This window comes from Cricetulus griseus, chromosome 5 (assembly GCF_003668045.3).
Source record: "Cricetulus griseus strain 17A/GY chromosome 5, alternate assembly CriGri-PICRH-1.0, whole genome shotgun sequence".
Taxonomy (NCBI): Eukaryota; Metazoa; Chordata; class Mammalia; order Rodentia; family Cricetidae; genus Cricetulus; species Cricetulus griseus.
The window spans coordinates 147427962-147500050 of NC_048598.1; positions in this window are offsets into that span (position 1 = coordinate 147427962).

Genomic DNA, 72089 nt, shown 5'->3' on the forward strand with positions numbered 1-72089 from the left:
CAGGTAGTGGTGGTGCAGCCTTTTAATCCCAGCACTCAGGAGGCAGAGGCAGGAGGATCTCTGTGAGTTTGAGGCCAGCCTGGTCTACAGAGTGAGTGCCAGGACAGCTGGGTCTACATACAGAAACCCTGTCTTGAAACTCCCCCCCCCCAAAAAAAAGAAACAAAAGAAAACAAAACAACCCTTCCCAAAAGAAACCAGCACCTTGAAGCAGACCAGTGACTGGATGCAACAAACATATGCATATAAAGCTGTTTCGGCAAAAAAGTATACTGTGTGACATACTCCAGCTTCCAATGCCACCATAATGAACAAATATACGATGGAGAGGTAGAAAAGATGGAGAAACAGAGCAATGCATGAGTGGTAGAGAGAAGTAGAGATGCAGCAGCTGTGGCAGGTGTGAGAGAAGGCTGCAGCTGATGGAGGAATAGGTCGTTCCCAATAGGGTTGAAGGGTGATTTGCAGCAGCCTGGAGCATGTGTAGACCCAGACTCTGAACAAGCTGCCTGGCTGCACAATCTCCCTGGCTCTGAGCAATAACAGGATGCTCTAGATGAAGAATGGTTCATTTGCTGGATTGGATCTCCTCAACCACCCCCCATGGTCTGTACGTCCTCCAGAGGCCATGCTGGTCTGTGGCCTGTGCTTTGGCAGAGGACCCTGTTGTACTGCCACCAGAGACCAAGCGGAGGTCCTCAGCACACACTGATGCTGGAGACCACATGGATGTTTATGTTGTTGCCAGGAACCATGCAGAAGGCCAGGACCCATGCTCCTGCAGACACTAGAGAGCAAGGAAGTTACTCTGGCAGAGGTATCAATGACTGCAGATGCACAGTTGAGAAAGAAACAAAGGCTTCTTCGACAATCCTTACTTCCACCCCACCCCCCAAAAAAGTAACAGCCTGAAAAGGAAGTCATCAAAGAGAACTCCTAAAAATTGTGGTACAGATGCTTAAATGTAGCTCTCCACAATTTATGGCTTCTGGTGGAGGTGCAGGTGGAGAAGGACTCAGTTTTCTTCAGGGGATGGCCACTGGGAGTTGGAGCTGCTCCAGTGAGTATATGGACAACACAAACTGGACTTTCTTTCTTTTTTTTTTTTTAAGGGGGGTGATGGGAGGTCACAAGGGTTGAGAAGTTGACATGAGAACTCAGAAATGATTGTGATCAGGGTGCATGATGTGAAATCCCCAAATGATCACACAGAATGAAAAAAAAAAAAGTGAAAATGGTGATTTTCAACTTTGATACTATTACATTTTCAGTAACATGTATTCACTGAATATTTGCTACTTTAGGATTATCTTTATTATGAAATTGACTTAGTTGAGCTTCATTCCTTGTTTTGATTTTGTGTTTTTATCTACTTGCCAAAAAACATGTTTTAGTTTTTTTCTTTTTTTATTGTGTTACTACAGTGCTGGGGATGGGACCTAGAGCTTCACCCGTGGTAAGCAAGGACTCCATCGAGGCACAGGGCATAGACCCAAAAATCCTTCATTGTGGTATACCAAGGAAGTTTTATTTTATTTTTTTTTTGATAAAAGAGAGGATTAGAGCATTTGTACATTAAGACACTAGTAGCTATTGCAGAGAGCACAAGGTACACATGGAGCTGTGCGGACTCAAGACTCTTAGATTCCCTGAGAACTGTTGTAGTATTGCTTTAAATAGACTGTAACATGAAGTTACTACTAAATAAAATGTAAGTCCTACCTCACAAGGACACAATGAGAAGACACCATCAATAAACCCGGAAGTAGGCTGATAGATACTTCTTCATCTACTCTCTTGCTCCTGGATTACCAGCCTCTAGAACAGTGGGAAACAAATTTTTGTTTTTTATCAGCAGAAAAAAAATTAAAGAGGCATTGCTAAATTGACAATAAAAAAAAAACCCTAAATTTGAATTTTTTCTGTTTTGGTTTTTCAAGACAGGGTTTCTCTGTGTCTTGAAACAGGCTCTCTTTGGAGCCTGTCCTGAAACTAGCTCTGTAGACCAGGATGGCCTCAAACTCACAGAGATCCGTCTGCCTCTGCCTCCCAAGTGCTAGGATGATTAAAGGCGTGCGCCACCAATGCCTGGCTTAATTTTGAATTCTTAAGCTAGATGAGGCGGCATAACTACTCAGGTGGCAGAGGGAAGAGGATTGAGGGAAGTTCAAGGCTAGCCTGGTCTCCATTACAAGTTCCAGGCCAGTCAGAACTGGAGCAAAACAAAGGGAAAAAAATGAAAACAGAATTCTGAGAATTACTGAGCCCTGACAAGCTAAACAACCCATCAATTTCATTAACTATGAATGGAATAAATGTTCCATTTGTAAGTCAGATTCTCATAAATGATTAAAAAAATGTTCAAGCTGAGCATGGTAAGATATGCCTATAATCCTAGTACTTGGGATGAAGAACAAGTTCAAAGCCAGACTGGGTTATATAGTTTCAGGCTAGCCCAGGCTATATAGCAAAGCCCTGTCTTTTAAAAAGAAACATGCCTCCAGGCGGTGGTGGCACATGCCTTTAGTCATTCCAGCCTGGTCTACTTAGTGAGTTTCAGGCCAGCCAGAGCTACATGATAAGATCCTGTCTCAAGAAAAGACGGTAAATATATCAGTCTAATAACAAGAATTTCAAAATACTGGAGGGATGTGCAATTAAAGAGATAATCTCACAGTTATAGTCAGAATGCCATAGCAAGATGGTTTGGTGATAAAGATGACTTATGTTTGCTCCCCAGAACCTACATGATAGAAGGAGAGAACATGTCCAAAAAATTGTCTTTTGGGTTACCATGCATGTACCATGGCATGCTTGGGCGTTTGTACTCACGTGCACATACACATAAATGATTTCTTTTAATTAGTGAAGCTGGGAGTCATAGTACACATGCCTGTAATCCTAGCACTTTAGAGACTGTGGCAGGAAGATGATAGCTCGAGGCCCACATGGGCTACATAGCAAGACCCTGTACACTCTGGGGTTGGGGTTATAGCTGGTGGTAGAGTGTGCGGTGAGCATGCCCAGGGACCTGGTTTGCTGTTTTTAAATATTTTAAAAATTATATTTATTTGTTTGGAAGGAACATTGATGTGCCGTGGCGTGCATGTAGAAGTCAGAGGACAGCTTGCAGAATTTGGTGCTCTACTTCTACCAAGTGGGTCCAGCCCCTGGAAGGAACTCGAGTCATCAGGCTTGGAGGCAAGTGCCTTTCCTGCTATATCATCTTGCCAGCCCTAGAGGTGTCAACTAGGCTGCCCTTTATGAATTTATGAATCTCCTGCCTCTGCCTCTTCAGCATCACAACTGGTAATTTTTTATTTTGTTGTTGTTTTTTAAGACAGGGTTTCTGTAGCATGAATTGTAGTCGGTATTAATAATAAAAAAAAAAACCTGGAGTCAGATTTGGGGGTTAAAGCTGAAGATCAAAAAAGCAAAGTGGGGGCTGGAGAGATGGCTCAGAGGTTAAGAGCACCAACAGCTCTTCCAGAGGTCCTGAGTTCAATTGCCAGCAACCACATGGTGGCTCACAACCATCTTAATGAGTTCTGGTGCCCTCTTCTGGTGTGCAGATATACATGGAAGCAGAATGTTGTATACACAATAAATAAATTAAAAAAAAAAAAAAGCAGCAAAGTGGGAGCCGGGCGGTGGTGGCGCACGCCTTTGATCCCAGCACTCAGGAGGCAGAGGCAGGAGAATCTCTGTGAGTTTGAGACCAGCCTGGTCTACAAGAGCTAGTTCCAGGATAGCCTCCAAAGCCACAGAGAAACCCTGTCTCGAAAAACAAAAACAAAACCAAACAAACAAAAAAAGCAAAGTGGGCAGTCACTAGCTCTTTCCTCTATGTAAGTCTCCTGTCTCCCTCACTGTATGAGTGCTAGGATTATAGATTCTAGTCATATCTGATATTTTGTGGCTTCCAGAGATTTAGCTCAAGTCACCAGGTTTCTTTGAGGCATCTTGCTTGCCCAAGAACCAGTTTTGATCCCTGATGTAGCAGGTTTAAAATAATCCTAGGAGGGCTGGGTGGTGGTGCCACATGCCTTTAATCCCAGCACTCAGGAGGCAGAGGCAGGTAGATCTCTGAGTTTGAGGATAGCCTGGTCTGCAGATCAAGTTCCAAGACAGCCAGGACTACACAGAGAAAACTTGGCTGGAAGAAAAAAATATCCTAGGAGGTGAACTGAGATTATTGGTAGAGCCTGGTAGATACCTACCAGGGCTAAATAGCAAGCCTTGTCTGAAAAGAGGGAGGAGGGGAAGGGATAGGCAGGGAGGGACAGGGAGGATGAGGACCAGATAATTAACTTGGATAAATGTTTTGGGTCCTAATTACAGAAAAAGATTTCAGAATTAGATGTCCTTCAATGTCACTGCCACCACAAAATTTTCCTACTCTTAGCTAAAATGTCATATTCAGATTTGTTGCTCAGATTTACTTGTTTCTGTTGACAATGTTGACAATGAAGGAATGTGTAGAATACATTTATATATTTGCAATGTATGAAATAATAAATAGGAGATTAGAAAATGAGTCTTATATCTTAAAAAATCTAATGACATCCTTATAGGGAAGTTCTAAAGTTTGGGCTAATATAGTATCATTGGTATTTTCTGGGTAACCTTCTTGGGAGTTTAGCTTTTGTTTTGTTTTTGTTTTGCTTTGTTTTGTTTTGTTTTGTTTTGTTTTGTTGTTAAGACAGTTTCAGTATGTAGCCAAGGTTGGCTACATGAAAGTCTGTGTAGCCCAGGCTGGCCTTGAACTTGGGATCTTCCTGTCTCTGTTTCCCAAGGGTTATTATTACAGGCTTCTGATACCATATCTAGCTTCTGTTGGGTAACTCTTAAAGACTAATTTTCAGGCGGGGATGCTGTAAAGATGACTCAGTAATTTTGAATGTTTGCTGATCTTACAGAAGACCCTGTTCAGTTCCTAGAACCCACATAACATCTGACACCCCTCTGTAACTCCAGTTCCAAGGGGTCTGATACATTCCTCTGATCCCATTGGGCATTTCATGTGGTATGTATACATACACAAAGGCAAACACTCATACATAAAGATAAATAAATGTTTAAAAATTAAATGGGGGCAAGCATTTAATCCCAGCACATGGGAGGCAAAGGCAGGTGGATCTCTGAGTTCAGGGCCAGCCAGTCTACAGATCCAGTTCTAGGACTATACAGAGAAACCCTGTCTCAAAAAAACAAAACAAAACAAAAACAACCCACACCTAATTATGGAGTTTTTTTTTTTAAATTGTATTTATTTCCACAGTAACATGTTTGGGGCCAGTGAGCTGCCTCAGCCCCTACTATTGTATCTGATGACCTGACCCATGGTGAAGACAAGAGACAACTTTCACAACTTGTCCTCTGACCCCAAGCACATGCCACAGTGTTTGTGCTCCACATACATATACACACACAAAATAAATACAGCATTTTAGAGAGAACGTTCGAGAGATGATGGCTCAGCAAAAATGACCACTCATGCAAAGGAGCAGAGTTCAATTCCCAGCATCCACACTAAGCAGCTCACAATCACCTGAAACTCCAGCTGCAGGAGACCAACACCCTCTTCTGGTTTCTCAGGGCACTTGCTTGTACATGTGAATACACAACACACATAAAATAAATCTTTGTTTTTGAGAACAAGGTATTACTATGTAGCTCTGGCTGTCCTGGAATTCTATTTGCAGACCAAGCTGGCCTCACAATCACAGAGATCCACCTGCCTCTGCCCCCGGAGTGCTGGAATTAAAGCTGAGTGCCACCATACCCAGCAAGGCTGTGTATTTTATGGTGTGTGTGTGTGTGTGTGTGTGTGTGTGTGGTTGATTTTGGTTTCTTGAGACAAGATGTCATATAGCTCAGACTGTCACAGAATTTGATATGTAGCCAAGGATGGTCTTGAAATCCTGATCCTCCTACCTCCGCTTTCCTAGTACTGGCATTACAGGCTTGTCAGCACCACAAATATTACCATAAATATTTGAAGTCACGATTTTTTCTGTATTTTTGTGCTTCCTACTTTTGTTGCATTGTGTATTGATAATATGCATTACTTGCATGAATTGCTTTATAAAATAATTTCAAATGTATTGAAACTCTACTTTTCTTCTTCTTCTTCTTCTTCTTCTTCTTATTATTATTATTATTATTATTATTATTAGTTTTTCAAGACAGAGTTTCTCTGTATTGCTTTGGAGCCTGACCTGGAACTTGCTCTGTAGACCAGGCTGGCCTCGAACTCACAGAGATCTGCCTGCCTCTGCCTCCTGAGTGTGCCACCAAAACCTGGCTTCTCCTATTATTTTTATGATAAAATTTAATAGATACTAATTTCTTCAGGAAGTAAACCACCACTATATTTGTCTTGGCTAAAAAAAAAATTAAAGATGAAGCAGGATGTCTATGTTTTGCATTAAGCAGATGCACTCTACAAATGATAGAAAAGTAATTTTTATTATTTTGGCTCACATACTGTAGGCCTACTAGTAACTCCTTAGTTTTCATTTAGCATACGAGAGTGGTTTTTGTGAGCTGTGAGCTGTTCAAAGAGGGTTTGGTAATCCCCGGGATTACAGCAATATAAGATTTATGTCTACTGTGGAGAAACTCGATCCCCATCAGCTGTGAATCACACTGGAAGCATCACATCTCTGCTTCCCAGTTACCCAGAGCAGTACATTCAGCAAACATACCTGCCTTTTTTTTAATTCTCAAAAAAACTTACTTATGTGTATGCCTTTTCTTGATAGACTGCAATAAGATTTAGAAGAGGGAGTGACTAACTTTGGAATGAGGATGAGCTTGGAGTAGGCCTTACAGAGGTAGTATTCCAGCTGGGCTGTAAAGGATGGCACTATTATTTTGGAGAAGAAAAAGCTTGCCACAGCCCCCGCCAAGCACACAGCCCATGGAGTTAGTGTGAAGCCCTGGGATAAGGGTGGTGTGAGCCAGGTCCTTGAGGCTACCGTGTCACAAGGTCAGATTCGAAACCTGGAGTAGCTGAAGAGCAACTCTTCCTTCTAAAGCAGAGTAGTGGCTCTTTCTGAAACGCACACTGACTGATAATGTAATAAGAATGTATGGAAGGAAGAAAATAGAGGGGATGGAGACCACCAAGGGAACAAGGCCTTCTTAATACAGCAAGACCATTTGCGCATATGAATTCAAAGAGACTGGAAACATGCAGAGGGCCTTTACAAGTCTGGGTCTGGCATGGTCCCTGCGCTGAGGATGGAAGTGGACACAAGCCCACACCCCCAACCTAGAAGCTATCTCCAATCAATAGCCACTTGCAAATGAAAAATTAGTCTTCTCCAGTGGAGTCCCATTGGGAATATAATCTACTCTTAAGGCCAGGTCTCATGCCCAGCTAGTGCACAGTAGCTGGTCAACACAAAATGAACTCAATGGTAGTTTTGGAGGGTTTTTATAGTTGTTTTTGTCTTATAATGCTTTGCCGAGCATTTTCTTTTTTCTTACCCTTCAGGTCTTTTGCTTATACATTGTGGTTGCCAATTTTGTATTTTTATGGGATTTCTGTGTTTGACAGTGTGTGTATCTCTTCGTCTGTATGTTTTTCTTTCCATTGGCAGTTTTTCTGATTGTTTTGTCCTGTTCAGATTTATTTATTTTTATCTTATTTTATTATTACTTTCATCTTTTTTTAGGTGCCTGTTGTTTTCTAATGAAAGAGAGCAAGAAAGAATGTGGATTTGGGTGAGTGGGGAGGTGGGGAGGATCTGGGAGGAGTTGGGAGAAGGGAAACCGTAATCAGAATATATTGTATGAAAAAAATCTATTTTCGATAGAAAAAAGAGCCAAAAAAAAAAAAAAAGCCAGGTGGTGGTAGTGCATGTCTTTAATCCCAGTTCTTGGGAGGCAGAAGCAGGTGGATCTCTGTGAGTTCAAAGCCAACCTGGTTCTAGGACAGGCTCCAAAGCTACAGACAGGAGAAAATACCTGAGACCTGGATCAAGGCATCAAAAGTGCATCTAGAGCAGATGACTTTGGGAGACTGTAGGTAGGAGAGATGACAACACTTCTTTGATTAAATGAAAGGATGGGAAATTTGAAATCTTCTCTTCATTGCTGTACTCTGTCTGTATCTCTTAGGGTTTGTCTTAACTGGGGTGATAGGGGAATGAAGAAATGACAAACACACAGACAGAGAAGCTGGGATTGGATTGGCCATACACTTTGATGGAGCCACACTAACTGCAACAGACTGAAAACTCAGCACATTTATCTTATATATCTGAATTGAGGAGGTGGGTTTATAACATACAGCTGAACGAAGAGGTGGGCTCCAAGGGAGTCAAACCGCTGTCATGCACCTGAACTCACACACACACACACGCACACACACACACACGCACACACACACACACACACACACACGCACACACACACACACACACACACACACACACACACACGCACACACACACACACTTGTAAAAATAGTAAGACTAACTATTTTTTAAACTTCTTTTTTTTTTTGGTCTTTCTAGACAGGGTTTCTCTGTGAGCTTTGTAGACCAGGCTGGCCTCGAACTCACAGAGATTCGCCTGCCTCTGCCTCCCAAATGCTGGGATTAAAGGCGTATGCCAACATTGCCAAGCTAAACTTTATTTTTATCATATGTGTATGAGTGTTTTACCTGTATGTATGTGTGTATACCACACTCATGCAAAGCCTGTGGGGGCCAGAGAGGATGTCAAATGTCTAGGATTAGAGTTACAGACCATTGTGAGCCACTGAGGGGTGCTGGAAGCTAAACTTGGGTCCTCTAAGAAGAGCAGCTGGGCTCTTAACCACTGAGCCCTCTCTCCAGCCCCCAAAATAAATCTTATTAAAAAAAAAAAAAAACTGGGGCCGGGCGTTGTTGGCGCACGCCTTTAATCCCAGCACTCTGGAGGCAGAGGCAGGTGGATATCTGTGAGTTCAAGGCCAGCCTAGTCTCCAGAGCAAATGCCAGGATAGGCTCTAAAAGCTACTCAGAGAAACCCTGTCTTGAAAAAAAACAACAACAAAAAAAATGAAATGATGGGTAATTTTGCCGGGTGTTGGTGGCACATGCCTTTATTGTGCTCTTATGTCACACAGACATACATAGAGGCAAAACAACAAAGAGCATAAAATAAAAATAAATAAATTATATTTTTAAAAATGTTTTTAAAAACCTCCAGTTATAGAGAGGGAGGAGTGATGAACAAAGGAGTCAAGACCATGCTGGGGAAACCCACAGAAATGGCTGACCTGAGCAAGTGGGAGCTCATGGACTCCAGTCTGACAGCTGGGGAACCAGCATAGGACTGAACCAGACCCCCTGAATGTGGGTGTCAGTTAGGAGGCCTGGGCAGTCTATGGGGCCTCTGGCAGTGGAACCAGGATATATTCCTAGTGCATGAATGGGCTTGTGGAGCCCATTCCCCATGGAGAGATAGTCTCTCAGCCTAGATAACACGGGGGAAGCCCTAGGCCCTGCCCCAAAAACTAGACAGACTTTGATGATCCCCCATGGAAGGTCTCACTCTCCCTGGGGAGTGGATGGGGGGATGATCTGGGGAGAGGGAACTGGGATTGATGTGTAAAATAAGATTGTTTCTAATTTAAATACAATTTATTAAAAATGTTTTTAAAACCTGGTGATTAGGCATGGTGGTTCACACCTTAAATCCCAGCAAGGGATTATCTCTGTAAATTTAAGATAAGCCTGACGATCTACATAACCATTTTAAGGTCAGGCAGGGCTATATAATGAGATCTCGTCTCTAAAAGAAGGGGAAAAAGATTACTGGTCTGGTATCTGAATATTATTAAAATATATCCATAGCACACATCTTTAATCCCAGCACTGGAAGGTAGAGGCAGGAGGATCTCTGTGAGTTTGAGGCCAGCCTGGTCTACAGAGCTAGTTCCAGAATAGTCAGGACTGTTACATAGAGAAACCCTGTCTCGAAAAACAAAAACATATGTATAGTGTTTTTGATTGTCTTAAATTTTTTAGTGTGTGTGTGTGTGTGTACAGGTGTGTACAGGTGTGTACAGGTGTGTGCTTGTATGCCACATATGTATGTGGATGACCACAGAAGCCAGATCAAAGGGGTCATCAGATTCCCTGGAGCTGGAGTTACAGGCTGTTGTGAGCTGCCTAATGCAGCTACTAGGTACCAAACTCAGGTCCTCTGCAAGAGACAGATACACATATGCATAAATATATGATAAGTATAAAAAATGATCGATTCTATATCTTAAGTTTTCAGTATTCCTTATCATCAGTTCATATAATACGCTCACTAGAGAAAGCTTGCCTCACTCTTTGTTAGTGAAAAATAAACCCAGAATTTTCAGGTTATCTGAACAACCACTTTCAATTAAAGACACATTTAAACCCCTATTAGGCCAGGCATGGTGGGATCATACATTTGATTCCAGCACTGGGAATGCAGAGGCAAGAGGATCTCTATGAATTCCAGGTCAGCCTGGTCTACATGGTGAGTTCCAGGACAGCCAGGAATATAGTGAGACCCTGTCTTAAATAAATAAATAAATAAATAAAATTCCTATTAGTAAATCTATTTAAGCCTATGTAAGCATGATCTCTTAGTTGCTTTCATCAAGAGTCAAAGGTCCCTCTTTTTTTCCCTTATAATAAGAATTTTTAATTTGTCTTTTATTGGCAAGTAGATTCAGTTTTCTGAAAGGCTTTCCAAGCATCAGGAAGCATTTATTGAGTGTCTATTTATAGAATACTACTCAGGCTATCCTAAGAAACTTCTCAAGGGCATTTTTATAATCCAGCTGGAGAGACAACCTAGACCTGTGAACTAATAAGCATTCAGTGGTGAGCAATTGAATAGCTCACAAAGGAAAAAAAAAAGAAAGAACCAACAAAAACTTTACCAGAAGTGAATTTTTAAAACTGTGCTTGGATAGAACACATATAAATCTAAATGAATATGTGCAGTAAAGTTCTAATAGGCTTGCTCTACACTAGTATATCTCTCTAGATCAAGAATAGGCTTGGTAGCACATGCCTTTAATCTCAGCACTTGGGGAGTCTGGGGAGAAGCAGGTGGATCTCTGTGAGTTCCAGACCAGCCTGGTCTACAGAGTGAATTTCAGGACAGCCGGAGCTGTTACACAGAGAAACCCTGTCTTAAAAAAAGAAAAAGGATTTGGAGAGATGGCTCAGCGGTTAAGAGCACAAGCTGCTCTTTCAAAGCGCCAGGGTTCAGTTCCCAGCACCCACATGGCAGTTCACAACTGTCTGTAACTCCAGTGCCAGGGGATCTGAGCCTCTCATACAGAGATACATGCAGGCAAAATCCAATGTACATTAAATAAATAAATAAATCTTTTAAAAAAGAAACAAAAAGAACAATCCACGTCAGGAAAGGAAAGAACTGACAACCAACACCCCCGCCCCCCCACACTCATACACAAATAAATGAAGGTAATAAAAAACTTTTCAATAATAAGAAAGAGCACTTACTAAGTCATTTTGCCAAGCAGAGACCTTACTCTGGGAGTCGCCTATTCCAGGTTAAGAAACCCTTGTAACATGCCAGGCAGTGGTAATGCACACCTTTGATCCCAGCACTCTGGAGGCAGAGACAGGTGGATCTCTGAGTTTGAGGCCAGCCTGGTCTACAGAGTGAATTCCAGGACAGCCAGTGCTACACAGAGAAACCCTGAAAAGAAGCCCTTGTAGTTCGTGGTTGCTGAAGGAACCCCAGGTTATGGACAACTGAATGTATAGGGAGTGGATGCTCTACTCAAGCTTTTATTTTGTTCCCTATATCAACATTGATAAACTTTTATTTGGTATAAAAATGGTTTCTGAGGACAGGCTCCAAAGCTACAGAGAAACCCTGTCCTGAAAAACAAAAACCAGTTTCTGGGGTCTGGAGAGACAGCTTAGCAGTTAAGAGCACTGGATGCTGTTACAAAGGACTTAGGCTCAGTTTCTAGAATGCACATAGAGGCACATAACCATCTGTAACTACAGCTCCAAGGAACCCAGTGCCCTCTTCTGGATTCCTCAGGCATGAAGTGTATGTGGTACACAGGCATATAATGTGGGCAAAATACTTGTACATATAAAATAAAAATAAATATCTTTAAAAAATGTATCTGGATCATCATCATGGTGACAGCAGCTTTGTGTGTGTGTGTGTGTGTGTGTGTGTGTGTGTGTGTGTGTGTGTGTTAACTTTTAATCTCAGCTCCAAAAATGAGGCAGGAGAGCTGCCACAAGGTCCAAGCCAGTCTGGTTTACATAAGAAGTGCACACACGTTTTGGAGATGAATACATCATGTTTAAAATAATTTTTTTGGAGATAGGGTCTCACAGCACAGGCTAGACTAGCCTGGAACTCAAGGAACCCTCAGCCTCTCAAGGTCTGGGATTACAGATGTGAACCACCCTGCCAAGCTTTGAAAATGATTGTGTGAAAAGGATAACTCTCCACCTTTTGTAAGGTGGATTTCTTTTGTAAAGGCTCTAAGCACCTTCATAATCCTGAGAAGAGCATTTGGGAAATTGCAGCATGTAGCAGAAGTCAAGGGACATCAGCTGAATGCCTAGCAAAAAACATGTGTGAGGACAGCAAGGGATAGATGGGCCATGAGTGGCGGAAGAGAAATCGCAAAAGACAGAATTGTCACAGAGGTAAACAAACACTTGCTGTGCTTTTACCAACTGAAGAGAACAGACACTGCAGACTTGTCACACATGAGGACAGAATAGAATCTAAATTTGGCCCTAAGATCAGTAGGGCTTTCCTGTGGCATTTCAGCAGGGTAAAGGGAGGAGATGCCAGCTTCAAATGGCTTCAAGTCTGACAAGAATAGAGGACTAGGGATGTAGCCCAGTGGTAGTGACTGTCTAGCATCTACAAGGTCTCGGGACTAATCTGCAGTGCCATACACAGAGTATGGGACCTTCCAAACATCCATGAAGCAGTGTCTGTATTCTCCATTGTGTCAAACTGACAGCAGGAAGGGCTTGGTGGCACTTGCAATTCCAGCATTTGGGGAGTGGAGACAAGGGAAGTCAGAGCTCAGGTTCATACTCTGCTACATAGCAAGATAGAGGCTAGTCTCAGCTACATGAGACCCAAAATAATTAAAATAAGGGCTGAGGACATAGAGTGCTTGGCTGGCATTCAGGATTCAGTCCCTAGTACTATGTGAGCTGGGTATGGTGAGGCATACCTGTATCCCAGCACTTGGGGGTAGCTACAGTAATGCCAGAAATTCAAGGTCACCCTCACCAGCTAATTCAAGACTAACTTGGGCTACCTAACACCCTGACTCAGAATAAACAAACAGGCTGACAACAGGACACTTTAGCCATGTGCCACCCATCCCGAGAGCTGGGAAACGACTCTTAGCCACACAGATCCTCGGGTTTTGTGTTTGGATGTCAGGTAGTTAAAATGTTCCTGATACTTATGCTTCATCTCATGAGGAAGAAAGGGTAACTACTCCATGGGACCTGGAGGCTGGAGATCAGGCTCCAATATTGCGGCTTACTCCTCTGAATATCTCCTAGTATTCTTTTTTTTTTATGAGAAAATGAGTATTTTATTTTGGCAGCACTAAAAATAAAAAAAAAAATCAAAACCACTGTATTTCTACATTGAGGTGAAAACAGTGTTTAAATTTTCTTATTAACCAAATACATTCCAACATAAATCATGTAGTATGAAAGCTGAAAGCACAGGCAAATCTTAACACAATAGCACAGAAATCAGCAATACTGAAATGACTCTTCTGACAGGGCATTTAACAAACGGAACTTCTGAGTGATTAAACCGGTCAGACAATTCCTCCAAATAAAAGTCAATAGTGACACTGGGTTTGTCCCATCAATACTCTAATAGTCTTGTTGTAATACCTTTTACTGTTGTGACAGTTTTAAATAAATCTTGCTGCACTTAAAATAAGTTCTGAAAGTGGAAAAGTATATGAAGTTTTAGATAGAAAGATTAACAGATACGATTTAAATAAAATTTCCTTTTCTAATCAATAATTATTGAATCATTACCCTTAAGCAGATAGACTGAATTTTAAAACCCAAGACCCAAAATGAAAATTTCAGTTTGAAATTTTAATCAGACTAACTGAATAGGATTACTATGTATTTGGACACCTGTTACAAGAAATCTGTGTATTAAAGCAGAAACCAATTTCTATACCCTTTATTCAATTGTATATCCCATTGAAAGAAATATAAAAAAACAGAAGTCTGTCATCTTTGCAATTGTGATTTTTGTTTTCACTGCAGTCTTCTATAACCTCCTGTTATTCTCTTTTACCTCCCTCCTAAAATATTTCATGCTTCATATTTTTGGGGTGAGGGGGTTCAAGACAGGGTTTCTCTGTGTAGCTTTGAAGCCTGTTCTAGGACTCACTTTATAAACCAGGCTGGCTTTGAACTCACAGAGATCTACCTGCCTCTGCCTCCTGAGTGCTGAGATTAAAGGTGTGCACCACCACCGCCTGGTGCTTCAGTTTCTTTTTAGCACCTCTAAAATTGGATTCTAGCATATGAAGTAATTCCAGACACATAAAATCATCCAAATAACAGGTTGTTTTGTTTGTTTTGTTTTTTGAGACAGGGTTTCTCTGTGTAGCTTTGGAGCCTATCCTGGCACTCACTCTGGAGACCAGGCTGGCCTCGAAATCACAGCGATCCTCCTGCCTCTGTCTCCCAAGTGCTGGGATTAAAGGCGTGTGCTACCAATGCCCGGCTCAAATAACAGGTTGTTAAATTAATAAGCTTTCATGTAAACTGTAGAGGATATAAGAGGTTCTGGGTTTCTAGATCTTATAGTAGAATATTCCTCTGGCTATTTATTTTACTTCTCTTCAGGGAAGTATGCATCTTTTAAAAATCCAGGGCCTAGCTAGGCAGTGGTGGCACACATCTTTAATCCCAGCACTCAGGAGGCTGAGGCAGGTGGCTCTCTAAGGCTACACAGAGAAACTCAATCTAAAAAGAAAAAGTTCAGGGTCTTACTGTATACTAATCAAACACCCTGAGCTTTTTGTTTTGCTTTTGAGACAGGGTCTCAAAGTCTCAGAGACACTGGGACATTTTTCTCAGTGACAGTATACAGCATTTATGCAGCCAAGGCACAACCTTAATCAGATACTTTCTCAGATGCTATTGGCTTTATTTATTTATTTATTTATTTATTTATTTATTTATTTACTACTTGGTTGAGTCATGGTCTTACTTTGTAGCCCAGGCTGATCTTGAACTCAAGCCAATCCTCCAGCTTCAGCCAATGTGCTAGGATTATAGGTGAGAGCTACCATGTCTGGCTCTGTTTTGTTTGGAAATAGAATTTTGCTGTGTTGCTCAAGTTGGTCTTGAACTCTTGGCTCAAGCAATCCCCCTTCCTCAGATTCCATTGAACTGGGACTACAAGGATGTTTACAGTGCACAGCTGGGCAGATGCTATTTAACAGCCTAACGAGCCTGGTGTCTGCAGAAGAGGAGGAGGAGGAGGAGCTAGGCATGGTATTGCATGCCTTTAATCCCAGCACTCAGGAAGCAGAGGCCCACATGGTCTACAAAGCAAGTTCCAGGACAATCAGGGCTACACAGAGAAACCCTGTCTTGAAAAACAAAAGGAAGGAAGGAAGGAAGGAAGGAAGGAAGGAAGGAAGGAAGGAAGGAAGGAAGGAAGGAAGGAAGGGTGGTCTGAATGATTTGGTGAGTACATGCTATGTACAATGTCCTCAATTTCCCTACAAAGCTTGCTGAGAAGGAAATCTGTCTGTGGCCATTACACAAAGTGGAAGGTGTCAGTTCTGCTAACTTGGCTACAAACAACTCAGGGCCATTCAGAAGCACACGTGAATAGAGGGAAAGCTCACTTACTCCTTCTCTTATTTAAATGTTTATTTTTGAGATTTTATTTTCTTATACTAGTGTTTTGCCTTCATGGTGTGTGTGTGTATGTATGTATGTGTGTATGTATGTATGTATGTGTGTATGTATGTATGTGCACCACATACATGCCTGGTATCTAAAGAGTTCAGAAAAGGGTGTCACATCCCCTGAAACTGAAGTCACAGAGGGTTGTGGACCACCATGTTAGTTCTGGGAACCACTGAACCATTTCTCCAGCCCCCTATTTATTTCTTACAAAAAGAATCTTTTTAAAACAGTGTCACTTGGGAGGCAGAGGCAGGTGGATCTCTGTGAGTTCGAGACCAGCCTGGTCTACGAGAGCTAGTTCCAGGACAGCCTCCAAAGCCACAGAGAAACCCAATCTTGAAAAAAAAAAAAAAAAAAAAAAAAAGTGTCTATCTGTGGAATCCAGACTGTTTAAATATTAATCCTCCTGCCTCCATTGTTGAGATTATGTTTTTACACCCATCCTCAATTGTGATGTTGTAGGTCACTTTTGTATCAGATGAACTGTACCAAGAAGCTTTTATTTTGGTGAATTCTACATAATTATTAGAAACTATTGGGTATGCTGGAATTTAGATTAATTCCCAACCTGCTGCCTGTTGTTTTCAGACATCAAATTTGTGATAGTCATTTCTATAATTTTAAAGCCATTTTCCCCAAACCTTACTCCAAATACGTGTCAGAAACACTCTATAGAAGAAAGCCTACTTATGTGTCTGTGTATGTCACGTATGTGCCACTTGGTGCATGGGTACCCACAGAGGCCAGAGGAACAGATGCTTGAGGCTACCCAACATGGGTACTGGGATCTACAGTCAAGTTCTCCTGAAGAGTTACCATGCTTTTAACCACTGAGCAGTCAGTCAGTCTCCCTAGCCCAAAAGTCGTTTTTTTCCAGGTTTCCAGTTTTTCCAGTCGTTTCTCCCAGGTTAGGAAGAATTTTCTTTAAGTTTTCCAGACAGGGTCTCTCTGCGTAGTGCTGGCTCCTGGAACTCACTCTGTAGACCAGGCTGGACTCGAATGCACAGAGATCTATCTGCCTGCGCTGCCTCCCAAGTGCTTGGATGAAAGGTGTGCACCACCAACGCCCACCTGGTTGAGAAGAAGTCTAGTCAAAGGGAAAAATCACATTTGCCTAGATGAGGCCATTCCACAAGGAGGATCAGCAGCCTGTGTGCAAAGAGAGAAGTGACTGTGGCCTTCCTTGCCAAATAAAAATAAAAGTCTTCCCTTTCAGTCTGTTTTAACTGTTAGCTAGGATGCCAAGCAGACACCTTTAAAACAGGGCTCACTGACAAGGGGTAAGAGGATCACCATCAGAATGAACCCCAAAACAAACTGGCCTTGATGTAGTCATCTGCAGAGTACAAACAACTGTGAACTGGAGATAAAGACAAGTTGTAGAGCCGGGCAGTGGTGGCACAAGCCTCTGATCCCAGCACTCCAGGAGGCAGGGGCAGGTGGAGCTCTGTGAGTTTGAGGCCAGTCTGGTCTACAGAGTGAGTTCCAGGACAGCCAGAGCTTTTTCTTTTCTTTTCTTTTTCTTTTTTTCTTTTTTTTTTTTTTTTTTTTTTGGTTTTTCTTTTCTCTGTGGCTTTGGAGGCTGTTCTGGAACTAGCTCTTGTAGACTAGGCAGGTCTTGAACTCACAGAGATCCACCTGCCTCTGCCTCCCAAGTGCTGGGATTAAAGGCGTGCGCCCCTACCGCCTGGCAAGCCAGAGCTGTTTCACAGAGAAACCCTGTCTCAAAACAAAACAAAACAAAACAAAACAAAAAGACAAGTTGTGTATCATATTTACTATTAAACCCCAATCAATCCAAATTAAAGCTAAGCATACCCCTGTAACCAATCTTCCCACCACTGCCTTTTTTTTTTTTTTTTTTTTAAAGACAGCGTCTTACTTTGTCCCTGCCTGGCCTGAGACTCACTATGTAGACCAGAATGACCTTGAATTCAGAGATCCACCTGCCTCTGCTTCCTGAATGTTGGGGTTACAGGCATGGTCTACATACCCAGCGCCAGTCCCATCCTTATGATAGACCCATGCAAGCGCTCAGTCACAAAGCTCCATCAATAAAGGGAAACCCTGAGTTCCTTGAAGGGGCTTCTTCACAACTCTTCCTATCTACCCATCTCCTGCCCTGAGACTATCCAGACTCACCAAAGAATCAGGGCTTCTATCGTCTCATAGAAATGGTTCTGTGATTACCCAAGCAGCATTTGGCTTTAGGCCCAAACCCACCCCAGAAGAGTGACAGAGGGGCTGGAGATATGGCTTAGCAGTTAAGAGCACTTCCTGAGGATCTGGGTTCAAGTTCTAGCACCTGTAACTCCAGTTCCAGGAGATCTGACACCCTTTTCTGGCCTCCAAGGGCACCAGGCACTCATGTGGTACAGACAGTGCTCTGGGCAAGCGTCTGAGGTGTCAGAGAGGATTCTGATTCTGTGCTTGCATTTAGGAAGCTGCATTAGTACACCATCCAATTGTTCATGGAGCTTTCAAATAGACAGTGATCTCATTAGCTCCAAGGTTTCTAAATATAAAACAATAATCTCTACTCATCTGAGAATGAATATGTTCATGCACAGGCAGTGGTTCTCCCCCACTGTCACAGCCTTCTGCAACTGTTCATTTTGAAAATTTTCAAATATGTAAAAAATGTTAAGCCGGGTGTGGTGCCTCACTCCTGTAATGAGGCTCAAAACTCCCAAACTGGGAACTGAGAGGATAGCTCAGTGGGTGAGAGCACTTGCTACTCAAGCATGAACACTGGAGTTAAAATCCCCAGCACCTAGAACCAATGTAAAAAGCTAGGGATAGCTGAACATATTCTGTGACCCCATCCCTGTGGAGAGCAGAGGAAAGATGGCTGAGTCTCGCTAGCCTCTAGCCTAGCTACAGGTTCAGCGGGAGACCCTGTCTCAAGGGAATGAAGTAAAGAGTAATAGAATAATTCAGTAGGGTACTCAGTCTCCTCCAGCCTTCATGCTCACACCTACCTCTGTGCAGGAGACCCTCTTTCAAAAAAAACAAAAAACAAGGGCCAAAGAAGCTGCTCAGCAGCTTACACACCTGCTGTGAAAATCCAAGGACCTGATTCCAGCCTTGGGACTCACATGAAGATCGGAGGAGAGAACCAACTCCACAAAGTTGTCCTCTGATCTCTACACATTCTCTGTAGCCCATACATAAACATACCACACTTGAACACACATGCGTGTGCACATATGCTAATAATAACAAATAACTAAATAAATAAATCCAGATCCTAAAAAAAAAAAAAGGACTAAATGACGCTTTGCATTTAATTGTCATGTCTCATGTAGTCACTTCTGAAATTCATCCCTCCCCTCTTTGGAGCCAGGCCTGTGATCTTCCAATTAATTTTTACTCACTTCGATGGGGGTCATATGTAAATGCAGCCCCAGCAATTCATCATCATCATCATCATCATCATCATCATCATCATCAATTGCTTTTCAGATAAGTTCTCACACAACCAGGATCTTCCTGCATTATTAGATGCGTGTTTACAGGAATGCGGAAGGCAGCTTGTGCCAAACGTAGCTCTATTCAGCTTTTAGCTTTGACCAAGAAGTACATCCAATAATAAATGTTAACAGCTTATGCACAGTGACAGGTGCCAGCAGACAAGAGACACATTTAGGACACAAGACCTGAAGACGGGAACCTTTTTTTTTTTTTAAATGGTTTTTCCAGACATGGTTTCTCTGTATAGCTTTGGAGCCTGTCCCGGAACTCTAGACCAGGCTGGGCTCAAACTCACAGAGATCTGCCTGCCTCTGCCTCGAGATGGGAACCTTTTAAGGTAAAGAAAAATGGCCTGGATTACAGAGCAAGTTTCATGTCAGCCAGGGCTACACAGAGAAACCTATCTTGGAAAAAAAAAAAGGAGGAGGAGGAGGTAAGTCCTCTGGAGAGATGTTTCCCAGATAAAAATCAGGGCTTCCTCTTCCAGAAGACCTGGGTTCAATTCCCAGCACCCACATGGTGGCTTGTAATCGCCTATAACTAACTGCAGTCCTAGGGAATCCAGCACCCTGCTCTAGCATCTGTGGGTGCCGGGCACGCACCTGCTGCAGTCATGCATGCAGGAAAACACTCATGCCCTCAGAAGAAAATAAAAAAAGAAGAAAGGAAAGTCAGCTCTATAGACGGGACAGGGGTCCCCACATGGGTGACTTTTCCCAGAAGAGAAAGAGACTTGTGTGAATGAGTGAGTCTGGACTCACTGGGTTCTGGGAACAGGGAAAGCAGCAGGGCCTGCAGGAGTCCCAGAAAGATCAGGGGAGCAGAACTTCCCAGGAGGGAATGTGAGACCAGGTAATGGGGCAACAGCAGCAAACCCCACTCCCAAACTGCTCCTGGTTTTAACTCAGAGCGTGGAGCAATTCTTAAAACGGAGCCAGAAGGGAGGCCCTAGGAGCAGAGCAATTACCCACTGGAATCATATCTGCTGACCTGGAGGGGTAGGGCAGAGGTCTGGAGGAGGTGCCAAGCCCCAGCCGTCAACACTCTGAGGCAAGACTCTTGGGTAAGGAAAGCTGAGCAGGCCCTGGAGCTAGGAACCAAGGGGGAGGAATTCAAGAAGAATCACCAGGAAGAGAAGATACTCGGACCCCACAGAGACAATCTGGGAGTTAAGCCAATCCCGTTGGGATGGTCAGGGGATGAGTGGAAAGAATGTGCCCTTGACAACAGGGAACCACTGAATTAGCCAACGCCAAAACAACACGTCGTCTCAACAGGACAATCACCTGGAAGTTTGCTATATAGAATAAATTTCTGTACCATTAAACAAAATTAGGGGGCTAGAGAGAAGGAACACGCTCAGAGAGCACCAGAGTTCAGTCCCTAGCACCCATACAAACTTGCAACTGCCTATAACTCTAGCCCCCAGGGACCTGACTCTTCTCTTTTGGCCTCCATGGTCACCTGGAGTATGCGTACACCCCTACACACAATTAAAAATAATATCTTAAAAAAGCATTAAAAATGTTTGACAGGCATGATGGCACATGCCTTTAATCCCAGTACACAGGTGACAGAGGCAGATGGAGCTCTGTGGATTCAAGGTCAGTCTTGTCAAATACAGTGAGTTCCAGGACATCCAGGGCCACCTTGTCTCAAAAGAGTGGGTTTTAAAAAATTATTTATATTTCTTTTATGTGCATTGCTGTTTGGACTGCATGTACGTCTGTGTGAGGGTGTCAGATCTTGGAGTTACAGACAGTTGTTAGTTGCCATGTGGGTGTGGGGAATTGAACCTGGAGCCTCTGGAAGAGCTGTCACTGCTGTTAACCACCGAACCATCTCTCCAGCCCCCCAAAAAGTTGTTGAAAAGTGTGTGTGTGTGTATGTGTGTGTGTGTGTGTGTGTGTGTGTGTGTGTGTGTAAAAAAAAGTTGTGTGTATGTGTGTGTATGTGTGTGTGTGTGTGTGTGTGTGTGTGTGTGTGTGTGTGTGTGTGTGTGTGTGTGTGTATGTGTGTGTGTGTGTGTGTGTGTGTGTGTGTGTGTATGTGTATGTGTGTATGTGTGTGTGTGTATTGTGTGTGTGTATTGGTGTGTGTGTGTGTGTGTGTGTGTGTGTGTGTGTTGGGGTATGTGTGTGTATGGTGTCTGTGAGAGAGGAGGGGGCCTGTGCACTGGCATTCACATGAAGGCCAGAGAACTTTTGGAGATTGGTTCTCTCTTTTGACCTTTACATCTGTTCTTGGGATCAAACTCAGGTCGTCAGGCTTGTGTCAACAAGCAACAAGCTCCTTTATTTACTCAGGGAGCCATCTTTTTTGTTTTTTCCTTTTTAGATGTATTTACTTTATGAGTGTAAGTATGAATCTATCTTATGTGTGTGTTTTGCCTGGGTGAATGTATATATGTATATGCTTCATGTTCATGCAGTGTCCACAGAAGCTGGAAGAGGACATTGGATCTCCTGGAACTTGAGTTACAGTTGTGAGCTACCATGTGGGTGCTAGGAACCAAACCTGGGTACTCTACAACAATAGTCAGTGCTCTTAACCTCCAAGTCGTCTCTCTAGTCCCTCAGTTGAGCCATTTTATGGGCTCATAAAAGACTGATTTTTACCTGGGCAAGTGGTGTTACACACCTTTGATCCCAGCAGAGGCAGACAGATCTCTCTGTGAGTTCAAGGCTAGCCTGGTCTCCAGAGCGAGTGCTAGGTTAGGCTACAAAGCTACACAGAGAAACCCTGTCTCGAAAAACAAAACAAAACAAAACAAAAAACAAAGCAAAACAAAAAAACCACCAACAACAAAAAACCCAAAACAGCAACTGTGGAGAGCTGCGATGCACCGCGCCTTAAAGATGGCACCGGTTTCCGCCTTCCACCATCCCGAGGGTGAGCGCTCTCTGGAATAAACAACTCCTTATTTGGCTTGGTCTAAGATTCAAACTTGCATCAGCAAATGCGAGCCTATCCGCCTTAGCCATGTGGCGTTCTGGGGTTGGCTGGCAAGAGTGCTTTTAAGCTGTGGGCTGGCTTTCCCCCGGGTCAGAAGATTGTTCAAGGTTCCTGAGTAAACTGCTTAAGGAAGAGTCTCAGCGTTGCGTCTTCCTTTCTGGTTGAGGCGGTCTCGACAAGCAACAACAAAAGGGATCTCCTAATAGACTTGCTTAGGAGACATCAAGTCACACAAAGTAGAATTTAGCTAAGGGAGGGCTGCTTCTAACCCCAAAGATAAGTAGTATGCTAACCAGGCCTGTTAGAACCAAGGGAAAATTAGGATGCTAGGATGTAAATGTTTGCTCACAGGTATTGACTAGCCATTAAGCTCTATTCTCATGACAAAGAAGACAGCCCTGCCTTACAACCAGCCATTAGGCTCCATTCCCATAACAAAAAAGAGACAACTACCTTATAATCCATTTCCCTATCAGAGAATTCTAAGAGCCATTTGAGGGAGCAGGGCTGGGAAACAATTGTTAAGTCTTGGCCTGCCATAAGCCTTCCCCCTCCAGTTTTTTCCTTAAGAAAAGTATAATTTGGGGGCTAGAAAGATGGCTCAGCAGTTAAGAGCCCTAGCTGGTCTTCTGGAAGACCTGGGTTCATTTTTCCAGCACCCATGGTGGCTCACAACATCCTATAGCTCCAGTTCTAGGGAAATCAGACTCCCTGTTCTGACTTCTGTGGGTACAAGGCATGCCTTGGTGCACAGACATACATGTAAGCAAGACACCCATACATATTAAAAATAATTTTTTTTTCTTGCCAGGCAGTGGTGGCGCACGCCTTTAGTCCCAGCACTCGGGAGGCAGAGGCAGGTGGATCTCTGTGAGTTAGAGACCAGCCTGGTCTTACAAGAGCTAGTTCCAGGACAACAGCCTCCAAAGCCACAGAGAAATCCTGTCTCAAACAGAACAACACTATGTACTTAAAATAATTCTAGCAATATGTAATATCTGTGCTGTGTAAATCTCCCATCTGCTCAAGCAGCCAGACTAGCAGTTTCCTTTCTCTGTTTAAATTGTTCAAAGTGTGGCCTAGGGCCAGAATCCAAAAGAAATTTTAGGATGCCAGTGTCTGTGGGATGCATAAAGCCAAAATGTACATAAGTTAGTAGAATCTACTCATGACTGGCTCCTCCTTGAGCATCAGCCAAACCTTGATGTGTGCTATACTACAAAGCTTTTTCCCTCTATTAGCTTCCAAGTGTGAGGAGTGATTTCTCACTGGGATGGCATATTAATACTAACTCTAGAACAACAGGAGGATGGGGGCTCATGGGCCAGCCAATCTAGCTGACTCAAAAAATAAGGTGGAGGGGCCAATGAGATGGTCCTGCCACCAGGACTCAGGAGCGAGTTCAATTCCCAGCACCCACATGGTGGAAAGAAAGAAGGGATTCTTCCAAGTTGTCCTCTGGCCCTTCACCCTGTGAGGGGTCCATGCCACAGTCACTGCAGTGAGCTCTTCTCTTCAGAGTGAAATTATTCAAGGCTAAGAAACCAACCCCTAAGCCGGGCAGTGGTGGCGCACGCCTTTAATCCGAGCACTCGGGAGGCAGAGGCAGGCGGATCTCTGTGAGTTCGAGGCCAGCCTGGTCTCCAGAGCGAGTGCCAGGATAGGCTCCAAAGCTACACAGAGAAACCCTGTCTCGAAAAAAAAAAAGAAAGGAAAAGAAAAAAAGAAACCAACCCCTAGCACTGACTTTTGCCTTCAATTCATTATGAAAACAGTCTTGCCACAGCTATAGAAAAGGCAGAGAAAAGTGTGCTTCACCCTCAGATTAGTGAGAGAGCTGTTCACTGGAAACATTTCATTGAAAGTAGAGTTGACTGCTCCTTTTCCTCCAGGCCCTGGCTGTCCGGTGGGGGTGGGGTGCAGATATGAACAGCTGCACATTTCCTACATAGTATTCCCTACATGGTGTCAAGTGACTGGGAATGGAGTCCCAGCCACTCAGGATGACTGACTCAACCCCTGAGTCACCAGCTGGTCAGAAGCAACAATGAGAAGCTTTTGTTTGTGTTTCTGTGGGGAGGGGACAAGGGACAAGGAACAGCAAATACCCATAACTGTCACACTGGTACTCAGTTTTCCTCTCAAAAGCACCCATATAAATATAAATATAAATATACATGCCTTGTTTACTTAAAAACATTTTACTAAAAATTTCATTTAATGATGAACTCTTTTCAAAACAAATTATACAAGACAGAGCAGCTGGTCAGAGGTTGTTATTGCTGCCATTGTCTCTCTTTTTTAAAAGATTATTTTTCTTAAAAAAAAAAACTTTTCATACAATATATTTCGATCATGATTTATTCTCCCCCAGTTCCTCTCTGACCCTCCCCACCTCTCCCTACCCACCCAACTGTATGTTCTTTCCCTTTATATATACATATACTATGTATGTATATATATATACATATATATATATATATATTTGTGTATGTGTGGCTAAAGATAGAATGTATAGCATATTACAGCTCTATATTATTTCAAAATAGCTTTCTAGAAAGTTCCTTTTCCCCTTTGATACTAAAAAAAAAAGTGACACATGGATTCATTCTAACCATAAAACATTTTTAAATTATCTAAGTGTGTATACACAGACAGTCTTCCGTGACTGCCCTCACTCAACCTCCCTCTCCCACGACCCTGCACCTGCAAAAAAAAAGTTTAAAAGACACAAAAAAGACCCCACCACCACACCCTGGCTTTGGGAGCTTTGAACAGAAGGCAGATGAGTCATTAACTGTGAACCCCACGGTGGACGCAGCCCTAGGGAGTGCTAAGGCTCGTGGGGGCAGAGTGTCTGAATATAGATCAGCATGGCTCCCTGGAGATGACACAGGAGCCAGTAATCCCTGGGATTGCTTCTCCCTGCCCTTGCCACTAGCTAGCTGCTCTCTCTCAGACATGCTGGTCTTCCCAGACATAAGTAGACACCATCACAGAGACGTGAAAGGAGGAAAGGAGCAAAGCACAAGCAAGTCACACTGGGAGGGCTCCAGCCATTACTAGCTCTCTGTCCTCCTCCACGCCGGCTTTACTGCATCGGAAGCATATGAAGATTTATTCCTAAAAAAGTTCTAAATAAACTGGGCGGTGTTGGCACGCACCTTTAATCCCAGCACTTGAGGGAGAGGCAGGCAGATCTGTGAGTTCGAGGACAGCCAGCACTACACAGTGAAGTCCTATGGGGTGTTTGTGTGTGTGTGTGTGTGGGGGGGTTCCAACTATTTCTTGATGTTTGCAGGGAAAATGATAACCCCATACATATCCTGTTATAAAAGGTGAAAAGGGTGTGCTTGCGTTCCCACCACAGTGCATGGAGCATGGCAGGATACAACTTACCTAGTAGTACAAATTTAACAGGAAAACGGGGATGACGCAGGCAGGATTTCTATTCAGAAAGGAGTGTTCAGAATTCAGAAATCCTATTAGTTATGTTTATGTTGTCGCCTGGAAACCTATGCAGTTAAATAACTGGTTTAAAGAACATGCTACATAGCTGAGGGATGCTCCATTCTTCAGAACTGCAGTTTTTAAACTAGACTTTTCCGGGGACACACAGGGTCTTTCTATGGAACGCTAGTTGTCTCAGAAGCCCTGGGAACCTGCTTTGTGGACCAGACTGGCCTCTAACAGAGATCCTCCTGCCTGTACCTCCTGAGAACTGGGATTAAAGATGTGTGCTGCCACACTCAGAGTCAAAAAGTAGATAGGGACGGGTGGTGGTACATGCATTTAGTCCCAGCACTCGGGAGACAGAGGCAGGCAGATCTCCGTGAGTTCAAGACCAGCCTGGTCTACAAGAGCTAGTTCCAGGACAGCCTCCAAAGCCACAGAGAAACCCTGTCTCGAGAAACCAAAAAAAAAAAAAAAAAAAAGTAGATAGCTGGGCACACACCTTTGATCCCAGCACTCCGGAGGCAGAGGCAGGCGGATCTCTGTGAGTTCAAGACCAGCCTGGTCTTCAAAGAGAGCTCCAGGACAGTCTCCAAACCTACAGAGAAATCCTGTCTCGAGAAAAAAGAAAAGTAGACTTTTTAGATAGCACTTTTAGATTGATGGCCATTCTTGAGCTCTGGGAACAGAGACGCCTCATATACCGCTGCCTTCACACAGCAACAACATCCTATACCAGAATGAAACAGTGTTCCATTCTGCGGATCTACACTGGTGTGTCCTTGTCACTCAGCACTCACAGCTCACATTAGAATTCATCTTTAGTAGTGCAGTCTTAGGTTTGACAGATACATATATCCACCAGTATATGTAATAGGAAATAATCCCAGCACTCAGGAGACAGAGTGCTTCAGAGTGAGACCTTGTCTCAAAAGTAATAGATAGATGATAAATAGATGTATGGATGATAGGTAGATGGATGATAGACAGACAGACAGATGATAGATCTGCCGTGGGCTCTACCTACTCACCATCATCCCCTTCTGAAGCTCTGGCAACCCCTGGTCTTGTCTACTAGCTCCACACCTTTGCCTTTTTCCTAAGGTATATCTGAAATCAGAGAGCATGCAGCCTTGACTTCTTTTATTAATAGGTATTTCAGGCACCCTATGTCTTTTCATGGCTTCATATCACATCTGTTTTTAGTGCTTAATTAATATTCCACTGGCTGGACATTCAGTTTAGCCCCTCAACTGGGAAGGACATTTGTTAGGGAGTGTTGTTGAGATAGGGTCTCACATAGCCCACAATAACTTCAGACTCCTAATACTCCATTGTCTACCTCGGGGCTCGGGGGGGGGGGGGGGCGGGGCAGGAGATTGATTGCAGAGGTGTATCACCATTCCTGGCAAAACATCTTTCTTGGGGGGGGGGTGTGTGCACACGTGTGTATGAAGATATGTGTGTGTGAATATATGTGTGTGAATGAGGTGTGTGTGTTGTGTATACATACGTGTGACAATTCACGTGCCTTGTTCTTTTAGGACAGTGTTTCTCATTAACCCCGGAGTTAGGCTGACAGCTGGCAAGCCCCACCAATCCTGTCTCCACCCCTAATGATGAGGCCATGCTGATTTTTTGTTTTGGTTTGGTTTTGGGTTTTTTTGAGACAAGGTTTCTCTGTGTAGCCCTTGCTGTCCTGGAACTCCCTCTGTAGACCAAGCTGGCCTCAGTCTCAGAGCTCTGCCTCCCTCTGCCTCAGAAGTGCTGGGATTAAAGGTGTGCATATCACTACCTAGCCCAATGATCTAGCTTTAATTCGGCAGCTGGATTCAAACTCAAGTCTTTATGCTTGCACTATCTCCCTAGGCCTTTTGAGACAGGATCTCATTCTGTAGTCCTGGCTGACCTCAAAGGCACTTTATAGACAACCCTGGCTTTGAACTTCTGATTCTGCTTCAGTCTCCTAAATGCCATGATTACAGGACTGTTGACAGCACACCCATACAGATTCATCTTTTACAAATGTTTTCCTGCAGTCTGTGGCTTGCCTTCTCATTCTCTGGGAATTATTTTTAAATTATTAATAAACACACCCCAAATTCACTCTATAGTCCAGTAGGCAAGATCATACAGTAAGGCCAAAGCGTCTTGCTGAGGATAAAGCTGAACTTTCAAACCTGGAGGAATCCATGGCTGTTTCCACAATGTATAATGCCAAGCTTGCCCTCTAGTGGTTGCCGAAGCAAAGCTAAGCATCACTAAGGCTTTAGACTCAAACGTTTCCCGTAATGACAGCTCTATCTCCGGTACAAGCAAAAAGTAGAGAGATTATTTTTTTTTAAGTGCCAAACTTATTCTTTAGTTAGAAGTGTGAGCTACTTAGCAAGACTTTGTCTCAAAATAAAAAGTCAAGATACTAGGGGTGTGGGTGAGTGGTAGAATGCCTAGTGTATTCATAAGGAGATGGATTCAAACCCTAGCACCACAAAATAGAAGATATACTTTGTATTGAATAATACACAAGCTCTCTTTGTACAAATTTCTATGAATCCATGATTATCTCAAATGAAGTGACTTGGACTGGGCACAGTGATACATATCTACAATCCTTTCCCACACAAGACATAGAGACAGGAGAATCACAAGTTCAAAATCACCCTGAGCTATGTAGTGAATGTGATGGAGGCTTCCTGGGCGACATGAGACCATGTCCTAAAACAAAACAAAAAAGCCGAGCATTGATGGCACACGCCTTTAATCCCAGCACTCAAGAGGCAGAGGCAGGCAGATCTCCGTGAGTTTGAGGCCAGCCTGGTCTCCAGAGCGAGTGCCAGAATAGGCTCCAAAGCTACACAGAGAAACCCTGTCTTGAAAAACAAAACAAAAAATAAACAAAAAAAAAGAAAAAGAAGAAGAAATAAAACAAATAAATACAAACAAAAACAGAGAAAAAGGCCAAGAGAGGTGGCTTAGTGAATAAAAATGTTTCTGACATAAACCTGATGAGCTGGAGCACAAGTAAAAAGCCCAGCACAGTAGTGCACATCTGTAACCCAGCACTCCCAGTGCACATCTGTAACCCAGCACTCCCAGGGCACATCTGTAACCCAGCACTCCCAGGGCACATCTGTAACCCAGCACTCCCAGGGCACATCTGTAACCCAGCACTCCCAGTGCACATCTGTAGCCCAGCACTCCCAGGGCACATCTGTAACCCAGTGCACATCTGTAACCCAGCATTCTTAGGGCAAAGTGAGAGGCTGAGACAGAACTATGCAGCTTTCAGGCCAGCTAGCCTGGGGTACACAGCACAGATGTGGAAGCTAGAGATTTTGCCTCAAAACAAGGTGGAAGGAAAAAAACAACTGACTCCCAGAAAATGATCATCAGACTTCCACATGATGCTACAGCATTCTCTCTCTCTGTCTGACTAATTAATTAAAAATAAAATAGCTGGGTGTAGGTCACACACTTTTAATCCCAGTGCTTGTCAGATAGGGGCAGGTGGATTTCATTGGTTTTTGGACAGGCTGATCTACATAATGAGTGCCAGGCCAGTCAGTCTCCAAAACAAATAAATTAATATAAGACAGTTCACGAACTCCATCCCAGACTCTGAAACTTGGACTGAGATTTGTTTCCATGGTCCAACATTGCCTCGAATTGCTTTCTGCTCCTGACATCTGTAGGGGGTCCTAGAAGATGGGGGAGGTTGTTTATACTCACAGAAAAGGACAGAAATCCAAAATGCCTTTAAAGCATGAACCATATGCATCACATGCTCCCAGCTTACCTCTCCACAGAGCATGCCTTGTATTCATGGCTTCTGAATCCTGTACAAAAAAAAGCACTCTATCCCTTGTACAATTGTACATGCCCCACTGGCAGCTTCTATCTTTTTTTTTGTTTTGTTTTGTTTTGTTTTTCGAGACAGGGTTTCTCTGTGTAGCTTTGGAGCCTGTCCTGGCACTCGCTCTGGAGACCAGGCTGGCCTGGAACTCACAGAGATCCACCTGCCTCTGCCTCCCGAGTGCTGTGATTAAAGGTGTGCACCACCAACGCCTGGCTTTTTTTTTTTTTTTTTTTTAAGACTTGTTTAACACAGATACATTGTTCAGCATGCAGGAATGCCTACTTGCCAGAAGAGGGCACCAGATCTCATTATAGATGGTTGTGAGCCATCATTTGGCATCTGGGAATTGAACTCAGCACCTGGAAGAGCAGGCAGTGCTTTTATTTAACTTTATTTTGTGTGTATTGGTGTGAAGGTGTCAAATCCCCTGAAACTGAAGTAACAGAAAGTTGTGAGCTGCCATGTGGATGCTGGGAATTGAACCCGGGTCCTCTGAAAGAGCAGCCAGTGTTCTTAACCACTGAGCCATTTCTCCAGCCCCGCAGGCAGTGCTTTTAATCCCTGAGCCATCTCTCCAGCCCCATCAGCTGCCATTTTATCTTGCCACACATACGTAGACATCAGGAGAGATGTCCTGATTGGAGTAGGGACCTGGGCTTGTGTGGTGGGATTTGAATAAGAATGACCCTGTGGTGGTTTGAAAGAAAATGGCCCCCCAAAGGGAGTTGCACTAATGGGAGGTGTGGCCTCATTGAAGTAGGTGTGGTCTTGATGGAGGAAGTGTGTCACTGCAGGATCAGGCTTTGAGGTCTCATATGCTCAAGTCATGCCTGGTGCAACAGTCTACTTCCTGTTGTCTGCATATCAATATGTAGCAGCTACCTCTCCAGCACCATGTCTGTCTGCACACCACCATGTCCCGCCAATATTTTTCTTTGTAAGAGTTGCTTTGGTCATGGTGTCTCCGCACAGCAATAGAAACCCTAACTAAGACAGGTCCCCATAGGCTCATCTATTTGAATGCTTAGTCACCAGGGAGTGGAACTCTTTGAAAGGATTAGAATGATTAGGAGGTGTGGTCTTATTGGAGGCGGTGTGTCACAGGAGGTGGGGTGTGGGCTTGAGGTGTCAAAAAGCCCATGCCAGGCTGTTTCTGCTTTTCTCAGCCTACTGATCAGGATGTACCTCTTAGTCTCTTCAACACCATACCTGCCTACCTCCATGCTATAATCACAGACTAAGCCCCTGAAACTATAAGCCAACTCCGGATTAAATGCTTTCCTTTATAAGAGTTGCCAAAGGTGGATCTCTTGAGTTCGAGGCCAGCCTGATCTACAGAATGAGTGCCAGGATAGGCTCCAAAGCTACACAGATAAACCCTGTCTCGAAAAACAAAACAACAAAAAAAGAGTTGCCATGGTCATGCCTCCTCACAGTAATAGAACAGTGATTAAGACAGCTTATCTCTCTCTTTTTTTCTGCATCTCTCTCCTCCCGTGTTAGGGCCACTGGAGTATCACTGTGGAACCACTGAACTTATGGAACACACTTTGAAAGCCACTGATCATAGCTGGACCTGGTGGTATGCTTGGAATGCCACCTATCTGGAGAGCTGAGGCAGTTAGTTCAGATGTTCAGGGTCAGCTTAGACCACAGAGCACTTTTAAGACAAGCCTTAGTCATTCGACTTTATCTCAAAGAGAGAAAAAAAGAAAAAAAAAAAAAGGAAGAGCAAGCCACTGAAGCACATAAATGCTTCATTTTAGAGAGAGAAAAACCATGTCCCAGAAACGGCTGATCTGGATCTCAGGCTGGGAGTGTGGAGTTCCAAGCCCTACTTCCTGCTGCTGCATCCTGTTTCTTCTCTTTCAGCACAGGATCCGGCCCAGACCCTTTTATAACCACCAGGCAGGGGCCTACTAGGTAACTACACCCCCAGTCTCCTTAGATTTCTGCGAAGATGTATTTGTTCTCTGTCCTGTCCCCTTGATCCCAACCATGGGTCATTAATCTTTGAAAGCAGTTTCATAAACTAATTTGTAATTGGATGTTTATGGACAAGCTTAGCTTGGTAAATTGCTTCAATTAAGTCGTGTCTGTCAAAGTCCCAGGAGGAAACAGGTGACACACTCAATTAGGAGAACTCAAGGGAGGGCCAATGAAGACATGGCTTCCCCAAGAGTGTGCACTATTATCCTGGGAAACAGCAAGGCTTTTATTCCTAGGGGCTGGAAGAAGGGAGGGAGCCACGGAGAGGCACCCACTAGCCCTAGTTGAAGACGAACTTGGGCATTAACCCCATCTAACCTGACCTCTCTCTCTGATCTCCATGGAAAATGGCAGGACTGGAGTGGAAGGCTGACACTGTAAGAGATCAGAATCAGCTCAGGACACCCCAACACCGAGTTCTCAGCACAAAGGAGATGTATTTAACCCAGAGGGACAGAGTATGAGACAAAAGCAGGAGAGAGAGAGAATGAGGGAGAAGGGGAAGGGAACAAGAGAAAGGGGGCAGGGGTATTTGTCCTGGAAGAACAAAGGACTGCCTCTGGATAGAAAGGAGACAGACCTGACACAAAGGGAAATGGCAGTTTATCAGTTTATAAAGGGACAATGGGAAACCCATGTTTGGGTGAGGAGTTAGATTAATTTTAATTGGGCATGTTAATTAGGTGAGCCAAAGGGGGCTTCAGTACTTGTGATAGCTGGACCTTACTAGTCAGCTTCAGGAGGAGGAAATGGCCAAGTCAGGGAATAACCTTGGTGGCTAGCTTTAGGAATGTAATCTAATTTTTTTAGCAAGGCAGATGGAAGCGTGGAGTAGGGCAAGGCCTGCCAGAGCCATGACTGCTATACTCGAGCTAGCTAAAGTCCCTTCAGACACCGGACTTGTCGACACAGGCCAATGACTCTGAAGAAGATAAGGAAGAATGGAGAGCAACTCCTAGGCAAATGGAAGATATACAAAGTCATGCTGTCCTGGTTAGGTTTCTGTTGCTGTGATAAACACCACAACAAAATCAATTTATAAGGAAAGGGTTTTCATTTGGCTTACATTTCTACATATTACATCCTCAAGGGCAGAGCATGACTTGAGGCAGGAACTGAAGCAGAGGCCGTGGAGGAGTGATGCTTACTGGCCTGCTCCCTGTTCAGCCTGCTTTCTTATAGCACCTAGAACCCCCTGCCCGAGGGTGGTACCACCCACAGTGAACTGCCTCCCACCTCAGTCATAATCAAGAATATACCCCCACAGTCTTCTGTGCAGGCTGATCTGCCGGAGGGGGGCAGTGCATTTTCTCAACTAAGGTTCCCTCTTCCCAGATGACAAAACCCTAACCAGTATAAATGATTTAGAAAGCCCCTAGAGTCATCTGACGATGAGTCATTTCATTGTTGGATGGCAGGCTCAGTAGGAAAGACCAGGAAACCAAGCCTTTGAGGGACACTTTTCCAAGTCATCAACTCAGTCCGTGGCCATCCCAGGGTGACGCCTCCTGTGACCTGGGCTCTCTGTCTGACACAGTTCACATACAATGATTTAAAGATGCAATGTCCAGAGCCGGGAGTTGGTGGTGCACGCCTTTAATCCCAGCACTCCGGAGGCTGAGGCAGGCGGATCTTTGTGAGTTCGAGGCCAGCCCCGTCTACAGTGCGAGTGCCAGGATAGGCTCCAAAGCTACACAGAGAAACCCTGTCTCGAAAAACAAACAAACAAACAAACAAAAAAAGATGCAATGTCCATCAGGTCACTGCCAAGCAAAGGAGAAACAGTGAAAACTAAGACTGGGGACTAGAACCTTTGTCTCCTGGAAGTTCCAGGGAAGAGCTTGAGGTGAAGCAGAAGGAATTCCAAAAAATGCTTCTTCCAAGTAAGTGACAGCAGCTCCCAAAAGGCTGTCCTTGGGCCAGAAAACAAAGCAAAGCAAAGTTGAAACAAACAAATAGGTTAGCAAGTTTTAAGTTCTTGTCGTTTCAGCCAGTTTGAGGCCAGTCTAAGAATCATATAAGACGAAGCCTCAAGTTAGACAGACAGACAAAAAGAGGGTTTTAAAATTTTTTTTTTAAATAAAGTTACTATTTACTATTTTTCCTGGGGAATCTCTCTCTCTCTCTCTCTCTCTCTCTCTCTCTCTCTCTCTCTCTCTCTCTTTCTATTTGGCAGCCCAAGCCAAACTAGCCTCAAATTTTATGGCAATCTTCTTGCCTCAGCCTCCTCCTATGTAAGCCATGCCTGGGTCTGGGTCTGGCTCCTCTCTCTCTCTCTCTCTCTCTCTCTCTCTCTCTCTCTCTGTGTGTGTGTGTGTGTGTGTGTGTTTGAAACAGTTCCCTATGTAACAGCCCTAACTGTCCTGTAACTCACTCTGTAAACCAGGCTGGCCTCGAACTCACACACTTGCCTGCCTCTGCCTCCGGAGTGCCTCTGCCTTTATGGTGTGCACCACTAGACCCAGCATGTTGAAGGATTTTAAGCAAACAAAATGGTCAGACTCACACTTTTGAAAAAATTTCCTCCAGCATGGAAGGAAGTGGAAAGAAGTTGAGGAGACTAAGAGGAGGAGGAGGAGGAGGAGGAGGAGGAGGAGGAGAAGGAATTCACAAAGTGAATTTCAGGACAGCCATGCTGTTACACAGTGAAACCTGTCTTGAAAAACCGGAAAAAAAAAAAAAGAGGGGGAAAAATCCCTCAACATGGTGAAGCATCTTTGCATTCTCTGTCTTGATCACAAAGCCATCCTAAAACCAGGCACTTTAAAACAAGGCACCCTGAGCATGTGTCTTCCCAACTGTGCTAGTCAGTTTTATGTCATCTTAAGGAGCTATCTATCTTATAAGGAGCTCCTTGTGGGAAAGAACAGTACCACACAGACACAAGTCAGCAACATGACATGTAGGTGAATCACACACCCCCCCACACACACACAGTTAACTCTTCACATGACTGCTAAAGTCTGTTTATAACTTCAAGACACCTGGGGTCATCTGAAGACAAGCTAAGGTCATCTGGAAGAGGGAGCTGTTGAACAAATTCTAATTGTTCTTAATAATAAACTCTCAGAGTCAGATATTGGGGTTAAAACTGGCAAAGCGGCCAGCCACTAGAGAGTTCTCACCTCTACCAATGCTCAGACTGAAGGGGCGATCCTGTCCTCAGACTGTATCCTCAGACTGCATCCTCAGACCTCACTGCTCCTCAGACAGCATCTCTCTCTTGTCTACTCCCAAAATATATTCCTCTTGCTGCCCAGCCATACCACTCCTGTCTCTACCTCCCTAGTGCTGGAATTAAAGGTATGGGATCCCAAGTTCTGGGATCACCTTTGTGTGAACTCTGTTTCTCTTTTAGACTGGATCAATCTTGTGTAGACCAGGGTGACCTAGAACTCACAGAGAACTGTCTGCCTCTGTCTCCTGAGTGTTGGGATTAAAGGTGTGTGCCACCGCTGCCTGGCCTCTATGGCTAACTAGTGTGGCTAGCTTTTTACTCTGATCTTCAGGCAAGCTTTATTTGTAGATCATAAACAAAATATCACTGCAGAGAGCCTTAGTTGAGGAAATGCCTTCCTGTGGTAGGACACAGGCCACTGTGGGACAAGTAGTACTGGGGTATATAAGAAGCAGGGTGGGTAATCCAGGAAGAGGAAGCCAGTGAGCAGCATTCCTTCATGGCATCTACAGCTCCTGTCTCCGGGTTCCTGACATTTCAGTTCCTGCCCTGACTTCCTTCAGTGATGGACGATGATATGGAAGTGTAAGCTGAATAAACCCTTTCCTCCCAACTTGCTTTTGGTCACAATGTTTTATCACTGCAATAGGAACCCTAAGACACTATCCTTTAGCCCACTTCTACCCCAGCAGCAAGTGCCTTTTTTCTTCCATATTACACTGCCTCTAGGGGCTGGAGTGAGGCTCAGTGGTCAAGAGCACTTGTTCCCACAAAGGACAGTGACAGCATGGTGGCTCACAACTGTCAGCAACTCCAGTTCCAGAGGGTCCTCTTCCAGCTTCCTCAGGTAGTGCACTGACATGCTTGCAGGCAAACACTCTTACATACAAAATAAAACTAAAATCTTTTTTTTTTTTTTTTTGTGGCCAGGTGTGATGGTCCATGGCCTTTAATTCTAGCACTTGGGAGGCAGAGGCAGGTGAATATCTGAGTTCGAGGCTGGTCTGGTCTACAGAGTAAATTGGAGAACAGCCAGGGCTACAAAGTGAAACCCTGTTTCAAAAAAATAAAGTGAAATCCTTTTTTCTTTTTAAGAAATTTAAAATGCTTCTATTCCTATTACTAAAACAATCAAACACTAACCACTTACTTCTCCTGATCGTTCTCTCTCTCTCTCTCTCTCTCTCTCTCTCTCTCTCTCTGTGTGTGTGTGTGTGTGTGTGTGTGTGTGTGTGTGTGTGTAGAGGGTGTGATTCACCTACATGTTGCTGACTTGTGATTGTGCGGTGCTGTTCTTTGCCATGTGGGCTTTTCCACAAGGAGCTCCTTGTAAGATAGTGGCTGACTTTTCCCAATATGAGAGATGCTAGAGGCCAAAGTATATCTTACTGTTACGATAAATCTTTCTGCCAAAAGCCGCCGAGCCCCGCTGCCATGTGTGCTTTACGCCAGCCGCCCGCCCGAGTTAGGTCCAAATGAATACACAGAAACTTGTATTAGGTTCAAAGCTGCTTGGCCAATGATTAGGATTCCTCATCTGCCAGCTCAGTCTTAATTATCATAAATCTATATATTTTATAAGACTTATCTTATCGGACGCCTTATTGGCGTCCCTCCTTGCTGGTGGATCACATTGTGCCACTGGAGCAAGAGCAGAGGGAAAAAGAAAGAGGGACGCTTCCTGTTTCTCCTTCTTTAAATATGAGTCTCCTTGCTATGTCACTTCCTGCCTGGATCACTACTTCTCTACTACATTTCCCAGAATCCTCTTTGACTCCTATTCCTGCCTAACTTGCCATTTCATTGGCCAAACAGTATTTTATTTAACAATCAATAAGATAAACATACACAGAAGCACTTCCCCCATCATCTTACAGCTTCCCTTCAAAAACCTGTATCAGGGGTGGGAGAGCTACCTCAGTGGTTGAGAACACTGGCTGTTCTTCCAGACAGTTCAGTTCCCAGTTCAATGCAGGCAGCTCACAACTGTCTGTAACTCCAATTCCAAAGGATCTGACATCCTCATACAGACATACATGCAGGCGAAACACCAATCAATGCTCATAAAATAAAAATAAATAATAAAAAACATGTATCAAATTGGGCATAGTGATATATACTTGTAATTCCAGCACTGGGGAGGCAGAGGCAGAAGGATTACAAATTCCAGCCCAGTTTGGGCTACATAGTGAATCGAAGGCCAGCTTCAGCTATGTAGTGAGACCTTGTCTCAAGAAAGAAAAAAGTAAGGAGAAAAGCTGGGCGTTGGTGGCACATGCCTTTAATCCCAACACTCAGGAGGCAGAGGCTGGCGGATTTCTGTGAGTTTGAGGCCAGCCTCGTCTCCAGAGCAAGTGCCACAATAGACTCCAAAGCTACACAGAGAAGCCCTGTCTTGAAAACCAAAAAAAAAAGAAAAAGAAAAATGAAAACAGTAAGGAGAAAGAAAAGCCACCGTCTCTTCCACTGTATTTCAGTGGCCTCCAAAAGTCATCCCTGATTCAGTGCAGGAGGGAACCACTCACAAGGGTGTTGGTGCTGAGAGGAAAGGATCAAGGGAGCCAAGTAAGAAGTGGCTATTTCACACTGCTAGCATAATGCCCAATCTCCTCTTGCTTTCCTAATTTTTTTTTTTTAAGGCAGGATCTCATGTTCCCAGGCTGGCCTCAAACTAGCTATGTAGCCAAGGATGGCCTTCAACTGTAACATGAATAAATAAATGACCCAGAGACTGACTGACTCTTGTGTAGATCTGGGTGGCCTTGGACTCACAGAGATCCATCTATCTCTTTATTTAAATTAATTAATTAATTTTATATATACAGTGTTCTGACTGCATGTATGCCTGCAGGCCAGAAGAGGCTGACAGATCTCGTTACGGATGGTTGTGAGCCACCATGTGAGTTCTGAGAATTGAACTCAGGACTTCTGGAAGAGCAGCCAGTGCTCCTAACCATTGAGTAATCTCTCCAGCCCCCCATCTATCTCTAAATCTGGAGTCCTAGAATTAAAGGTGTGTACCACCACCTCCTAGCTGCTGTCTGCTGGGATTAAAGGTGTGTGTGTGTGTGTGTGTGTGTGTGTGTGTGTGTGTGTGTGTGTGCCTGGCTTCTAAGACTTGTAGCTGACTTTGCTTTCTCAATCCTCAGTCAAGCTTTAATAAATTATAAACATTATATCACTACATTCAACTCCCGATCTTCCTTCCTCTACTTCCCCATGCTGAGACTACAAGTATGAGCCACCCATCCTAGTCAACATCCTTCAATTGCCCTACAAGATCATTAGTCCTGCCATCATAAACAAGGACTATGTCGCAGCATGTCTCCAGATTTTCTATGTCAGAAATAAGAGGTAGTTTTTTGTTGTTGTTTAACTTTGTTCCTTTGTGATTTTAGGCAGAGTCTCAAGTAGCCCAGGCTAATCTCAAACTCACTATGTAACTGAGGATGACTTTGAACTCCTAATCCTGTGCCTCCATCTCCCAATGCTGGGATTACGAGTCTACACTACAATACCAGTTAAGGCGCAGGGTTTAAAATGTGTTTAAATGTATGTGAGTCTGTGTTTGCAGGTGCCCATGGAGGCCAGAAAAGGGAATCCCCAGACTTGGTGTTAGAGGCAGTTGTGAGCTGCCTGATATAGGTGCTGAGTACCAAACTCTAGCCCTGTATCAGTAGCTCTTAACCTCCAAGCGATCTCTCCAGCCCTAGGGGGTAATTATTAATTACTTCATTTATTCCTAAATTCCAGTAACTGCAGGTAAGGGATAAACTCCATTCTGCTCTTTAATTCTTTTTGTTGTCTGATACAAGGTTACATTGTAACAAAGCCTAGCTTCAAACTCATAGCAATCCTCCTGTGTCAGCCTCATGAGTCCTGGAATACAGGTGTGAGTTACCACACCTGACTGCTTTAATTTCCTTCAAGAAGAAAGGGCTATGAGCCAAGTGTAGTAGCCCACGTCTGTAATCCCAGCATTCTGGAATTAGAGGCGGAAGGATCAGAACTTTAAGGAGTTCAAAGTCAATCTGGGCTATAATGATTCCAGGCCAGCTTGGGTTATGTTAGACCCTGTCTCAAAAAGAGGAGAATCTGACACTCGGGAGGCAGAGGCAGGCAGATCTCTGTGAGTTGGAGGCCAGCCTGGTCTCCAGAACGAGTGCCAGGATAGGCTCCAAAGCTACACAGAGAAACCCTGTCTCGAAAAACAAAAACAAAAAAACAAAAAACAAAAAACAAAAAAGGAGGATCCTGGATCCTGGGCAGTGGTGGTGGCACAGGCCTTTAATCCCAGCACTCAGGAGCCAGAGACAAGTTAATAAAAGTTTGATGCCAGCCTGGTCTACAGAGCAAGTTCCAGGACAGCTAGGACTACACAGAGAAACCCTGTCTTAGAAGAGGAGGTAGGGGTGGGTCAGAGAAAGGGCTAGGCCACTGAAAACCACAATATTCTGTTCTTAGCATTGTTTAGGTGGTCTATATAAGCCATTATACATTAGCATTCTTTAGGTCATCTATATAAGCCATTATATATTAAACATGTATATTCAGAGCAATATAACATACTTAATAGATTTCAATATATTTAATAATCTAATTATAACAATCATAATCAAATCTAACATTCAGTTAATAAAAATTAAATTGGCCCAATATTTTTATATTCTCTCTCCCTCTCTGGTGGTGACAGGGAATAAAACAGGGAGGGTCCTTTGCATGCTAAGGCAAGTGCCTCTCCAAACTCTTCTCTCCCTAAATCAGGAGAATACTCTTTGTTCTTGTAGACTAGCTAGTAGCCTAATGTTCAGCATAAAGTTCGCTGTGGAGTTGGACTGAATGATACTAGGATAAATGTCCTCTTAACATCTCTCTGAGGTCGCTTTTAGGGTGACACAGAGTAGTAGACCCTGTCAGGCTTCGGGCACCACACTGTGGACTTTGTCATTGTTCCTACATTTCATCTTTGTCACCAAAGTTATGGGCGTGATACCTTATTTTGCCTGGTGCACAGAGAGGAATACTGAGGCTTGGGCTGGCCAGAAAGCTGGCTCAGGAGTTCAGAGTGCTTACTGTTCTTGCAGGGTGGATGAGTTCAGATCCCAGAACCTACACTGCATGGCTCACAACTACCTCTAACTCTAGCTTATGGAACTGGACACTGTTTTCTGACCTCTTCTGCCATGGAATTCACATGCACATACTCACACAGACATACACCAACTAAAAACAAAACAAAACAAACTTCCTTGAAACAAGAGAGCCCAGCATAGTGGCTCAAGCTTTTAATCCCAGCACTTGAGAGGCAGAGGCAGGTGGATCTCCCAGAGTTTGAGGCCAGCCTGGTTGACATCCAAGACTACATAGGGAGACCCTATCTAAATAAGAAAAAAGAAAGAAAGAAAGAAAGAAAGAAAGAAAGAAAGAAAGAGGAAATATCTGAGGCTTTAAAAGGCTAGTGTCTGATTCAATTCAATAACGCTGTGTGTGTGTGTGTGTGTGTGTGTGTGTGTGTGTGTGTGTGTGTAGGGATGGTGTGCATTCCATAACAACAGGACAATTTAGAGGAATTGGTTCTGACTTCCATCATTGGGTCCCAGGCTTGGCAGGAAATGCCTTTCTCTACTGAGCCATCTTGCTAGCCCCATCTCAGAAATTTTAATCCTCACCAAATTCTTCATGAGTCATAGTTTATGAAATGTCAAAAAAGACTTCTTATTGACCGTGTACCTAGTTAAGAGCCTACCCACTGCTGGCCAGGCACTGCACGCCTTTGATTTCAGCACTGGGGAAGTAGAGGCAGGTGGGTCTTGTGAGTTTGAGAGTCTGAGCTACACAAGGAGTTCCAGGCTAGTCTGAGTTACATGGTAAGACCCTGTCTCAAAAAGAGAAAAGGAGAAAGAAAGAAAGAAAGAAAGAAAGAAAGAAAGAAAGAAAGAAAGAAAGGAAGGAAGGAAGGAAGAAAAGCAGGACGGTGGTAACCTCTAATCCCAGTGCTTGGGAGGCAGAGGCAGGCGGATCTCTGAGTTCAAGGCCAGCCTGGTCTATAAAGCAAGTTCCAGGATGGCCAGGACTACACAGAGAAACCCTGTCTTGAAAAAGAAAGAAGAAATGAAGAAAAGAAGCTGGGCGTTGGTGGCGCACGCCTTTAATCCCAGCACTCAGGAGGCAGACGCAGGTGGATCTCTTAGTTCGAGACCAGCCTGGTCTACAAGAGCTAGTTCCAGGACAGCCTCCAAAGCCACAGAGAAACCTGCCTTGAAAAACCAAAGGAAAAAAAAAAAAAGAATCAGACAGTACAGTAGGAATTTCTGCTTCCATACCTTACACACATTCCTATGTATCCTCAGCAGTGTAGAGTAAATGAACTCATGGTAGGTTTTTGGGTTTTTTCTTCCTTCCTTCTTTCCTTCATTTCTCCTTTTTTTGTTTTTTGTTTTTTTGTTTTTTTGTTTTTCGAGACAGGGTTTCTCTGTGGCTTTGGAGGCTGCCTGCCTCTGCCTCCCAAATGCTGGGATTAAAGGTGTGCGCCACCAATGCCCGGCTGTACAGTGTGATTCTAAGATACCGTTTCCTTCATCTTATTTAAAATTGAAAGCAGGATGTAGCTTATAGTTGGCGTTGACAATTACATGCTTTTCATCCTTCTCAGCTACTGTCGGCACTTCCTTGAATTTCAGAGTAAACTATGTCAAACAGTGCTGTGCCTTTTCACTTCTTGTTGGCCAGGAGAATATGATGACTCCAGTAATACTTAAGCTTCATAAAGTGAGGCTCACATCCTGTTGCCTTCCGGGAACCTGTTGGCACTCTGCCCTATGCGTGCATTTACATAAGCCATCTGCAGAGTGAAGCGTTTTTATCTTAAATGCTTACTGTGTTTAGAGACTCCAGCTTATATTCCACAGCTGACAGACAGCGATGCAGCCCAGTAAAAGGCCGCATGTTTTCTTGGAAGATGTCACTTTTTCTTCATATAAAGACTTAAGAGCTGTTGTCACTGTCCTTGTCAACACCGTCTTCAGGGTGTACGTGAATCGGGGCAAGGCAATCCCAACTATCCCCAGTATTAGAACTGTAGACATTGAGGAATATATTTTACAATTAATTATAAAGATGAGGTCTTCTGAAAATAAGCTGAATGGCCCAGGATCCAGTAAAGAAAAAGTTAAACTGCTCTATGAAAAATGAACCAGGGCCAGCAGCAGGTTTATATGCTGTTAGCCCTGATGATTGGAGTTTAATCCCCGGGACCCACGTGGTGGAAGTAGAGAACTGACTCCTGCAAGTTGTCCTCTGATTTCTACATGTATGCAGTGGCACACACATGCCTACACACACACAAATAAATAAATAAACTAAGTAAGAAAGTAACAAAATACTTTTTAGCTGGGTGGTGGTAGGGCATGCCTTTAATCCCAGCACCCGGGAGGCAGGTTTCTGTGAGTTTGAGGCCAGCCTGATCTACATAGCTAAGACATGCCCTGGACAGTCAGGGCAACACAGAGAAAACCTGTCATGAAAAACAAAACTGAAAGAACAACAATAAAAACAAATAAAATATTTTTAATTAGAAAAAAATAAGACTTTGAGGAATTAACAACAAGAGGAGGTGGGGGACTTGCCTACTTTGTGCTGTCAAGCCTCCAGGCATGAAGCCCCCTGACATTGTGGTACCTGAGACTGTGGCTCCTGCAGCAGGGACCCTGAGAAGGACCCAGCACAACATCTAGAGATTGCAGCCTGAAAGGAGGAGACAACACAGCCTGGCTTCTCCTTGAGAGAGAATGGACCATGGCTTTGAGGTTCAGAAACATTACATTCTAATCTGGGTTCCTTGACCCTAGATGTCTCCCCTCTGGCTTTCTGCCTTCCGTGATATCTGCTCACGTAGACTAGCAAGGAGTGGGGCTTCAGAGAGAGGACACAGGCCGTGTTACAAGGGGTTCTAGTCTGCTTTCTACTGCTGTGACAAACACCACGACCAAAGGCAACTTGGAAGGGGACACTTCCTCATCAAAGTCCATCATTTTGCGGAAGCCAAAGCAAGAATTAATGCAAGAAAGGACCCGGAGGCAGGAACCGAAGCATAGATCCAGAGCAATGCCACTTCCTGGCTTATGCATCTCAGACTCAGGTTCAGCTACCTTTCTTAGACCTCTCAGGACCACCAACCCAGAGGAGACAGCACTCATGATGGGCTGGGCCCTCCCACAGCAATCTATCATTAACCAGGAAAATACCCCCACAGACTCGTCTGCAAGCCAAGCTGCTGGAGGCATTTTCTTAATTGAGGTTCCCTCTCCAAGATGACCACAGATGGTGTTAAGCGGACAAAAGACTAACCAAGACCAGAAATGAGGCAGGGAAAAGGGAGGAGACCAACCAGAGGGTGGAATTTTGGCAAGACCTTGGAGTCAGAGGACACCTCTTGAACCCCAGCAAACTGGGGGTGGTTTATCAGTCTTAAAGATTTATTTATTGGAGGTGGGTTGGGGCTGGAGAAATGGTGCAGTGGTTAAAAGTACTTGTTGCTCTTATAGAGGACCTGGGTTCACTTCCCGGTACCTACTTGATGGTTTGCAACCATCATAATGCCAGTTCCAGGAGATCCAACAGGAACACATGTGTAAACACATACACATGTAGGCAAACACTCATGCACAAAGAGTAAAATAAATATTATTTCATTTGTGCAAGTATTTGCCTGCTTATTTGTATATGTACCACATGTGTGTGCCTGGTTCCTTCAAAGCTAGAAAGGGTGACAGATCTGGAACTGGGGTCACAGATGATTGTGACCCACTGTGAGGATACTGAGAACCCAACCCAGATCCTCTGTAAGAGCAGCACAAGTTGAGCCATCCGTCCTGGATATATTATATATTATATTAAAAAATATAATAATAGGGCTGGAGAGATGGCTCAGCGGTTAAGAGCACTGACTGCTCTTCCAGAGGTCCTGAGTTCGATTCCCGGCAACCACATGGTGGCTCACAACCACCTTGAATGAGATCTGGTGCCCTCTGCTGGCATGCAGGCAGAAGACTGTATACATAATAAATAAATAAAATATTTTAAAAATATATAATAATTTATTTATGTGCATTGGTGTTTTGCCTGCATGTATGTCTGTGTGTGTGCGGGTATCAGATTTTGGGCTTACAGACAGTTGTGAGCTGCCATGAGGTTGCTGGGAATTGAACCTGGGTCTTCTGGAAGAACAATCAGTGTTTTTAACTGCTGAGCCATCTCTCCAGCCCTCATGACAGAACCTCCATTCCTTTCTCTCTCTTCCTTATTTATTTATTTATTTATTTATTTATTTATTTATTTATTTATTTTTGGTATTTCGAGACAGGGTTCTCTGTGACTTTGGAGCCTGTCCTGAAACTAGCTCTTGTTGACTAGGCTGGTCTCAAACTCACAGAGATCCACCTGCCTCTGCCTCCCGAGTGCTGGGATTATCGTGTGCCACCAGCACCTGGCTTAATTTGGTTTTGGTTTTTGTTTTGGAGACAGGGTTTCTCTGTGTAGCTTTGGAGACTGTTCTGGTACTCTCTCTGTAGACCAGGCTGGGATTTTTTTTTTTTTTTTCGAGACAGGGAGACAGGATTTCTTTGTGTATCCTTAACTGTCTTGGAACTAGCTGTGTAGACCAGGCAGATTAAAGGTGTGCACCACCACCACCTGGATGTCCTGGCTAGTTTTATATCAATTTGACACAAGCTAGAGTCATCAGAGAGAAGGGAATATCAGTTGAGAAAATGCCTCCATAAGATCCATAGTCATTTTCTTTTTTTTTTCATTTTTTAAAGTTCGAATTAGAAACAAGATTGTTTTACATGTCAATCTCAGTTTCCACTCCCTTCCCTCCTCCCCTACCACCCCCCCAACTAAAACCCTACCTATCACATATCCTTTCTGCTCCCCAGGAAGGGTGAGGCCTTCCATAGGGGGTCATAAGAGTCTATCATATACTTTAGGATAGGGTCTAGGCCCACCCCTGTGTGTCTTGGCTCAGAGTATTCCTCTATATGGAATGGGCTCCCAAGGTCCACACCTATGCTAGGGATAAGTACTGAACTACTACAGGAGGTCCTGTAGATTTCCGAAGTCTCCTCACTGAAACCCATGTTCCTGGGGTCTGGATCAGTCCCATGCTGTTATTCCAGCTATCAGTCTGGGGACCAAGAGCTCCCCAGTGTTCAGGTCAGCTGTTTGTGTGGGTTTCACCAGCTTGGTCTGGACCGCTTTGCCCATCACTCATTCTTCTCTGCAACTGGATTCCAGTTCAGTTCAGTGACTAGTTGTAGGTGTCGGCTTCTACTTCCACCAGCTGCTGGATGAGGGCTATCCGGTGGCATATAAGTCAGTCATCAATCTCATTATCAGGGAGGGCATTTAAGGTAGCCTCTCCTCTGTTGCTTAGACTGTTAGCTGGTGTCATCTGTGTAGATCTCCAGACATTTCCCTAGTGCCTGATTTCTCTGTAAACCTAAAATGTCTCCCTCTATTATGGTATCTCCATTCTTGTTATCTTCTATTCTTCCCCTGACTCATCCTTTCTGCTCCCTCATGTCCTCCTCACCCCTCCTCTTCTTCCCTTCTCATTCTCCTAGCTCCCTCCCCCCTCTTCCCATGCTCTCAATTTGCTCAGGGGATCTTGACCCTTTCCCCTTCTCCAGGGACCATGTATGTCTCTTTTAGGTTCCTCATTGTTTACTAGTTTCTCTGGCAGTGTGGATTGTAGGCTGGTAATCCTTTAGTCTATATCTAAAATCCACATATGACTGAGTACATATCATGTTTGTCTTTTTTGTGATTGGGTTACCTCGCTCAGAATGGTTTCTTCTAGTTCCATCCATTTTCCTGCAAATTTCAAAATTCCATTGTGTTTTTCCGCTAAGTAGTACTCCATTGTGTAAATGTACCACATTTTCTCTATCCATTCTTCAGTTGAGGGCCATCTAGGCTGCTTCCAGTTTCTGGCTATTACAAATAGTGCTGCTATGAACATCATTGAACAGATGTCCTTGTTGTATGAATGCACTTCTTTTGGGTATATGTCTAGGAGTGGAATTGCTGGATCTTGTGGTAGACTGATTCCCATTTTCTTGAGGTGTCGCCATACTGATTTTCACAGTGGCTTTACAAGTTGGCACTCCCACCAGCAGTGGAGAAGTGTTCCTCTTTCTCTGCATCCTCTCCAGCATAAACTGTCATTGGGTGTTTTTTGAATTTGGCCATTCTGACAGGAGTAAGATGGTATCTCAGAGTTGTTTTGATTTGCATTTCCCTGATGGCTAAGGATGTTGAACACTTTCTTATGTGTCTTTCAGCCATTTTAGATTCCTCTATTGAGAATTGTCTATTTAGTTCTGTACCCCACTTTTTAGTTGGATTGTTTGGTGTTTTGGAGACTAGCTTCTTGAGTTCTTTGTATATTTTGGAGATCAGCCCTCTGTCAGATGTGGGGTTGGTGAATATCTTTTCCCAGTCTATGGGCTGTTGTTTTGTCTTGCTGACTGTGTTCTTTGCCTTACAGAAGCTTCTCAGTTTCAGGAGGCCCCATTTATCAATTGTTGACCTCAGTGTCTGTGCTACTGGTGTAATGTTCAGGAAGGGGTCTCCTGTACCAATTAATTCAAGGGTATTTCTTAATCAGTGATTGATGGGGAAGGGCCCAGCCCATGTGGGTGGTATCATCCCTGGCCTGGTGTGTTCTATAACAAACGAGGCAAAGCAAGGCATGGGAGCAAGCAAGTAAGCAGCACCCCTCCACGGCCTCTGCATCAGCTCCTGCCTCCAGGTTCCTGCCCTGTTGAATTTCTGTCCTGACCTCCTTCCATGATGGGCTACAATGTGGAAGTGTAAGCCAAATAAACCCTTTCCTCCCCATGTTGCTTTGGTCATGGTGTTTCAACACAGCAATAGAAACCCTAACTAAGTAAGGTAGGGCTGTTGGTAGCATGTGACTTTAATTCCAGCACTCAGGTATCAGAGGCAGTCAGATCTCTGAATTCGAAGCCAGTCTACAAAGTGAGTTCCAGGACAGCCAGGGAGGGCTACACAGAGAAATCCTGCCTTGAGGAAACAAAATAAAACAAAAGAAACACTAACTAAAATACCACCCCACCAGGCCCCAAAACTGAGAAAGGTTTTAAACTACTGTTTGAACTTAAAAGGATTTGGGAAGATCTATGAAGCTGATATGTGCAATGTACATTTGTAGATTTCCTTTAAGATCATTGAGGAAGTCATATCTGCGAGGTAACTAACTTGTTCAGGGAAAGAGTTCTTGTGAGTGATTGGAATGTTGTTCTGACTTCTGCTTTCTGCAGGTTGAGTAACAGGAAGTATATTTGCTACAGAGCTTTCTCTCTTTCTTTTTTTTAAAGGAAGAAAAGGTTTCGAAAGAGCAGTTTAGATGTTGCCCGCCTGTGGTCTTTGAAAGATAGTAAAAGCGGGAGCCCTCAGCCTCCAGAGGGCTGGAATTACAGGTGTGTCATCAACACCAAGCTGTCTTCAGGCTGTGAGAGGAACCACTAAAAAGAAGTAGGACGAGTTCAATAGATTTATTTTAGTTCTGAATATCTGAACTTTTTTTCTCCAATGAGGGGTACTGTTTAATGACACATGAATCTTTGAAGTTGAATGGCAGAAGAACAAAACCCAGTTCAAACGAGCTTCAGTAGTAACAAAGGGCATCCCAGGCGGGCAGTGGTGGTGCATATCCGTGGGTGCCTTTAGATGGGCAGGAAGACAGAAAGATGAAGAAGCTTCATAAAAACTTCCAGGCTTTTTCTTAGCAGAACTCCAAGTTTAGCTTTTTCTTTGTTTGTTTTTGCTTTTTCCTCTATTTTTTCTTTTATTAAAAATAGTTTTTAAGCCAGGTGATGGTGGCACACGCCTTTAATCCCAGCACTCGGGAGGCAGAGGCAGGTGGATCTCTGTGAGTTTGAGACCAGCCTGGCCTACAAGAGTCAGTTCCAGGACAGCCTCCAAAGCCACAGAGAAACCCTGTCTCGAAAAACAAAAACAACAACAACAAAAAAGAGTTGCTGAGGTCATGTTGTCTCTTCACAGTAATAGAAGCCCTAACCAAGACAGCTGCAGGGACACACATTAAAAGACACAGGAACTCCATAAAAACACAAAACCGGAAGCCAAAATATATACACAAAGAAACTGCTAGGTTAAAAAAAAAAGTCCTGAAAATATGGGACAAAGAACCTCCAAAGATGCCATTGAGTTAATTTGTGTTGCCCATGTACTTGCTGGACATGGGGCTTGCCCTTAGGAATAGTTTACAGCCCATAAGACCCTAGTTTTGATTGATTATCAACAGGAGATAGCTTCTGGGTTAAAGATTCGGGCTTGTGTTCACTTCCCTTCTCAGCTCTTGAACTCCATCTGTGCAGACCCCTGCAGGGCCTGTGCATGCTGCCTCAGTCTCTGAGTTCATATGTGCATTGGTCCTGCTGTGGGTTTTTCATTTTTTGTTTTTGTTTTGTTTTTTTGGTTTTTCGAGACAAGGTTTCTCTGTGTAGCTTTGGAGCCTATCCCGGTACTCGCTCTGGAGACCAGGCTGGCCTCGAACTCACAGAGATCTGCCTGCCTCTGCCTCCCGAGTGCTGGGATTAAAGGCATGCGCCACAAACACCCTGTTGGTCCTGCTGTGTTTAGAAGGCCTTGTTTCTTGGTGCCTTCCATCCCTTCTGACTCTTACAGTCTTTCCACCGCTGCCATTTCTTCCACAGAGTTCCCTGAGCCCTGAAAGGAGGGATTAATAGAGACATCCTATTTAGTTCTGAGTGTGCCAAGCTCTCTCACTCTCTGCACACTGTCCAGCAATGGGTCTCTGTATTTGTTCCCATCTACAGCTTCTCTGACGACGACTGAGAAACACACTGATCTAGGAGTGTTGAGGGCCAAAGAGAATCTCGAGCAAGACCTTGCACAGCCACCCGCTCTGACCTGTTCTAAACACAAGATGTTCTTTTAGATATGTTGCTCAAAACATGTTGTTCCTTTACTTCTCGGAATCAGCTGCGGTTGACCGGTCACAAGGACATGGGCCAAGGCCAACCTTATCTGCACTTCCTCTTAAAATTTTTTCCATTCCTCCTACCCTCCTACCCTCCTACCCCGCCCCGAGCAAAATCCCCTGCATATAAGCAAGCTTTACCCTTCAATAAACGAGACCTTGACGCGACTCAGACCGACTCTGTCTTTCTTTATGCGCTTGGTCTCCTCTCCCTCTCGCCCCCATTGACTCCTAGGTGATACCTCCTCGTGACCCACTAAATTACCTGGCCTGCTGGACGGGCCAAGTGGCGCCCGACGTGGGGCTCGAGGCACGGTGGTCGCCGGACAGCACCAAAAGAAGAGGCTAGCCGACCCAAGGTAGAGACGCCCTGCATCACTCGTGCACCTCGTCTTGAGGTGAGTACAGCTGTCCCATTATAGTCATGGGCAAGACGGCCTCTAAAGAGGTCCTCTTTATTAGAGAGATAAAGAGAAATTTACGGGAGAGGGGGATAAGAGTTAAAAAGAAAGATAAAAAGGAGTAAGATAAAAAGAAATAAGAGTCAAAAAGAAAGATTTAGTTCTTTTTGTTGTTGTTGTTGTTGTTGTATTGATAAAGCTTGTTGCCTATGGTTGATTTTAACGGGGCCAGACATAGCTCCCCAGACCTGGGAAAAGGTTGGGAGAGTTACTTCGCCCACAGCGAGAAATGCTGCTGGCCCCATTTCTTAGAGGCGGTTAAGCGTGGGGGCTGCAACTTACAGCCTTGGGAGATGCCGCCATGGTTGATGGCTGATTAATGTATATAAATGCTATTGAAACAGCCAGACTGTTTTTGAGACTTATAGAAAAGAAAAGGCAACGTATTTAAGCTTAAAATTGTTCAAATTTTGGATGCTCATATTACAGCGATTGACTATAAGCTACTATGTTAGAAATTTCAATTAGGGATTTTTCTTTTCTACAAGCTGATCATAACCTAGGCAAAAGGAGAAATGTGAGACGTATGCAAGTTATGAATGAACGGTGTGGCCACACCTGGATGCGTGATGTGATTGTGAATTTATGAATGCACATGAATGAAAATGCCTAAATTGCCTTGGATATGATTAGAGATATTTACATTGCCTCGGATATAGTTTAAAAAGTATCAAAATCACTTTAATAGGGACAAAAAGAGCATCCAGCCAGTCAGTCAATGTCTTAACAGGAGAAATTATTATTTGAGCCCTAGGAGACAGTCAATTAAAAAGTTAGCAAAAGCCTATAGCATTAGCTTAGAGACATGAGAAATCTATGGATGATTCTATAAAATTTAGCAGATGAGAGGATATTAACGGCCTCCTCAAGAAAGGAGAGGAAATACCAGAATCATTTTTCAGTTTTTATGGAGTTATTAGAGACATTCTTAAGGACTCTGAAAAGGAGGGAAAAGTTTCTCGTTTATTGGCCTTGGCAGAGGATTTCTTGACTGAATTGTCTGAGAGTTATGAGGAAGGAAAAACTCATAATAAAATGGAGGACAAGTGCGCCCGCCCGGAGTCACGTACTCCCTCCCTTATAGATAAAGAAATTTCAGAAAACAATTTAGACCCTCCCGCTGATAAACCCCCCCCCTATAAAGACAAAATTGCACCCTGTTATTCATAAAGATAGGGTAGAAAGCTGGCTGGACCCCGCAGAAGAGGCCGACTTAGTGGAAGAGGCTGCTAAATATGAAAGTGAAAGGTGTAATCCCCAGTTCGTGGCTCCTGTCGAACAGGTTCCCCAAAGAAATAGGGTTAAGAGACTCAGCTGGCACCAGCCGCCCCCATTTGTCCCTCCCGAGATCCCCACGGCCCCTCCCTTTGCCGCCCACCCTGGGGCCCAGGCATTGTCCCCTCCCTTGGTAGAGAATCTCCTTGCCACTAAACGCTCCCTGTCCACCCAAATTTCGCATTTAAAAGAGGTAATCACCCTTCAAAAGGAGTTGAAAGACCTTTCTGACCAAGTTCAAACATTGCGAGCTGACTTGATGGACCCCCCCCCTATAGTAAGAAATTACCAATACAGAGTCAGGTAGAAATATAAGGGTATTTAATAGGGAAAAGCCTTACTTACAGAGCGAACCAGCCAGCCGGTGGTAGTCTGTACAGCAAGAAGCAAAGAGAAACCGAAACCGAAAACGCAGTCCCCCTACTCACTCTGACCACGCCCTCACAAGCCCTCAGGTACTCTTGTAGCCAGCCCCTAAGAAGGCGTGGCTACAGCTTCCCCTACAATTCCCCTTTTAGTCTAAAAGAGGATTAAAACTTAAGAAGATAACTATCTATTTTAACTAAACCCTAAAGTCATAAACAATAGGAAGCTATTCCTAACTAGGTATATACACTATCCTAAGTGACAACAATGGGGAAAGGGGGCGTAGCATTTTCCAAGTTACTTCCTGCTGAAATGGGACGATGATAGTCATGTGGGGTCCTGTAGAAAGAAAATGTTAGTATCCAGTCCATGTTAGATGGGATTCACTTGATTGAAGATCTCGCTTGAAATCCTCAACTTGATTGAAGTCAGTACCCGAACCTCTGGCCGGAGTGTCAGCTGAAATGGAGCAAGTTGGATCCAGTGCAGTCGAGGAGATGTGGCCCATTTTCTTTCCAGGGTGTCCAGGGATTGCTGTCAGGCAGGTCTTCATTGGCTGTGTGGGACTCAAACATAAACAGTTAGCAGAGAAATGTTTGTTTGTGTATGTACACATGCTAGGGAATGCAACCATGAGAGCATAACAATTATGAAAGGGTGTACACCTTGAGAGAAAGATCCAAGAAAAGACAAAGACAGTCCCCAAATTCTTCTTTTATTCTGTATTACATCAATTGGCTTCTTGATACAACACAGAAACACTAAAGCTTAGTTAAATAATGTGCTTGGATTTTAGAGGAGGAAAGCCAAATCCACCTCTAAGTCCAGCATTGGTTTAATTGAATAGGGACTAGGAAATAAAGAGAAATAGAGTTTTTTGAGAGACAGCTGTAAAGTTTACCGTATGGCACATTCCTTCTATTTGATGGTTATAGCTACCTTTTCTTCTTAAGTATCTACCCATGCAGTGTCTTTTGCCTTCTGAAGATGAGTTTTCCTGTGAAGATAAAAGCAAAACACTTCCCTTTCCTTTGGGAGGCTTCTATTTAGTTTATAAGATATACCTTAGTAGAATACCTGTCATTTGTCCTTGTCGAGAGGTTTTTCCTTTTCCAGTCGAATCTTGATCAACTTTGATGGTATCCAAAGTTTTTCTTCTCCTGTAGAAACCAATGCAAAACCCCTACCCCAACGTAATACATGTCCTGGTTTCCATGCAGAGGTTAGTACATCTTTGAAGTATACTGGCTGATTGAGTTCAGCAGTTTTTTCCGTAGTCCAGTGTCTTTCTGCAGCTGTTTGTCCTTTTTCATTGGCATTAAGAAAGTTTAGTGTTAATAAAGCATTATGCAACCTATGTTTGGGGGGTTTAGTCTTCCAAGCTTGTTTGTTGAGCATCTCCTTAAGTGTTCTATTAGATCTCTCAACCACTGCTTGTCCTGTAGGATTGTGTGGTATACCAGTAACATGCTTTATGTTATAATATTTGAAAAATTGTTCCAATTTCGTAGAGACATATGCTGGAGCATTGTCAGTTTTTATTTGTGCAGGTATACCCATAACTGCCATCACCTCTAGCAGGTGTATAATAACAGAATCAGCTTTTTCAGAGTTAAGAGCAGTAGCCCATTGGAACCCTGAGAATGTGTCTATGGTATGATGCACATATTTCAAATTTCCAAACTCTGCAAAGTGAAAGACATCCATCTGCCAAACCTCATTTCTCCGAATGCCCTTAGGATTACAACCTGCTGGCAATGGAGTTTGATTATAAAAGGAACAAGTAGGACAGTTTTTCACTATCTCCTTGGCTTGTTGCCAAGTGATAGAGAAGTCCTTTTTCAAACCTTTGCTATTTACATGATGTTTCTTATGAAATTCTGAGGCTTCTAGCACACTTCCAATTAATAAACGATCAATCTCATCATTGCCTTGTGCTAGTGGGCCAGGCAGACCCGTATGGGATCTGATATGTGTAATATACATAGGATTACTTCTGTTTCTGATAGTTTCCTGTAATTGTAAAAACAGAGAAGTTAATTCTGTATTATCAGGAACAAATTCTGCAGTCTCAATATGTAACACGACTCTCTCTGCATACTGAGAATCAGTAACTATATTAAGAGGTTCTGTAAAATCCTTAAGTACCATGAGAATTGCATATAATTCTGCCTTCTGTACAGATGTATATGGACTTTGAACTACTTTACTTACCTCACCTGCTTTATAACCTGCCTTACCTGATTTGTTGGCATCAGTGTAGAAGGTAAGAACTCCAGAAATGGGAGTTTGTCTTACAATACGTGGAAGAATCCAGACTGTCTTTTTTATGAATTTAATTCTGTCAGTTTTGGGATAGTTGTTGCTAATTGTTCCCAAAAAGTCAGTAAGAGCTATTTGCCAATATTCATTATCTTTCCATAAGGAAGAAATTTCTTCATTAGTTAAAGGTACTATAATTTCTGCTGGATCTTTTCCAGTCAGCTGGCGAAGTCTTAATTTACCCTTTAAAATCAAATCAGAAATCTTTTCTATATATGTCTTTAACTTTTTATTCTGTTTATGTGGCAGAAATATCCATTCCAATATAGTGTCTTCCCTCTGCATCAGAATTCCAGAAGGGTATTCTCTGGATGGCAAGATAACCAGAATACAGTCTAAATTAAGGTTTATCCGATCTACATGTGCATTCAATATTCTGTTTTCTACCCATTGTAACTCTTTTTCTGCCTCATCAGATAATATTCTAGGACTGTTTAGGTCCTTATCACCTTTAAGGGCCATTTTTAAATGCTTTAAGTCATGTCCTTCTACACCAATAATTGTCTGTAATTGAGAAATTTCCCCTAATAATTTCTGAAGAGAATTAAGAGTTTGATACCGATCTCTCCTAATTTGTACCTTTTGAGGTCTGATTCTCTGTAAGTCTATCTTGTAACCTAAATAGTTAATAGAATTTCCTCTTTGTATCTTTTCTGGTGCAATCTGTAATCCCCAACGAGGCAGAACTTCCTTCACCATTTCAAACATACGTTCCAAAGTTTCCTTATTAGAATCTGATAAAAGAATATCATCCATGTAATGATAAACAAGGGATTGTGAAAATTTCTTCCGAATTATTCCCAAAGGTTGCTGTACAAAGTGTTGACACAAAGTAGGGCTATTTAGCATTCCTTGTGGCAAAACCCTCCATTGATATCTCCTAACTGGCTGTGAATTATTAAGAGTTGGTACAGTAAATGCAAATTTTTCTCTATCATTTTCCTGTAACGGTATTGTGAAAAAACAGTCTTTTAGATCAATGACTATGATAGGCCATCCTTTAGGTATTAAGGAAGGTAATGGCATTCCAGGTTGCAGAGAGCCCATTGGTTGAATTACCTTATTTATAGCTCTCAGGTCTGTCAGCATTCTCCACTTACCTGACTTCTTTTTGATGACAAATACAGGAGAATTCCAAGGACTGGTAGATTCCTCTATATGTCCAGCATCTAGCTGTTCCTGTACTAACTTTTCTAAAGCCTCTAGCTTCTCAGAGGTCATAGGCCATTGTCCTACCCAAACTGGTTCATCTGTAAGCCACTTCAATGGCAGGGCCTTTGGCTCCTCTGAAGGTCCATCATTTGTACCTAGTTTCTGTACAGCATGGATGGTTGGTAACCGTTTTCCATAGCGTCTTACCAGATCTTTTTCATAATTTGTATCTGACACTGGAGGAATATTAATCTGAGTATTCCATTGCTGTAAGAGATCACGACCCCAGAGATTTATAGCTATATCTGCCATGTATGGTTTCAGTATCCCTTTCTGTCCTTCCGGTCCAATGCAGACCATTGAGTTAACATTCTGTCGAACTCTAGATAGAGTTCCAATTCCTAAAAATTGTACATTTGCCTCTCTAAGAGGCCATTTCTGAGGCCAAGACTTTTGAGTAATAATAGTTACATCCGCCCCAGTGTCCACTAAGCCAGAAATAACTTTATTATTAATTTTAACTTTTAACTGAGGCCTTTTATCATTAATAGAAGCTTGCCAAAATATGCGTTTCTCATTTTGTCCATTCACACTTGATTCTTCATCACTATTCAAACTACCATCTAGAGCAATATCTTTTTTCACAATATGCAAAGAACTGTCTATTGTTCCTGTGAGAGATTGTCTTCCACTGCTATTGGGAATGACCTGACCTTTCTCGATGTGGGGGCCTTCTTGAGTCCCCCCTCGGGGTTTCCCGACCTTAAGGGGTTTCCTTGTATGTCCCTGGTCGATCTACATTCATTGGTCCAGTGTCTGCCCTTACCACATCTTCTACACAATCCAGAAGGCAGTGGCCTTCCATATGAGGCATTGTTAGAATTCATTTGTCTACAATTTCTCTTAGTATGTCCCATTTTACCACAGTTGAAACATCTAGGTTCCTGGCGCCTTCGTGGTCTCAAGGGGAAGGCTCTTCCTCCCCAAGGTTCTGGTTCATAGTAGTAGTAACCTCTAGCCTCTTGGTACCTATGTTGACCTCTGTAAGGTGCTTCTCCTTGCCAAGCCCTTACATCCTCACCTCTAGAACTTTTAATTTCCTGTTGCCGTTTTAAACCTTTGGAGATGGCTTCTCCTACCCAAGCTCCAGTATCTTGCACATTATAGTCAATGTTGGCTGCATACAAAACCCATTCTTCTAACGGAGCTGATCTGATCTTTAAAGGCAAAAGTATTCTTTTGCATATAGGGTTTGCATTTTCATAAGCTATTGTATATATAATTGATTGTCTTGTTTCTGGATCTGTTACCTGTAATTCTACTGCCCTAGTTAACCTTTGTAAGAAGTCCTGGAACTGTTCTGTAGGTCCCTGTTCTATTCTGGTATAAGCTTCTAGACGTTCTCCTGGCTCACGAACCTTATCCCAGGCATTTAATGCTGCTTTCCTGCAAAGAGACAGTATATCGTCATCATATTCAGCCTGAACCTGTGGGTCAGCATAAATACCCTGACCAAGAAGCTTATCTAGAGGGGCTTCAAAACCTTCCTTTATGCCCTGACGTTCAAGGAGCTTTGCCTCTTCCCTTACCAATGCCTTCCACTGGATTTGGCATGAATTCTCAAGTACAGCTGTTACCAATAGTTCCCAATCTGTGGGTGTCACCCTGTTAAAGGTTGCCCATGAATGTAATAGCTGTTTTACGTATGGGCTATGGAGACCATATGAGACAACTGATTCTTTAATATTCTTAAGATCCTTCGGCTGTATAGGTTGCCATTCATAAACCATTCGTCCATGAGGGTGTTTCTTAGAAGCTGGCTTTTCTACCATGGTAGCTGGGTACACTAATGGTGTACGAGTAACAACCTTAGAAGAATAGTCACGATACCTGGGTGGAGTAGGTGCCTGGGATTGGAGTGATTCTGCTTCTGAGGCATCCCACTGATCTTTAAGCCTAGCAATGATATCCTTTTGAAAAGTTTCAATCTCCTTAATCATAAAAGATTCCAAGCACGTTAGTGAATCTGTAAATTGCTCTAACTGCTCATCTACACGTTTTTCTAGGTCTTTCATACGATCATCCTTAGACAGCATCTGGATGGCATGGAAACTGCCTTCTAGGTATTGGAGTCTAGATTCCAGGTCATGATTTGCTGATTTTGAGTCCTCAGCAATCGACCGTATGGACCTATGTAATCTGTCAGCCCTGTACTGTAAATTATCTTCCAAACATTCAAATCTAGACTCAAATTTCTGATCTGCTACCTTGGATGCTTCAATGACTGATTGAATGGCATTGTCCAATTCTTCAACCCTATGCTGGGTATTTTGCACCGTTGCATCTAGTTGATGAGTAACATTGCCTATCTGAGTTTCTAGCTGGCTACAGATATTCTTTAGCTGGTCATGGTCTTCTGACAGCCTAGCCTCTAAGGCCTCAGACATGGAGGATCTCTCTGTGTTTATCTTATCATAAATACGCTGTATCTCATCAGACAGCTCTGTCTTTAGTGTATTGGACACAGAGCCAAGCTTATCATCCAATTTCTGTTCCATTTGCTGCACAATTGTGGTCTGACCTAATCGTAAAGCTGTTATTTCCTGTAAGCAGGTGGTGAGGTTATCCTTATCCCTATTCCTGTGTCCTCTGGCTAGTAATACTATTTGTACCAGCAAGCTAACTGCCATTATGGCATATAGGCCAGTAATTGGCACATTAACATCCTCCTCAAACAGTGAATTCACGTAATAAGCAAAAATATTACCAATTTTAGCAAATGATAAATATTCCGCCATAATTTTACCTGATTTCTACTCCAGATGCAGTAAATATATTTGATCAGCAGGTAGCACAGGCGTTCAGTTATTCCGAGGCGTTTGGCAGCAGTCGGTCAGCGGTGGAGAGAGGTCACAAAAGCGGCTGCGCTTATCTTAGAGAGTATACGGCCTTGCGGCTACAACCACTGAAACAGATTCGGGCTTTCCCGCAGGCCAGGGGAAGCCACAGCTGAAAGCGGAGGCCTACCTGGACTCTAGGCAGCTAGAAACTGTCTCTGAGCTGGGTGGGTGGTTCTGAGCAGCTCAGCAGCAGTGGGTCGGCTGCTAGCCGGGAACGCCTGTGGAGAGTGGGTGCTTTCCGGGCCTAGGCAGCGGGCCCGATGGAACCCACAGCCTGTCCCAAATGGGGTGTGGGTTTCCAATATCCCGCTTCTGACACCAGATATAGTAGGTAATTACCAATACGGAGTCAGGTAGAAATATAAGGGTATTTAATAGGGAAAAGCCTTACTTACAGAGCGAACCAGCCAGCCGGTGGTAGTCTGTACAGCAAGAAGCAAAGAGAAACCGAAACCGAAAACGCAGTCCCCCTACTCACTCTGACCACGCCCTCACAAGCCCTCAGGTACTCTTGTAGCCAGCCCCTAAGAAGGCGTGGCTACAGCTTCCCCTACACCCCACCCCCCCCCCGTCAGTAGCCCGCCACTCAGAGAAAAAGAACCCCGCAAAAAGGAGCGGCGACCTTTCTCCTTCTCTTTTTCTGTCATAATTAGATCTGGGGGCCAAAGACGGGATCACACTGGTCAGGCTGATTCGTCTGCCCCAGATACCGAGACACCTGACGATGAGAGTCCACCTGAGTCTGATGAGGAAATTCAAGAAATAGAACAAAACATGCCTGAGGCTTCAGGGTCACGCATAGTCAGGACCCTTAAGATAAAACATTTAAAAGAATTACATTCAGCAATAAAAAACTATGGCCCTGCAGCCCCGTTCACCATCTCCATTTTGGAGAGTCTGGGCCAAGGGGGGTACCTTCTCCCCACTAAATGGACAAAAATTACCCAATCAAGTGCTGTCCCACAGCCAGTTTTTGACTTGGAAGGCGGAGCTCCTAGAAAGGTTAGAGACACAAGCCGCGGTAAATAAACAAAATGCCGCAACAGCCTCATGGACTTTAGACAAACTGACAGGCCGAGGGAAATACGCCACCGAAGGCATACAGCAAGCTTTCCCCACCGGGCTGTTAAGTCAAGCCACCCAGGCTGCCCTAGCGGCCTGGCGGGCCATTCCCCCGGCAGGCTCCGTCGGTGCCTCTCTCTCTAAAATCATCCAAGGGGCAAGTGAACCTTATGCTCAGTTTGTAGCTAGACTTTTGGAGGCTGCCGAAAGAATACTAGGGGAAAACGGTACTGATGATATTATAATTAATTAAACAACTTGCCTTTGAAAATGCCAATTCTGCTTGCAAGGCTGCCTTGAGAGGAAAAATAAAGACAACAGACCTCCATGACATGATTAGGATCTGTAATGATGTTGATTCTTTCGAACATAAACTTTCAAAATCCAACAGTTTAGCCATAGGGGCCGTGCTCCACCCAGTAGCCAATAAGTCAAACAACTCAAAAACCTGCTTCAAATGCGGTGAGCTGGGGCACTTGGCCCGCAACTGCCCAGCCAGTATAAGTCCACACCTGTGGCTATCCCTAGAGGATATGCCAAAGTTACTCCATTCCCCTTCATAAAGATGATTGCAAGAGATTTGCCTTTTCTATTCCTATTGTTAATCAGGTAGGCCCCAATCCCAGATTTCAATGGAGAGTTTTGCCCCAAGGTATGGCTAATTCACCCACCCTTTGCCAGAAGTATGTTGCTCAGACAATTGACCCTTTCAGAATTAGGTTTCCTGGGGCCTATATAATTCATTATATGGATGATATTTTGATAGCTGCCAAGGCCATTGAAGAAACAAATATGATAGCCATGCTTATGGTTCAGGCCTTACAAGAGAGAGGGTTTTGTATTGCCCCTGATAAGATTCAAACAAGATTCCCCTTTTTGTTTTTGGGGTTTGAGCTTTGCCCAGAACTTCTTCACACACAAAAATTTCAAATAAAAAGAGGTTCATTGCGCACCCTCAATGACTTCCAAAAACTTTTGGGAGACATTCAATGGCTGCGCCCTTACTTACAATTAACTAAAGGAGACATTCGCCCTCTTGAAGATGTGTTAAAGGGGGACGCGGACCCCCTCTCCCCTAGATTACTTACCCCTGAGCCCTGAGGCATTACAAGCCCTTGAGAGGGTGGAGGCTGCCATTATGTTCCAATATTTTTCTCCCACTCAGCCCCTACATTTAATAGTGTTCTCCACAGAGTTTTCTCCCACAGCCTTGCTTTGGCAGGACCCTGTTCCTCTGCTCTGGATACATCTCCCTGTTGCTAAGAGAAAAGTGCTCCCTACCTATCCCCTTTTGATTTGTCAATTGATAATATTAGGATTTAAAACTTCTACCAGATATTTCGGAAAAGAACCTGAAACAGTTGTACAGCCTTATGATAAAAACAATTTAGACTGGCTGGCCTGCCATCACCCCGACTGGGCCGTCCTTACTTGCTCCTACATGGGGAAATTTGATACCCAGATACCGAGCAATAAGTTGCTCCAATTCTTTTCCTGCACCCCCTTTGTCTTCCTCCGAAATACAAAATTGGAACCTATCCCAGGTGGCCATACGGTCTTCATAGATGGCTCAAAAAATGGACGAGCTGCCTATGTTTTCGAGGACACTGAAGTTGTCTTTAGTACACCCTTTACCTCAGCACAATTAGTTGAGCTTTATGCCGCTTTGATGGTGTTAAAGAAATTTGCCCATTATCCACTCAACTTATATTCTGACAGCCGTTATGTGGTAGGGGCCTTACAAATATTAGAAATGGTACCTACAATTCAGCCTCAAACTTTTACCTTTAAGATGTTTTCAGAATATTTACCAGAACCTCATATAGGGGTAAATCCCAGAGGTCTAATTCCAGGTCAACTTTGGCAAATGGATGTTACACATGTCCCTGCTTTTGGACAGCTTAAATTTGTGCATGTCACTATCGATACTTATAGTGGGTTCATTTCTGCCTCTGCCCACACTGGAGAGGCTGCCAAAGATGTTATAAGCCATTTGTTACATACATTTGCCATGTTAGGACAGCCTGTTTCGATAAAAACAGACAATGGCCCGGGATATACCAGCACAAAGTTTAAACAATTCTGTTTACAATTGGGAATTAAACATGTTACCGGGATTCCTTACAATCCCCAAGGGCAAGGCATCATGGAACGGGCCCGTCAAACCTTAGAAAATCCCCATAAAGGCAATCAAAAACTTATTCTTGCTCATGCCCTTTTTGTTTTGAATTTCTTAACCCTTGACGAGCAGGGAAGATCTGCAGCGGATAGGCATTGGCACCCAGAGACTCGTCAGGGATATGCAAAAGCTCTATGGAAAGATCCCATTACGGGAATATGGAATGGACCAGACCCCGTTTTAATTTGGGGTAAAGGCTCAGCTTGCATTTGTAATTCTAAAGAAAATGGAGCCAGATGGCTACCAACAAGATTAGTTAAACGTGACACTTGATATAATGGGAGTCCAGGGGCCTCCCTGAGACAAATTCCTTCTCTTTTACAGATGTCAACTCGAGAAAAGGAAAATAGATGGCCGGAGATTATGTTCCAGATTCTCTGCTCCATGCTCATCACCGCTGCCGCCACTGGACGCCAGCTGCACACACCTATCCTCCAGAAATGGGCCATCATTAATCTCTCTACCGGGGGTGTTGCCGCATCTAATACCTCCACAGACTTTCCTTTTGGAAAATGGTTCCCAGATCTGTATGTAGACCTTTGTGATATAGTAGATAGATGGACCAACCCGTCCGAATGGGGATGTAATTCTGCTTGAAATAAGGCAGAGACTAGAAAGACCCGTTTTTACGTCTGCCCTGGACACTCTCCCAACCGTTACCTAACCGCTCAATGTGGTGGACCCCAGGACGGCTATTGTGCCGCCTGGAGTTGTATTAGCACTGGACATATCTGGTGGACAGCCCCCATGACTACTGATTTTTATCAAGGTCAAGCCCTACAATCGTAGTCTCCCAGGCACCTCTCGCTGCACAAATAACCAACCATGCGGCGCGTGTTATGATTCCAAGCTTTATCCCCATTGGCTATATGCCACGGAAGGAGGGCGATGTAATTTGCTAAAAATTTCCTTTACAGAATTGGGAAAACAACAAACAGATTGGACAGGAGGAAAAATCTGGGGCCTCCGCCTTTGTGTCCAGAACGGACCCCACTACCACCTTTATGATTCAACTACAAAGGGCTGATCCCCCTTCAAAACCTATAGGCCCAAATCAGGTTCTCCCTGATCAAGGGACAAAAGCTCTACCTAAGCCTGCTCAAACTCATCAGCTGACTATCTTATCTCCTGCTCAGTTGTCCACCCCCATTACCCCATTGGTTGGTCGGGCCCTGGGAACCATAGATAGGTTGTTTAGTTTGGTACAAGGAGCCTACCTGGCCCTTAATGCGTCCAGTCCGAACTCCACACGGGATTGCTGGCTGTGCCTGTCCGCTGAACCCCCCTATTATGAAGGGATTGCCTTTATGGCCAATACATATCACCTCCCGTCGGCAAGGTGCAGGGCTGTCCCCCACCAATTTACCCTGCCCAGAGTTTCAGGACAAGGGCTTTGTTTAGGAAAGGTGCCCTCCAGTTACTCTCAGTTTTGCAATAAAACTATAGTTCCCCATAAAGGAACTTACTATCTTGAGGCACCCAATGGTACCTATTGGGCCTGCAATACAGGCTTAACGCCCTGCATATTTGCTTTAGGCTTTAATGTTTCAGATGAATATTGCATTTTGGTGCAGCTTTGGCCTCAAATATTATTCAGGGGAGATCCTGGTCTCGCAGGCACGGCACAGAGTCGTGAGAGAGCCTGTCTCCATGACCATTGCCCTTATGCTAGGGATCGGTGGCATTGCTGCCGGCATAGGAACAGGAACAGCTGCTCTTGTACAAAACAATCAGCTATTGCAATTACAAATAGCCATGACCACGGATCTTGAGGCTACAGAAAAATCCATCACTGCTCTGGAGAAATCTCTAACCTCTCTATCCGAGGTGGTTTTGCAAAATAGAAGAGGGCTGGACCTCCTATTCCTTAAGGAAGGTGGCCTTTGCACTGCTTTAAGGGAAGAATGTTGTTTCTATGCTGACCATACTGGTGTTGTTAAGGAATCCATGGAGATCCTGAGAGACAGATTGGCGAAACGAAAGAGAGATTTTGAAAGCCAAAAAGGATGGTTCTCAAACTGGCTACAAGGATCCCCCTGGCTGTCTACCCTGTTCCCTACCCTTGTAGCCCCCCTGATTGTCTTTCTTCTTCTTCATTCCTTTGGCCCATGGGCCTTTTAACGACTCACCCAGCTTATAAAGAGACAGATTGATTCAGCCTTACCTAGAAATATTTCGGTCCATTATCATAAATTAGCTGTTGATGAAGATCTTGGGGAAGAACAAAGGTCACAACAAGAGCTCAGATTTGGCGACCAAAGGCTCAGATTGAATAACCTCCACTCTTAAAAGCTGGTCAATTGGTAAGAGAGTACTCAATGACGGGAATACGTGTAGGTCCTGGGGCAGGAAGCAACAACGTACAGAGGTCGTCAAGACCGGCTCAACATGGCACGTTGCCTGACCATGGGTGCAGCCTACACAGCCTAAGACAGAGGCTCTCTCTGACGAAAGCTTTAAAGCCCCTCTCATTTTTAAGTATAGAGGGGGGAATTGTTGAGGGCCAAAGAGAATCTCGAGCAAGACCTTGCACAGCCACCCGCTCTGACCTGTTCTAAACACAAGATGTTCTTTTAGATATGTTGCTCAAAACATGTTGTTCCTTTACTTCTCGGAATCAGCTGCGGTTGACCGGTCACAAGGACATGGGCCAAGGCCAACCTTATCTGCACTTCCTCTTAAAATTTTTTCCATTCCTCCTACCCTCCTACCCCGCCCCGAGCAAAATCCCCTGCATATAAGCAAGCTTTACCCTTCAATAAACGAGACCTTGACGCGACTCAGACCGACTCTGTCTTTCTTTATGCGCTTGGTCTCCTCTCCCTCTCGCCCCCATTGACTCCTAGGTGATACCTCCTCGTGACCCACTAAATTACCTGGCCTGCTGGACGGGCCATAGGAGTATAGCAGAATTTCATTAGGTGTCTTTTTATGGCTTTCGCAGAACATTAGTATTTTGTTTTTCCCTAGGTACCTACTCTATCTGGTCTCAGGTACTTGGTACTTGTTTGTTTTTGTTTGAGAAAAGGTCTTACTCCATGTAGCCCTAGCTGTGTTCTAGAACTCACTATGTAGACCAGGCTGGCCTTAAACTCACAGAGATCCACCTGCCTCTGCCTCCCAAGTGCTGGGACTAAAGTCATGGGCCATCACACTTGGCAGCAGCATTCAATTTTAGGCCTGTTAGGATTGACTCAGGGGCCTTTGTCTTGCTAGGTCTTTTCTGCAGCCTGTCATTGCTGCTAAAGCAGGGGTCTGGGTGAGGGTGTGGTCCCAACAGTGTTCATCCCAACAGTGAGAATAAGACCACTACCACAATTTGAACCGAATTTGAAGCAAGCTTGATTTTAATTGGGGTGCACTCAAGAGCTGGCCAGCAACTGCCTCCTAAATTGGGTTAAGTAGAGCGGCCCTGAATCCATCTCTTGGGCCCCATTTTAAGAAGTAAAATCGTTCTACAGAGCGAGTGCCAGGATAGGCTCCAAAGCTACACAGAGAAACCCTATTTCAGGAGAAAAAAAAAAAGTAAAATCATGGGTGGTGGGTGCACACCTTTAATCCCAGCACTCGGGGAGGCAAAGGCAGGTGGATCTCTGTGAGTTTGAGGCCAGCCTGGTCTCCAGAGTGAGTTCCAGGACAGGCTCTGAAGCTCAACAGAGAAACCCTGTCTCAAAACAAAACAAAACCTGAACAAACAAATGAAAAAAAGTAAAATCATGAGTAGTTTTACAGAAGGGAGACAATGGAACAATAAGAAAATAAAAAATAAAAAACTTTTAAAAAAACATCATGTGATCAATCACCCACCATGTGATTACAGAGAGTCAGGGATGGTAAGGGTTTCTCAAAAACAAATCAAGATCATGGGCTGGGGAAGGTCAGGTTCCAGGAAACACAGCATAATGGCTCCTGCCTTTAAAATGGAGTCAGGCAGGTTCCTCAAATGACTATTAAGGAGATGAAGAATACCCCAAAATAATTTTGGCTCTGAGTCTGTTGCATTCCAGTTAGTTTGCACAGTCTTCACACAGGGGTAGCTTTTACAGGGAACCTCTAACATTCTAACATCTGGACATTCTAACAACTGGAAACGTTTCTTTCCAAGGTTATCTGATGTTTAGCTTTCCAGTCTCAAGACCAGTCAGCAGAGGCTCAGGTCATTGTCATGTGATAGGTCTGGTGGCTCAGGTGTTTGTCATGTGACAGGTCTTGCATTCCATCTCAAGTTTTGTCTTTACCTTTGGTGTGCTTATGTCTGATGCCCTTGGCCTCCACTTCCTTCCACACTGGCAGCTGCAATCTGTCAGTTGAGGACCAGCTGCTCCATTGGAGTTAAGACTCCCTGTTTCCACTCTGGCTACAATGTTCCATTTTCCTAGCATCCTCACTCACTGTCCTAACTCCTGTTTTATACTAACCTATGTATGAAACATAATTTGTCAGTATTAATTCCACCAGTCCAGAATAAAACCACTACTACAGTTTTTGTTTTGTTTTGTTTTTGTTTTTCGAGACAGGGTTTCTCTGTGTAGCTTTGGAGCCTATCCTGGCACTCGCTCTGGAGACGAAGATGGCCTTGAACTCATAGAGATCTGCCTGCTTCTGCTTCCTGAGTGCTGGGATTAAAGGCATGCACCACCAACGCCTGGTTACTACTACAGTTTTAAGCCAAATTTGAAGCAAGCTTTAATTAAATACTGGCCAGGAGGATGGACTCTGGCCAGGTCCACTCCAGAATTCCCAGGAATGGCCATGAATCACATTTTGCTGAGGCTTATAAAGATACACCCATAAGGCTGTGTATTTCTGACCAAGGTCAGTCAGCGTCAATCATGTATCCTGACATATTTCCTGCCCACATACCTCCTGCCCACATGTTATCAAGCACATCTGGTGCAGATGGATCAAACATAGAAGAAATAGGAACTTGTTCCTAACTGTGTCAACTGCAAACAGAACCCTTAACATGAAAGGTATATTTTTCCTGTTTAGGTTTCCCATTATCTTACAAGGTGTATTGTTCTTGTTTTAGTCTCATATCAGGTCTGAGAGAAATTCAGGACAAACGGCTAACTACTGTGGTGCCTATTTAACATACCAAGTGCATTCTGGCCACCTGGCTCTCTCAGTATCACAAGTGTCTGTAACAGAGTTCTGGCTCCCCTCAGCGCTTCTCGTGCTTGTCCTCCTCCCTCTCCATCTCCTGAGCTTTGCTTCCCTTCCCCAGCTTCTGATTCCCATAGAAACCTGCCATTTCAGTCATAAGTTCTCTTTGTCCTCTTTGTCCTCTTGGTCCTCCACTCTTGCCTCCTGGTCCCCTCTCTTTCTCCTCTCCTCTTCCTCTCTCACTCCCCCTCCCCTCTCTCCTTTCATGGCTCAGACTATTCTGCTGGCCATGTTCAGTCTGGACTCTTCCCATTTTCTCCTTCATATCTACAATAAAAACCCTCTCCTCAACCACACCCAGGAGCAGTCATGTTCTCATTTTCTTCAGTATTGAAATCCCAGTCCCCAGCCTGGTGGTGGTAGCACACACCTTTAATCCCACTACTCAGGGGGCAGAGGCAGGAGGATCTCTGAGTTTGAAGCCAGCCTGGTCTACAGAGTGAGTTCCAGGATGGCCAGGGCTACACATTGAGAACCTGTCTAAAGAAGAAGAAGAAGAAGAAGAAGAAGAAGAAGAAGAAGAAGAAGAAGAAGAAGAAGAAGAAGAAGAAGAAGAAGAGAAGAAGAAAAAGCCTCAGTCTTCAGGAGGCATACCAGCATATGTGTGTAATCTCTGTACTTAGAAGACTGAAGCTGGAAGAGCACCTTGACTTCAAGGCTATCCCGGACTATATGGTGAGGCATTACTTTAGTAAACAAAAAACAAATCTCAGTGGTGTGTCAGTCACTGCTTTCTGGTAAGCTACAAGCATTCAGCCAGGCTGGTGGTTCACCCTGTGTTCAAGAGACTAAGGCAGGTTCATTGTCACAAATTGGAGGCCACAGCGTGAGCTCCAGGCCAGCCTGGGGTACAGAGTGAGCTCCTGTCTCAAACGGATACCAGCTGGGTTTGGTGATGATGCATGGCTGTCACCCCAGTACCAGAGGGTGACGGCAGGAAGATTGAGAGTTCAAGGTCATCTTTGGCCACACTAGTCAGTTTGAAGCCAGCCTGGGCTAATGAGACCTTCACCCATTCCCCCCAAAATAACAGATTTGTGGGGTGCTGGGGCAGTGGTGTTTGGCTGACCTTGACTGGGCCGAAGACCAGGGCAGAGACAATGGCGACACCAACAGTTTTAAGGCCCAGAAACCCAATCATTTCCATTTGTGCTGTAAGCTCCCCAAAGGGTTAAACAAATAAGTTCTCTCCCAGGACTTAGCTTTTGGCTTCTTGCCTGAGGAAGCTGCGTATCAAGTCTCACTAATAATATGCTCCTCTCTGCTTCCCTTCAACCAACACCGTCCAGCCCCAGGTCACAGGAAGCAGCACACTGTGGTGGCAGGTCAAAGGGCACTTAGCAAAAACACCAAGAGGAATGGGAAACGTGGGTTAACAGGTTCATTATGCCTTTAAAATGTGTGTGTGTGTGTGTGTGTGTGTGTGTGTGTGTGTGTGTGTGTGTGTGTGCCTGTGAGTTACAGAGGTCAGAGGACAGCTGTGTGGAGGGAGGCAGCTATCTCCTTCACCTCCACAGAGGTTTCAGGAGAGGGAGGGTTAGAATCTTGGACTTGGGCTCAAGCAGTGAGCTTTTACTGGAAGAGCCATTTCACTGGATTTTTTTTTTTTTTTTTTTTTTGAGACAGGGTCTCACTGTGTAGCTCGGCTGTCCTAAATTCACTCTGTAGACCAGGCTGGCCTCCAACTCAAAACAATCCACCTGCCTCTGCCTCCAGAGTGCCTAGGTTAAAGGAATGAGCCACCACACCTGGCAGTCTCATTAGGTTCTTCTTCTTATTATTATTTTAACGTTTATTCATTTGGGGGAAGAGATTTTCATGGGAGTCAGAAGACAGGTTGTAAGGCTTGGTGACAAGTGACAAGCACATTTAATTGCAGAGCCATCTCACTGGTTTCCCTTTAAAATGTATTTTGTCTGTTTGTGGGTTTTTTTTTGTTTTGCTTTCCTTTTTTTTTTTTTTTTTTTTTTTTTTTTTGGTTTTTCGAGACAGGGTTTCTCTGTGGCTTTGGAGGCTGTCCTGGAACTAGCTCTTATAGACCAGGCTGGTCTCGAACTCACAGAGATCCAGCTGCCTCTGCCTCCCCAGTCCTGGGATTAAAGACATGTGCTACCACACCTAGCTAAAATGTTTTTGAGGCCCAAGCTGCCTCAAACTCAGCAGTCCCCTGCCTCAGCCTCTTACTTAAGTGCTGGGGTGTAAGCATGGACTGCCATGTCCAATTTCTCTTTTCTTTTAGGTTCACAGAATTAGGAGTCCTACAGACCTTTGCAAAAAAGCAAGATTAATGAACAACCCTGGTGAAACCTGCACCATCTCCTTTTGCAGAATTTGCATAATAGGCTCATCTAAGGGCAAGGAGTGTAGCTCAGTGGTAAAGCACTTGCCTAGCATTTTACAAAGCCCTGGGTTTGCTGTCTAGTACCACCGGGAGATAAGAGACTAACCTGGTATATGAGTTAATCAAAACAAGGGATGCCGGCCCGAGGAGTCGCTTTCCCTCTGCTTTCCCCCTTAGGGACTTCCATTCAGGTAAAGCCAGACCCTTGGTCTTGTCTCAGAAAACAATTTCAGGGTGAGTCTGAGTGAAGCAAAGTGAGTGTGAATTTACTAAGATAAGGGAGACTATATTCTTTAGATTTAAATGGAGACTTAAGAAAATGGAGAATGCACAGCCTAAGTGCTCTTGCAAGCAAGACAATCACCCTTATGGGTGGATGGGTATATATATTACATATATACATATATTGTTATGAATACGGTGTGAGGAGGTAGAGTCCCATGGCAGGTGAGGGACAGATATGCCATCAGGCAGAACTTACATGGGAAGGAAGTTTTATTGGGGAAGGGAAGGGAGGGAAGGGAGTGGGGGAAGGGAAAAAGAAGGGAGAGAGAGAGAGAGAGAGAGAATCTGTCTTCCTCCTCAGAGAAATGGCAGAAAGAGAGCAGAAGTGGTGAAGCTTGTTTCTTTTCTTTTTCTTTTTTTGGTTTTTCGAGACAGGGTTCAAGGTTTCTTTGTAGCTTTGGAGTCTATCCTGGCACTTGCTCTGGAGATCAGGCTGGCCTCGAACTCACAAAGATCCACCTGACTCTGCCTCTGAGTGCTGGGATTAAAGGCATGTGCCACCAATGCCCGCCTTAAACTTTTATTTTTAAGCTTTGCTTAATCTTTAAACTTTGTTGTAAATTATATCCTATGAACATTGTAACCTAAATAGCCATGAGTCTGAAAGGACCAGCTTCCCTTTTGGCAGCCATAACAGCCGAACACGTGCTTGCCATAACCTTCCTTGGTCACTTAGAGGTCAGATGCCTGCTTTGTGACAAGGAACCAATCAGAAGTTAGCTGGTGGCACTGTGCTTTATGACCCTGAGTGTGCTTTACAGACACCAAAAAAAAAAAAAAAAAAAAAAAACCAATAAATAAATAAATAAATAAAACAAAAGTTTAATCATTAAGTAAAAACCTGGTTTACTTATTCCTTTTATCTTAAATAATTTCCTTTTGTGAATGAAATTGAAGTGTGGTTTTATGAGGTTTAGACTTAAGGACTGCAGAGGAAAGCTAAAATAGTAAAACTCAAGGTTACAAACATTCTGGCCCTGACTAAGCATAGTTTGTTGTTGTTTTAAACAATGCCTATTTGAGAAGTCTCAGAAAACACACATTATCTCTGCAGGTAATCTAGGCATTATCAGATGTGTCCAAGTTTCTTAACCTTTGATCAGCAGGAAAGGTAAACAACGGGACCCTGGGGTGAGTATCTTTCTCGTCCTTTGTCTCCTTAGTTAGCAGTTCTTGTCTGGGGCTACATAGCTGTATCCTGTCTGCAAAACCAACAACAAAACAGAGTAAACAACAACAAGAGGAGGCATGTCGGTCAAAAGAGGCAGCAGCCATGGTGAAATCCCAAACAAAAAGGAAGCTGAGGCCCAGCAATGGAAACACACTGAAACCCTGTCTGAAAAACAAAAAGGGCCCAGCAAGATGATTCAACAGATAAAAAGGTGCTTACCTTATCCAAGTCTGAGGACCTGAGTTCCATCCCCAGTACCCATATAAAGGAAAATAACTCTTGAAAGTTGTCCTCTGAGGACCACATAGTCACTCCCCACTCCTCACACCCCCAACCTTCAATAAACACAGAAACAAACAAATGCAGACATTTCTGTTTAAAAAAAAAAAAAGATCAAAAGTCAGAGCAGGAAGAACTAAGCAAGAGATGGAAGACTGGATACTTGGAGTGATGCAAGAAAGGATCACAAAGCCAAGGAATGCAGAAGGCAAAGAAAGCAAGTCTTTTGCAAGTCTCTAGAAGGATCCAGGTCTGCCAACCCCTGACTCTAGCCATGTGAGAAAGTTTATCGGGCAGTATATTTGAGCACATCATTTCCAATCATGGTCTGGTGAAATCTCTTACACAGCTGCTTCCGTCTACAAATGTGAGTTCATGACCAGGCGATGGTGGTGCAGAGCTTTAATCGCAGCACTTGGGAGGCAGAGGCAGGTAGGTCTCTGTGAGTTCCAGGACAGCCAGGACTGTTACATAGACAAATCTTGTCTTGGAAAACAAACAAACAAAAAAGAGTTTGGCCATGAACAAAGAGATCTAGAGAATATCTGACCTGCCTTTTCCATCGACTTTTAAATTCTTGTTTTGTTTTGTTTTTAGAGCCGGGTTTCTTTGTGTAGTAGCTCTGGCTGTCTTGGAACTCACTCTCCAAACCAGGCTGGCCTTGAACTCACAGAGATCCACTTGTCTCTGTTTCCTGGGTGCTGGGACTAAAGGCATGTTCCACCACCCCCTGGCTCTTTATAGACTTTTATGGAAGCTTCTAGACATTGGGCACTACAAATTAGATCAATGTCATTAGACTCCATAAGAATGACAAACTTTGAAAAAAAGAGAAGGGAAGAATACACACCTTGGCCACACCACACACTCATTTGTGGCCTCTACAAGTCTCATTGTCTTGGTGAATTCTGCACAGACAGGTTGATTTCCCTTGGAAGTTTTGAAGGCCTCCCATGCTGAAGGTTAGGGAAGATACCTGCTCTGTTAAAAGTAAGAGAGGAAAGAAATAATCTGAACAATTTAGAATTCAGCATATGTGCCAGTGCACGTCTAAAATGAGGACACACATGTTCCATGTGACTTGCCTTTAGAAACTGTAAGGCTAAGGGAATTATGTAAACAGCCAAGTCAAGGAAGTGACTGACTAATCTGGTTGTGGAATCTGAGAGTAAATAAATAATTCAATTCATTTCTGGACTCCGCAGAGCAGAAATGAACCACAGGAAGTCATGGGTACTGACTCAAGGCTTCTCAGAAGGCCATGACTAAATGCACCTAGATGTGGTGAGTAGTGAGGACAGACAAATGGTAGAGACAGAAAGACCATTGAGCCAGGCATGGAGGCCATTATATTAGGGCCTAGGCTTTCTTTTCTTCCCCCTCTCCCTTAGTTTCTCCTCCCCTTTTCCTCCCACTTCCTCCTTCCTCATCCCCACTTCCTATTTGAAACAGGTTTTGCTATGTAGCCTTGGCTGGCCTGGTACTTGGTATTAATAAATAGGCCAGGTTGCCCTTAAACTTGTGGCAATCCTCTTGCCTCGGCGTCCCAAAGGCAGGATTTAAGGCATGTGCCACCCCGCCTAGCTGCTAACGTTTCCAGATTTTTGTCTGAGTCCTCTGAAGACTTCTACTTAAAGACTGCCTTCAGCTGGGAGCCTCCCTCACACATGAAAACCCAGTCACAGACTCAGCTGCCTCCAGATTTTGAAGAGAGTAAGGAAGATTTGGAGCTTCCATCATACCACAAGGAAAGCCACACCTCCAGACTTCCCTCTGCTTGAGGGAGCTGCACTGGTGAGAAGAGGGGCAGCCTACTGGTATCACACCTCACAATGCTCATGTGGGAAGCAAGAGCCTCAACTTGGGGCAGTAAACTTCCAGGCCCTTAGCTCAGATATGGGAAGCTGCAGAGCAAAGTTAGAGATCAAAATTTAGGACTTAACCTTGGTGTTCATTCATTCATTCATTCATTCATTCATTTGGGTGTGTATGTGTATGTGTTTGAGTGTGTATGTTTTTGTGTGTATATGTGTTTGTGTGTCTGTGTGTGTATGTGTTTGTGTCTGTGTATGTGTTTGTGTCTGTATGTATATGTGTTTGTGTCAGTGTATACGTGTATGTGTTTGTGTGTGTATATGTGTTTGTATCTGTATGTGTTTGTATATGTGTGTTTGTGTCTGTGTGTATGTGTGTGT